This window comes from Equus caballus, chromosome 16, assembly GCF_041296265.1.
Source record: "Equus caballus isolate H_3958 breed thoroughbred chromosome 16, TB-T2T, whole genome shotgun sequence".
Taxonomy (NCBI): Eukaryota; Metazoa; Chordata; class Mammalia; order Perissodactyla; family Equidae; genus Equus; species Equus caballus.
Genome location: NC_091699.1, coordinates 76803883 through 76875516, shown reverse-complemented (window position 1 = coordinate 76875516; position 71634 = coordinate 76803883). Strand labels below are relative to the sequence as shown.

The window sequence follows — 71634 nt, the reverse complement described above, 5'->3', positions numbered from 1 at the left end:
ACTTCTTGGAATTCTTGTACTAATCATAATATTCAAACTAATTACTGTTTTCTTTACTCAGTGTTGTAAGACTGGCATGCAAGCTAGAGCAATGGTTGCTCAGCGACTTGAGATGGTCAATTGATCTTACAACCCTGAACAAATTTCCTTTTCTAATGAGAGCTATGCCTAAGAACTCATTTTAAACTAATGTTTTCAAAGATGAATTATTATCATTGTTACTGTGCTTGTTCTGTAATTGTGAACAATGTAAACATAAGGAGTCATAGAGAAGCACATGTTCAACAATCTAAAATTAGTTGAAAATTATATAACCTATGAAATACTTCCTCTGTTAATATATACCTCTATGCTTGTCTGACTATTTACTCCTATTGTGGATAACTGGGAAAATAAATGAGATAAAAGCCTATGACTGAGGGACATGATGGACCCAGGGCAGGCAGCAACCACCCTGGTGCCAAGGGACAATATTTTGATCATCAATGCTTTCTATCGAAAGATTATAGATCAAAAGGGGAAAAATGATAAATAAATGACAGGCAATAGGATATATTGGAGTGTATGAGGAAGCCATTTGGTGTAAAACTAATTCGGCCTAACCCTGTTTTTCCAAAAGGGCCTGACATGGCCATTGAGCATGCATTGTATATCCGCTTTAAGCATTTGCTATGTCTCAAAGACGAGAACAAATGTCCTTAAGATAAAGATGCAACTTCCCCCACATTGGCATTTCCTTAAGGACGAACATCTCTCCCTAGTTTGGGAATTGGTTGCTATGCTCACCTGTGACCACCCAGCTTAAGACAACAGATTTGTTACCTGCTGTGTGAATCGCTGTGCTGACTAGGCAATCTTGTGACTGTCGTGTGGTTTTTTTGTGTGTGTGTGAGGAAGAGTGGCCCTAAGCTAATGTCTGTTACCAGTCTTCCTCTTTTTATCTTCCTCTTGTTTGGCTTGAGGAAGATTGTTGCTGAGCTAACATCTGTGCCAGTCTTCCTCTATTCTGTATGTGGGATGTTGCCACAGCCTGGCTTGATGAGTGGTATGTAGGTCCATGCCTGGGATCCCAACCTGCAAATCCCAGATCACTGAAACAGAGCGTGTGAACTTAACCACTAGGCAACTGGGCTGGCCCCTCATGATTGTTGTAAAAGAGACATTCCCATCATATGTGATACATGCTCTTTGACCGTATATAACCTTGGGGAAGGAAGGGCCCTGGTTAGACCTTAGATCCGGCTCATAACAAACTCACCCAAATTCTGATTTACAGATTGGTTATGGATTATTTGCGTCAACACCCTTTCCACTCTGTGATCCTGCCTTCAGAAGAACTCAACTCAAGAGGGTGACAAACTCATCCCAGTTTATCTGGAACTTTCCCTGTTTTAGCAATGAAAGTCCTGTGACCTGGTTAGCCTGGGTTAACCAGGATGGCTGGTCACCCTACATAAACCAAAGTCACAGCAAATGTCACAGGGGGCCCTATTCTGAAAGGGCTCAACTCATTCCTGTGGGCAGGTGTCTTCCAAGACTAATTGGCTAGGTAACAACAATCTGACACAGCGGGTCAACTCCCTTACTATCTCCAGGTACATTTCTCCTCAGGGTTCACCAGGATCTTCCATCACTCGCAGTCAGATATAGCAAGGGCATCTTACTAACTAGGGCTGTGGCCAGTGATTGCTAACAGCTGCTTTTGGTTTTTCGACCTGAAACAGCCCCCTCGGTGCTCTGGTCCCCATCTTTGGCTCTACGTTAGAATTCTCTTGGGGGCTGAGCTTCAGTGTTGTTCAAACCTCCCAGGTCAATCTGGGATGCACAGCCAGGGTTAAGACCCACTGCACTAGGACCTAGAACACTGGGCATTGGATTGCCCCTTTGTCCAAAGCAGTTTTTTGAGGAAAATCTTGGCTCTGCCCAGGGTCTCCTTCAGTCCATCTCCCTGCAGGAATGGATGGGCCTCCACTCAGGCATAAAGCCTGGTTTAAGCAATTTTTTAACCCCAAAACAATATCCGCCCTATGTTACCTTTTCTTGATTGTCAAAGCATTTGGCACTGCCTTTACTGATCAACATAGACATTTTATCTCCAGATACTTGCCATTTAAATATTAAAACTCTGAATTCCAGGGTTCATGGACAATGACCAGGAGGATCTATGGGTTGTTCAGTTGGAATGTTCTTCTGTGGATCCTGTGAATCTGATGACTAATCATGTTCCCTTCTTTCCATTGGCTGCCAGAAGCTCAGAGTGGCTCATTTTTAGCAATTCATAGACTTGATGACATACGCTTCATCTGCTAACTTTACTTCTGGTTTCATCTTCCTCCCTAAACTTACTTTCCCTTTGACTCAGTGTCCTTAGCTATTTATTCTGTCCTATTTAATGGAATGTACACACAAACTGCCACAAATCCTTTCAGAAGGAAGGCTTAACATATAAACAGATAAAATGCAAATGATAATTGCTATTATTAGGAAGAGGCACAAACAATATTGGACAGACTCTGCAAAGCAGATCATGCTGATTCTCACGATGCAAGGCTTCCAATCTGTGATGCAAATCGACCTCTTCAAAATGCATGCTTTTCCCCCTGACTCGTGCAGGACAAGTACTAAAGCCCAAATACATACCCAACCGAGGGATGGCCCTTCAGCCTTCTCTCTGAGACTGTCTTCCGGCCTCTCCACACTATCCCAGCTGAGGAGCAGACAATTGCCTCCAAGAACACACTTATCCTCCCCAATCAAGAACGCAATTATCCTGATCGGTTTATAAGCTCAACTTGGCTCTATGAGTCATTTCACTGCGGGGTTGGAGTGCTACTACACTCAGTTCTAATTAACTTACTTGATTTATTTATAAAGTTGATGAGGGGGCCTTTTGAAATCAATATGCAAATATAATTTAAAACATAAATCAATATTTTGAGCTAAGAGCATGGGCATTTTTTTTTTTTTTTTTGAGGAAGATTAGCCCTGAGCTAACTACTGCCAGTCCTCCTCTTTTTGCTGAAGAAGCCTGGCCCTGAGCTAACATCCGTGCCCATCTTCCTCTACTTTATATGTGGGACACCTACCACAGCATGGTTTGCCAAGCGGTGCCATGTCCACATCCGGCACCCGAACCAGTGAAACCCAGGCTGCTGAGAAGCAGAGCGTGTGAACTTAACCACTGTGCCACCGGGCTAGCCCCAGAGCATGGGCATTTTTTTTCATTAAGGTTATGATAGTTAACAACCTTGTGAAATTACAGTTGTACATCATTATTAGTCATGTTGTAGGTACACTACTTCACCCCTAGTGCCCTCCCCCCACCCCCCTTTCCCCTGGTAACCACCGATCAGTTCTCTTTGTCCATATGTTGTCTACCACTTATGAGTGGAGTCATACAGAGTTCGTCTTTCTCTGTCTGGCTTATTTCACTCAACATAATACCCTCAAGGTCTACCCATGTTGTTGTGAATGGGACGACTTTGTCCTTTTTTATGGCTGAGTAGTATTCCATTGTATATATATACCATATCTTCTTTATCCAGTCATCAGTTGCTGGGCACTTAGGTTGGTTCCATGACTTGGCTATTGTGAATAATGCTGCAATGAACATAGGGGTACATGGGACTTCTGGAATTGCTGATTTCAGGTTCTTAGGATAGATACCCAGTAGTGGGATGGCTGGGTCATAAGGTATTTCTAGTCTTAACTTTTTGAGGAATCTCCATACTGTTTTCCATAGTGGCTGCACCAGTTTGCATTCCCACCAACAGTGTATGAGGATTCCTTTTTCTCCACAGCCTCTCCAACATTTGTCACTCTTGGTTTTGGATATTTTTGCCATTCTAACAGGTGAAAGGTAATATCTTAGTGTAGTTTTGATTTGCATTTCCCTGATGATTAGTGATGATGAGCATCTTTTCATGTGTCTATTGGCCATCCATATATCTTCTTTGGAGAAATGTCTGTTCATGTCCCCTGCCCATTTTGTAATTGGGTTGTTTGATTTTTTTATTGTTGAGTTGTGTGAGTTCTTTGTATATTATGGAGATTAACCCTTTGTCGGATAAATAACTTGTAAATATTTTTTTCCAATTAGTGGGAACTGTTTTTTTACTGTTTTTTTGTTTCAATCCTGTTTTCCCTCCAGAGCATGGGCATTTTTAAGGAGAATGCAGGGTAGTCTTAAACATCTGAAGTTACGGCTCTTTGTGGCCGATGACTTGGTTCTCCCTGGGGTTATATTTGCAGATGCCAGAAACTTGGTTATTCCAAGAACTCTCTTGTTCAGAAAGTAGGGAGGCTATGTAGGATGTTCAAGATTTCTTCACTTTCCTCCAGCTGCATGACTATTCAGAGGTTCTGTATAAATGGCTCAGGCAAAATCTGCATGTTATAATGCATGTCCAGCTTCCATCATAGAATCTTAGTGCCGAAAATCTCTGGGGAACACCTAATCTAGCCCTTTCCTTCTGCGAATAAATAGGAACTTGTCCAAGATTACACAGAGGATGAGTTGCAGAGTTTGGACTGGGATTCAATCTCCATAACACCTTTGACCATCCCAGAATCAGGTGCATAAACCTCAATTCCAACTTCCAAGGCTCTAAGACAACCTAACAAAGATTTCCTCCAAACTCTACCTCTGTCTTACTCAAGCCGTTCAAGGCGACTTCAGACGACTTCCTTCTCCCAAGCACTGCAAAATTGCCTGGGGGATCTATGTCTCCAACGGTCTGAATACACTCTGAACATGAGGTTCCTGTAGCAACAAGAGTTCTCTGTATGGGAATCCAGCCCTGCCTGCTTTCTAAAGTCAGGGAAGGCCTACATTTCTGCCTGCCTCACTCTTGCTTATTAGCAAACCACTTTTGTCAAGAGTCATCCCCAGCCTGTACGCTCTCCCTCAGGGATCATCTCATGTTTTCAAGGAGATTATACAAGGTTTTCAAAAGCCTCCTTTAGAGACCGTCCCACCCTTACAAAGTGAGGTGCAGCGCAAAGAACATCCAAAGAGTAAAGCCGGCTCCACCCTCCACCCCCCATCTTGAGGACTATCGAACCCAATGTCTTCCTACACCTGAATGTCCTACAGCACCACACCCCTCCCCTTCCAGGCACTGCACAGTGCTTAGGGAGAATTGGGTGCTGAACTGACAGCATCTGGGTCATATCAGATCTTTAAATGTCAGGCTAAATGTATTTTCTAGTCTTTCCCCGAGGGCTAAGATTGCAATGCTTATAAATTCATCTCCTCCCTTCCCACTTGGATTTTACACTGTAAACGTTCACAGACTAGCTGTTTCCAATGTCTTCCCATCTCAAAGGCATATAAAAGTTGAAGAGCTCGGGCTCAGCCAAGCTGCCAAGAAGTCACGAGCTGTAGGCATGTGACCCATTGTTTGGGTGTTCAAGATTATAGTAACACTGGCTGGAGTTTATTTCACACATCTACCCTGCTGTCTCCGGCTCTGATCCAGCCTACAGAGGGAGGCAGAAGCTTTTTAAAATAATGATAAACAATGAGGTCATAGCTGAGAACAGCCAAGCCTTCCTTGACCCAGCCAAGAAAAAACAGTCTTAGTGGCTACAGAAGCCCTGGGGGTCACTATGAGCATGGTTGGTAGGACCAACACAAATTGGGAGATCCACTTAAGGTAATGGACTAGAATTGAAGAATCTCAATAATAGTCCCAGATTGTCCTCTCTCCTAGGTTCTAATCTCTAGTACTTAATGCAGTGCCTGGCACATAGTAGATGGTCTGTAACCCCCAGACAACTTTCCCTATTAGCCTCTAAGTTCCAGTACCTAAAGCAGTGCCTAGCACATAGTGGTGGTCAATAACCCCAGCTACCTTTCCTACGGGTCTTTGATTCCAGAACGTAGCATGGCACCTAGCATATAATAGGTAGTTCAGTTAATGTTGGTTGAAGGACTGCGTTCATAAATGAGTAAGCAGATGGACAGGTGCATGGAAGGCAGGCAGGAAGCAAGGGAGGATGGGAGGAAGAGAGGGAGGATGGGAGGATAGATGGATGGATGTTATTAAATCTCACTTAAAACTAACAAGTCATAAAAAAAGAAGGCTCAAATAAATAAAATCAGAAACAAAAGAGGACACCTCAGAAATACAAAAGATAAGAGAATACTATGAAAAGCTATACGCCAACAAATTGGATAATCTAGAAGAAATGGATAAATTCTTAGAAACATACAACCTTCCAAAACTGGAGCAAGAAGAAGTAGAAAATTTGAATAGACCGATCACCAGTAAGGAGATCAAAACAGCAATCAAAAACCTCCCAAAAAATAAAGTCCAGGACCAGATGGCTTCCCTGGTGAAGTCTATCAAACGTTCAAAGAAGACTTAATACCTATCCTTCTCAAACTCTTCCGAAATATTGAAGAGGAGGGGAGGCTTCCTAACTCGTTCTACGAAGCCAACATTATCCTGATACCAAAACCAGACAAGGACAACACAAAAAAAGAAAATTACAGGCCAATATCACTGATGAATGTCAATGCAAAAATCCTCAACAAAATACTAGCAAATCGAATACAACAATACATTGAAAAGATCATACATCATGATCAAGTGGGCTTCATTGCAGGGATGGTTCAACATCTGCAAATCTATCAACGTGATACACCACATTAACAAAATGAAGAATAAAAATCACATGATCATCTCAGTAGATGCAGAGAAAGCATTTGACAAGAGTCAGCACCCATTTATGATAAAAACTCTAAATAAAATGGGTATAGAAGGAAAATACCTCAACATAATAAAGGCCATATATGACAAACCCACAGCAAATATCATTCTCAATGGAGAAAAACTGAAAGCTATCCCTCTAAGAACAGGAACCAGACAAGGATGCCCACTGTCACCACTCTTATTTAACATGGTATTGGAAATCCTAGCCAGAGCAATCAGGCAAGAAAAAGAAATAAAAGGGATCCACATTGGAAAAGAAGAAGTGAAACTTCACTCTTTACAGACGACATGACTTTATATATAGAAAACCCTAAAGAATCTGCTAAAAAACTTTTAGAAATAATAAATGAATACAGTCAAGTCACAGGATACTAAATCAACAATCAAAAATCAGTTGCATTTCTATACACTAACAACGAAGTAGCAGAAAGAGAAATTAAGAATACAATCCCATTTACAATTGCAACAAAAAGAATAAAATACCTAGGAATAAACTTAACTAAAGAGGTGAAAGACGTGTACACCGAAAACTATAAAACGTTGTTGACATAAATTGAAGAACACACAAAGAAATGGAAAGATATTCCGTGCTCTTGGATTGGAAGAATTAACATAGTTAAAATATCCATACTTCCTAAAGCAATCTATAGATTCAATGCCATCCCTATCAAAGTTCCAACAACATTTTTCACAGAAATAGAACAAAGAATCCTAAAATTTATATGGAACAACAAAAGACCCCAAATAGCCAAAAGAATCCTGAGGAGAAAGAACAAAGCTGGAGGTATGACACTCCCTGATTTCAAAATATACCACAAAGCCATAGCAACCAAAACAGTGTGGTACTGGCACAAAAACAGACACACAGATCAATAGAACAGAATCAAGAGCCCAGAAATAAACTCATACATTTATGGACAGCTAATATTCAACAAGGGAACCAAGAACATATAATAGAGAAAGGAGAGTCTCTTCAATACATGGTGTTGGGAAAACTGGACAGCCATGTGCAAAAGAATGAAAGTAGACGATTATCTTACACCATGCACAAAAATCAACTCAAAATGGATTACAGAGTTGAATGTAGACCTGAAACCATGAGACTTCTAGAAGAAAACACAGGCAGTACGCTCTATGACATTGGTCTGAGCAGCATATTTTCAAGTCCCATGTCTGACCGGGCAAAGGAAACAAAAGAAAAAATGAACAAACAGGACTACATCAAACTAAAAGCTTTTGCATAGCAAAGGAAACCATCAACAAAACGAAAAGACAACCTACCAATTGGGAGAAGGTATTTGCAAACCATAGATCAGATAAGGGGTTAATATCCAAAATATATAAAGAACTCATACATCTCAACAAGAAAAAAAACCCAACAACCCAATTAAAAAATGGGCAAAAGATCTGAACAAATTCTCCAAAGATTCTCCAAAGAGATTCTCCAAAGAAGACATAGGATGGCCAACAGGCATATGAAAAGATGTTCAACATCATTAGCTATCAGGGAAATGCAAATCAAAACTACAATGGGATATCACCTCACACCTGTAAGAATGGCTATAATTAACAAGACAGGAAATAACAAGTGTTGGAGAGGATGTGGAGAGAAGGGAACACTTGTACACTGCTGGTGGCAGTGCAAACTGGTGCAGCCACTACGGAAAGCAGTATGGAGTATCCTCAGAAAATTAGGACTAGATCTATCATATGCTCCAGCTATCCCACTGCTGGGTATTTATCCAAAGAACTTGAAAACACAAAGATATAAAGATACATGCACCCTAATGTTCGTTGCAGCATTATTCACAATAGCCAAGACTTGCAAGCAACCTAAGTGCTCATCAAGGGACAAATGGATAAAGAAGATGTGGTATATATACATAATGGAATATTACTCAGCCATAAGAAATGATGAAATCCGGCCATTTGTGACAACGTGGATGGACCTTGAGGGTATTATGCTAAGTGAAATAAGTCAGAGGGAAAAATCATATGATCTCACTCATAAGGAGAAGATAAAAACAATGACAAACACATAGTAACAGAGATTGGATTGGTGGTTACAATAGGGGGATGGGGGGAGGGCAAAAGGGGGGATTAGGCACACGGGTGGTGATGGACTATAATTAGTTTTTGGGTGGTGAACATGATGTAATCTACACAGAATTTGAAATATATTACAATGTACATCTGAAAGCTATATAGTGTTATAATCCAATGTTACTGCAATTAAAAAAATGTTTTAAAAACCAAAAAAATTAAATAAATAAATTGTGCAATAAAAAAAAACACTAAGAAGTCAAAACACTCGGCTCCGTTCCTCACCAGGCAATCCCTAAAGCTGTCTAATCCTTACTCTAATTGTCACAAAGTTCTCCTACTGATTCGGCCCAAAACTGCCATGCTGTAACTTGCCCATGGCAGTTCTAATTTTCTCCTCTATGTCTTCCTGCTCTTGCTAGAGGATCTTTTCCAAAAGGAATCAGACCTTCCTGTCTGTATTCTCTCTCTTCGTTAGCGTTGGAAACTAGCAAGAAACACCATGGGTTTTTAGATGCAGAATCACAAGAAGGGGGAAGGTTTTAAGAAATCAACAAGACTTTATTTCCTCTAAGAATCCGTCACCTCTGGTTTTCCCAGGCATCCGTGGAACAATTTCTTTGAACAGACCTAGGTCTGGGATCTTTGATCCCTTCACTAAGAGCAGGCCTCTTTATACCCAGATGGCAGCCACAGACCGCTGAGGTCCGTGGACACTTTGTTGACCTCATAATGTGTCAGTTAGCTAGCCTGACCTACGTTTCCCAGAATTCTCTTTCTTATATGTTTTCAGTTAGGGTGATTATATTGTTTTTCCAAGTTTAGATATTTGAAAGGATTCCCCAGTCTCCACAGCGTATTCTCACATGAGACTTGTATTTAAGGCACAGAATACAGTGCAGGGAGAGAAAGAGAATGCAGGGAGGCAGTGTAGGTCCCAGAGACATTCTGCAGCACCAGGTCTGTGCACAAGGGCCCACTCTTTGTCCACATAGACCACACCGAATCTCTAAATTGAATGGCCAAGATCTGTGCTAGGAAACTTAGCTTCAGGAGAATTCCCTGAAAAGAGCTAGGTGGCTCTTTAAGTAGTCAAGCCAGGCTTATCCACCTGGCGAGGCCAGCTGCAAACCACCAGTAAAGATGATAATTCTGGGGCTTGCCGGGAGAGTTTCAGTCCTTAAACAGCATATCATATGTCCCACTGCCCTTATCTTAGTTATAAGTCACAAATCAGACATTCAGGCATCCCCAGAGGTAAAGATGGAGCTGCCAGTATCTCCACAGTGGGACATAAGAGAGATCCTTGGGAGATCTGGAAGGCAGAAGGGAAGCAACAGATACTATGGAGCTCACACACGTTGTGGCCGATTTGCTAACTCACCACATTGGCATGAAGTGGCTGCTGGACCTGTGACTGCTGTACCTTGCCCTGGCTCCTCTTGCACCTTGTCCGCTCCTATTTCTGGGCCAGGTGTCTGTGTTTAGCTCCATGCCAAGGGGTCCCAGCTTCTGCAGGATACCATACCACCACACCACCTACCTCAGAGGCAACCAGAGTTGATACGGGTTTAAACCATCCTTACGGGGTTCCAGTATTTATGGGTTCCAGCTTGTTCTTGATCTCCTCTATTTCGTATCTTTCTTTCCTTTCTAACTGCCTGTCCTGTGGACTTCAATTTCCGGCATCATATGTGAAGACAACAGCTTTACAGGGACTGCTTAACCAGCTCCAGTGATTATGTAAGGTCATATCTCTGCAACAAATCCCCTAAATGTAAATCCTTATCTTTCTATGTACCTATCTACCTGACATCTATCTATCTATCTATCTATCTATCTATCTATCCACCTATCTAATCTCCTAGTGGTTCTGTATCTTGTGTTGGCTCCAGACCCCTGACTGATTAGGTACTCTGCCATTCCCCAGGAGCACAGCCATTGGCTTCTCCCTCTCTCTGTGTTGCAGAAAATGCCAGATGGTGGCCAATTCCCTAGGCTCTGCTTCCACACACACTGCCACTTGACTCGCGAGTTCCTTCTGACAATCTCTATTCTATGTGCTGGTGGAAGGCTGGGCAGCCAGCGCTGCTCTCAGCTATGGAGTGGGCTGATGGGCTGTGCAGACTAGCAGATGCCAGACGAACAGCCAAGTAGGCTCGGCTAATTTCTCACGAGAGGGAAAATGCCAAAACAGTGACAAGAAATTACTGGAAAATTCCACTAGCCGTGACAAATGGAGGTCCTTGGACATCTAATAAACCTCGACGCAGGAGAATGAGGCGAGCTTGCTTGACAGAAACAGAGGTGCCTCGCCACGCGGACGTCAGGGCAGACTTCTAGGCATCTCTTGACATTCCCAGAATGCCTTAGAGTGCACACGAGATAAAGATATGTTTTCTCCGGGCTCATACTCAACAGGTGGGTTTTGCACATCTTCTAACAGAGAAGTTGCAAATTGGCAGTCCGTGGGCTGACATTGGCCTGCTAACATGTTTTGTTTGGCCTTAACAGTGTATATTACAATTTTTGAATTTATTGCCAACTTTTACTAATTGGGGATTTCACATTTTAAAAAATCTAGATTTCCCACTTTTCTTGAAAAAAATCAGAGGATTTTGCAAGTATAGGCCTATCTTCCCACATGGTAAAAATTGGCCGGAGCTGAGTAACAGCCATTCTTGTCAGACAGGGATAGGAACTCTCAGCTCACACAGTACCACCCAGCCTACTGTTCTTGCTTATGTTACCTGCTTGGCTTCTGGAAGCATCTAAGTTTACAAGCCCTGGTCGTCCCATCTGTATAAGATGCTCGTATCCTCTCCCACTATAGTAGAAACCCAGGCTGGACTTCAATTGCCAGCGTCTATTCCTCGTTGCCTGAGGACTTGCTTTGGCAGTCAGACCCTCTGTCTGCTCCCCAACAGGCCATGAGTGCCCCTTCCCAGGGTTCCTCAACTGATGGGAGTTCGGATCACTCTAATGCACATGCTGTGCCCTGGCTCCCAGAGGTCCCCAACGATGTGGAGCTCTAGGTACCCACAGTGGTAGCTGCCTTAATGACACGCCCTTTAAAGTTTCCTCATCCTCCCTATCTCCCTTCTCCTCTTCCCGACCAGTGGCAATTTTTTTTTTTTGCCATCTGAATAAACTTCTTGTACAGTTTATAGTACAATAACAAGAATTTGTAGTAGTTACGTTCTGTAAAGTTGCCATGAATGCTGACTTTGCAGATACTGAGCTGTTGCTCCCAGGGGAAACAAAGAGTTAGGTTCCTGTGAGCCTCTGCTCACAAAGTTTTGGTCAACCAATCAGTGCAGAACCTTGTTCTATGTGTTCATGTTCAAGGACTCCTTATTTAATGTGTGCTGTCAATTCGTTGACATTGAACCCACAGCCAAGAGCACTACGACTTGTGCCTGAGCAAAGCTCATCTAAGACACGTATTTTCTCCGTCAGCCACATCGCAGCCTTCTTGCATCTAGGGACACTAGATAGCACTTCAATACCAGGTTTGGGGGCTGTTTTAAACAGCAGAATCGCCAACACAAAGCACAAAAACGTGAAAAACCTGGCAGTAAATAGACCGTGAAAAGGACACTTGCTTACAATATAAGAGTTGAAACAAGAAGGCAGAGCGTTGCCTTATTTGACCTCAGCTTGGAACGTGCACATCATGTAACTCAAATTTTTTGTCACTCTGCACATGTCCACAAATGACTGTGAAAGGGCCATGAATGTTGACTTTGAGATTACAAAGAAATTGTAGCAAGTAGGCAATTCACAAATACAGAATTTGTCAATAATGAGAATCAGCTGTCTGTTTAGAGGCAGAGTCTGCTTCTAAAGGGACCCCAAGTGAAGACAACATCACAGAAGTGCTTTCCTCCTCAAGTAATTCAGGGGCGACTAAGAAATGGGAAGAAATATAAAACAACCGTTTTCAGGAATTGGCCATCAGGTAGCACAGGATAGTGATCCCTGAGAGAGGGGAAACAAATGAGGTGAGCCATATGCTTTCCCCAGAGTATTGCCTAGAGACTGTTTCCAGGCTGTGGTGCAGGAAGGAGGAACCCACTTGGAGCCTGGAGGTGGCCCTGAGTTAAGGAGACAGAGCTGGGAGACTGCGGAGGCCAAGGCAAAACACTAGAGAGCTGAGAGCTGTGCACAGAGAGAGCTCCAGAGATCGGCAGATCTCCCTGAGTCTTCATAGGAGCTCTGATCAGAACACGCATGTGAGCAAATGACCCAAGGCCAGGGAAAAAACTACCTGGAAAGAGCAGAAGGAAAAATCCTCGGAGTTCGCACAGTGCTCCCACCAGCCTGAGTGGAATACCTCATAAATCATGGAGCATTAACAGAGCGCTCATAAGAGTCTTGCCTCAGCAGTGGGGAAAAAATTGGCCCTCAACTAAAGACTGCTCAGAAGATCAAGTCGTTTCCAACCAAGTGAACTAACTTCCAGAATAAAGCTCAACAGTATTTACAGAAATACAAAATATCCAGCATCAAACAAGATAAAATTCACAACATCTGGATTAAACTGAAAATTACCAGGCATGCAAAAAAGCAGTAAAATATGACCCATAATGAGGAGAATTAATAGAAACAGATCAAGAAATGACACAGATGACAGTGTTAGTAGACAAGGACATTGAAGCCATTAATATAACTATCTCCCATATGTTCAATAAAGTAGAGAAAATATTGTTGAGACATAAAAGATATTAAAGAGGTCCAAATAGAACTTCTAGAGATAAAATTAGAATGTCTGGGATGAAAAAGGAAAAATACACTGAATGTGATTATTAGGAGATTAGATACCGTGGAGGAAAAAATGACTTAACTTGAAGACATAGCAATAGAAATTGGAAACAGAAAATGAAATTTAGAGAGAAAAAAGTGAAGGATAAGTTGGAGGCTTTATTAGAGTGTGGCTTCTAATTGCAGGTCATTCAAGTCTGTCCCTGCGACCTGACTGGGAGGACACAAGACCGGGAAGCTGGACCAGTGGCACATGTCCTAGATACACTGTTGGTAGAAAGGGCGCCACTCCTGTCACCGCTCTGACTCAACATGGCTTCCAGCACGCCCCAGCTTTCTTCTTTCAGGCCTGAGAGACTCATTGGGTAGCTGCTTCTGTCTACTCTACTCTTAAGGTATTTTCTTCCCAGGAAATGGGAAGAAATGACTATGAAGTTTCCTATCTCTCCAGGTCTTTCCTTCATTTTTGCCCTCCAATAAACACAGGCACTTTTTAGGACTTGCTACTCATTAATGATAAATGGACAGGAGACAAGAATAACAAAATGAAAACAAAATAAATGTCCTAAATACCGCACTAAGTATAGATCTTCTTTCTACCAGATGGTAAAATATAAAAATGGGGGTGGGTTTCTCTTTCTCAACAGACATCTCTGAGCCCCTTCTCAGATGATACTAAATATACTCTGAATAAAGACTGGGACCCTGCAGAAATGGATATTAAAACCTCAATAAGATACCGTTAATTTTTTTATTATTAAATATCTCAAACATACTGAAAATAATACAATAGGCACCCACATATTTACATTCCAAGTTTTTAAAAAGATATGTTGTCATAGTGGCATCAGAGCTCTTGTTTCAATTAATGTTTCAAGTTACAGATATAGCTAATACCTCCTTTCCCCACTCTGTTCCCTTCTTTCTCCCCATTCTCAGCACTATTCATCTCTTGAAGGGGTTGTTCTTTTTAATAATTTTTGTTTTACCACATATGCATAGTATGTGGTACCATTTTGACTATTTTAAAAAATCACATAGATATCATACTATGATTTTACAACTTACTTTTTCACTCAATATTATATTTTAGAGATTTACTTGTGCAGATTCATGTAGATTTTGTTCATTCATTCTAACTGCTTGTATAGGACTTCCTCATGTGACATTATATGGACATTGGGGTTATTTTCTATTTTTTGCTATAACATGCTTCAGTGAATAACCTTGTACATGTTTTTTTGTGAACATATATAAAAGCTTCTCCCAGAAGTGGAAATACTGGGTTGGAGAGTATGTGCACTCTCACCATTACTGGATATTGCCAGAATCCTCATCAAAGGTACCAGTTTAGACTCCCACAAGTAGCATCTGAGCAGTGCCTTCCTCCCACATCTTTGACTGAATTGGTAGTATCAAACTTTAAAATTTTTTATCTATCTGTATCTAGACTTTCTATTCTGTTCCACTGATCTGTTCCTCATTCATATACCAGTACTACACTATTTAATGATTATATCTGCAAATCTAGCTATCTCATGAGAGGGATTTCCTTCTTTGTTCTTCATAATTATCTTATCTATTCTTGGTTCTTTATCCTTCTGTACTAATTGTAGGATAGCTTGTGAAGATATATGGATTTTGAATGTAAAGACAGTGAATTTACAAATGAATCTGAGGAGGATTGACATCTTTATGATATTGAGTCTTTTCACCCAGGATTATGCTATATCTCTCCAGGTTTACTTTTATTCTTTCAACAAAGTTTATAGTTTCCCCCATATATTTTGTGAGATTTATTACTAGGTATCTGAGAGTTTTTGTTGCTGAGATACCATTTTTCGCTTGTCAGGTAGGTAAAGACAAAAACGGTTAACAACACTCTATACTGGTAAAATTATGGAGAAATAGGCATTCTGATATTTTATTAGTGCAAGTGTAAATTAATACAACCTCATTGAAGTACAATTTGCAATAGCTCTAAATTTTTTGATGCATGTTCTATGTGACCCAGAAATTCCATTTCCAGGAATTTGCAAATATATGCACATATATACATGAGATTTTGTGTGTATAGGGATATTTAAGGCAGCATTATCATAAGAGCAAAAAGTTAGTAACAACCTTTATGTGTATTGGTAAAGACTGGTTAAATCAATCATTAAATAGTTTATTCATTCAGTCAAATACTATGTAGCCGGAGGCAGCTTTATCAATACTTATGTGGGAAAATGTCCAACATTTTAATTTTTTTTCTTCTTCCTGCTTTCTTTATGTTTAGTTTGCCCTTCTTTTTCCAGTTTCTTAAGGTGGTAGATTAGGTTATTGATTTGAAATTTTTCTTCTTTTTTAATATAGGTATTTATAGCTATAAATTTCCCTCTAATACCGCTTTATCTCCCTCCCATAAGTTTTGGTATATATCTTTACTTTCATTTATTTCAAAATATTTTCTAACTTCTTGTGTGATTTCTTCTTTGATTCATTGGTTCTTAAGGAGTGTGTTGTTTAATTTGAATATATATGTGAATTTCTCCATTTTTTTTTTGTGTCATTGATTTCTGTTTTCATTCCATTTTGGTTGGAGAACATATTTTGTATGATTTCAATTATTTTAAATCCGTTGAGGCTTGTTTTATGGTTTAGCTTATGGTCTATCCTGGAGAACGCTCCACATGCACTTGAGAAGAATGTGTATTTTGCTATTGACGGGAGAAGGACAGTGATGCCTCTTAAATTCCTGTCTTCTCTTATCCTACTCTCTCTTCCCTACAGTTATTTCAGAGCATCTCACCCTCAAACTTGAAATCTCTCACTTTTGTGCCTAGTCCACAGGGATTTCTTAGTTTTTTCGTGTTTTTCCTTTTCTCTCCTCTTTCTTGCTCTTTAGTTTATAGACCAACTTAGCCTCTCTCGTGGTGGCTCTACCTTCTCCTCCTCCTCTTTATTCCCCACTTTTTCTATCATTCAGATTCTCCCAGGACAAAATAGAACGGAGAACTGACCCAAACATAAGAATCCATTCCTTTTCTATGTGGCTCTTTAGTTTAGTCTCTCTCTATCCATTTCCCTGAATCTACATTACAAAAAGTCCAGGAACCAAGTTGACAGGGAGAGAATTCCACATATGATCAGATCTCTCCATATGGTTAAAACGAGCTGGTGAAGACAAAAATTTTCCTTCTATAACCACCTTTCACGGATCACAGACCCAGTGGGAGATCCCTGTAAACAAGTCTTAATCAACTTGGTACGATTATCCTTCTTCCTCGAAGTCACCTGCTGGAAATTCCTCTTAGCTCCGTCTAGGTCTAACAGAACCAAGTGCAAGGCTTTGACAGTGGCCGTCTCAAAATTGGAATCAATTTGATTTTAATTCATTATTAACACACCACTCCTGGTCCTTTGAAATCATAGCACCAGCAGGTGCCAAGAACACAAGATCTCTCACAGCTTTCTAAGACCTTTCAGCCTGTGAAGGGGTGGAAAGGTAATTGCACTTTTGCCGTTTATCTCCAGACTCAGAGAAATGTCACACCTTTACATTTTATTTTGCTTTCTTCATATTTACCCAAATATTAGTTTGTACACATCTCTATAATTACTCCTAGAACAGTATATGGTTGAAATTATTTGCAAAACTGTCTTCCTGGCCATACCTTGCTTATCTTTTTATCTTCTGTGCCAAGCACCTTGCCTGGGACATAGTTGGTGTTTAGTAATGTTTGCAGAACAAATGGAGACAATACAATAACAAATACACCCAGTAGGGCTTCACAATGCTTTTCCAAAGGAATAATTATAGGTATCACAAACTTAACATACCGGTAACATAACTCATCGTCTATCTTCAAAATCTGTTCCAAGCCCTGTGTAATTATTCTTCCAAGTACTGTCTCAAAAGTTTGGCAGCCTCTTTAATCCGTTCAACCCCACTTCCGGTCAGTGCAACTACCTGCAAGACTTGTTTCAAGTGTACACTACAAATGCTCATGTATGCACGCACGCACGCACATGGCTACACGTTTCTAATTTGACTACAGAGGATGGTGCATTCACCCTGCTTTCTACACCAGGACAGGAAGTGGACCTTTATTCTCAGAATTAGAGGAACAATGAAGGGCAGAGATGCGCTGCCCTCTTAGATCACTCAGATCTTCAAGACACCTGGAACTCAAATGGCAGGATAAGGTTTTGGAGGTACTAACTGATGTGTTTTGCTCTCAAAATGTTGATTTGTGTCATGGCCAGCGCCCAGGTCTAGGCCCCCCAGAGAGGCAGCATCAGGGGTGCCCTTGCCTCCCCATCACCCTGTCTGGCTGGATCCACATGGGATAAGCTTAGTGTCCAGGACCTCCCTCCCAGTTTGACCTCACCTGGTATTACTGAGCGGTCTCCTGGGCAAAAGGGGTAAGTTTCTGAAAACATGTTTTTTCAGAATAAAAGATGTTACCTTTTAAAATACATATAATTCATGACTTGAAAGCAAAATAACAGGATTTTTTCCCCCACATTTTGTTAGAAACTGTTTTTTTAGTGAAATTGGGTGATTAGACTCAATTCCAGAATACTGTCAGTGTCACTGGGATTAACTGGGTTTTTAAGACAGGGTGTCTTTACAATGTCAGACATGGCCTTTGCCCTTCAACAGATTATTCTAGGCGTAATATAGAATATACTGAAGACTGTTTCACTTAGGGTCTAAGAGAGTACCGATTACGTAGTTATACGCTTTATTGCAGAGAATACAGATCAGGAAACTTGTCATAGTCAGACTTAAATAAAAAGAACAGAAATAATCTTGCTGAATACTACAGTAAGTTATTTTTCTCAGCAATTACTTTACGCCACAGCAGAAATCCAAGAAAGAGATAAAGTGTTCACGCTGTTTGGCATCTCCGTCTGAGTTTGGATTCCCCTGAAAGCAAACCCTGAGATAAGGACTTGGACGTACGTAGTCTATTTGGGAAGAGAACTCAAGAAGCACAAGTGAGGGGGCGGGGAGAGAAAGATGAAGAAGGGAGAAAATGAATAAACGCTGTGCTGACGAGCAGGTTGCCGCTGCGGACAACTGGGACCTCAGTCCTGCTAGGAACTCTTTCAAGAGTTATGCAGACCATATCTCAGAATAGTCTCATGGAGCCGGTTCAGTATTATCTGCTGAGGTATTTATCCACCAATTTCCTTTCCCTTATGATGGAAGTTGCTTAATGATTGAAGTTAAATCCCCAGCACTTCTGGCCTGCTGGGCATGAAAGGTGTGCAAGCTCCATGATGCTGGAGAAACCCTCAGGCAGGCAGGAGATGCAGGCACTTGAGGGGGAAGCTATCTACATGTCCACCTGCAGCCGCCCATGAACTCAGAGCTGGGATGAGGGCGTCTAGAGCAGTGAATCAACCAGGGCTGCTACAATCTCCTTGGGAATTAAAAAAATGTTGAATATATTTTTTAAATCTCCTAGGCTGGGAGAGGAATGGTTGAAGGGAAAGCAAAGAGATCTTCGATCCCCATGGGTCCCTGAAACGTGTCCTAAGCCCCTCCCCTAAGCCAAGTCTCAGGGCAGGAAGTATATATGATGGTAAATGACAGAAACCCCAGAAAGAGAGGACCAAAGTCCCCATCTTCAGGTACAACCCAGGGCAATGGCAAAACCCCAGTGTCCTCTTCAACCAGCATGGGGTGGGAGTAGAAGAAAAGTCTCATGTGGATTTAGGCAGGTGGGTGTGAGACAGTCTCGCAGAGTTCCCCATGCCCCCAACAAGAGTAGCATGGAGTTGTCACAGGAAGCCTGTGACCCAAGAGGCCTTGTGTTTAGAGAGCAGGTGGATGCAGCAGAACCTCTGCAGGAAGTGTCTCAGGGCCAGATGGGAACAGGGCCCTTTCAGAAGACTCTGGCATAGATAGAGGACAAGGATGAGGACAGGTGTGCTCCACCCCAATGCCCGAGCCCTGTGTAGCACCCACAACTTAGACTCTGCCCCAGGAGAGTGAGGCGATGGAGAAACCTTGAACTTCCTGAGACTGGCTCCACCACTGATGAGAATGTGGGTTCCTAAGTTCTGTTTTGGCAAAAATAAAAACCGCCTTCTGGCCTTGCACATCTGAGTCTGGGCTCTGCAGTTTAAACACACAAAACTGAGTTGCCTTGCTTCCCCCTTATGCTGAAGAAGAACTTATCTTGGACCAGAGAGAAGCAGCTTGAGCTTGCATCTCCTCCTCATTTTCTTCAAGGAGATGGATTCTTTCTGAGAGTGCTCTTGAACCTTAGCAGACACTTGAAGCATCTGGAAGGCTTGTTAAAACACAGATGCCTGGGCCCACCCCATAAACTCTGGCTCAGTGAGTCTGAGAATGGCCTAGGAAGGACCTAGATTCTTGGCCATCTTTGCATTTGAAGATGGACCTGCCAGTGATGGTTGGGCACAGAAAGGGTGCCTACCTACAAGCATCATGGATGCCAGTCCTCCCCAAGTTAGCCGTGTGTAAAGACTGCTCCGTGTCAGGGCTGGCCATGTGGTAATTAGACACTTTGGTGCCCCAGTCAGCAGCACTGTTCTTCCCCATACAATCCATGCCCAGAGGGAGCACAAGGAAAGCAAAGCCGTCTGGGTTGTATCAAAGCACCAGGAAGTGGGGTGGGCCACCTCAGGCACGGTCTTTCAGGTGGCCTGAGGGAAAGGAGGAGGTGGAGTTGGCTGTTTGATATGTGGTGGCATGTCCCCCCATTTCCTTTCTCCCCTTTCTAAGGCCAAACACAGATACTGATCCCAGGTGTTATCTTATTGTCAACAATTTACTCAGTGCGTATGTATAGTGTACACCAGATCTCATCTCTGAGAGCCATTTATTTGACATGTGTTGCTGAGCCAGGTGCTGTGCTAGGCGTGGGAGAGACAAAGACAGAACCACTGTTCATAAGGAAGACCAAAAAGCAAATAGCCATCGCCGCGTGTTATAACAAAGTCAAACAGAAGACACGCCTGGTAAGTGCCTTGGGGAATTGCCTCCCCGCCCTCCCTGCTTCTTGCTCTTGTTTTCACCTGAGCTTAGGATGGGAACCAGACTGGTGACCAGGCTTACAGCTGTCAATGACATCTTCTTGAATTGCCTGGGCCAGGTCTCCTATTGCATGGCAGTGTTTACTTACCAGCTTGCGTCCCCTGTTCCCTCAGTGAAACCTCTTGGTCTCTGATTTGTTCAGGCACTTTAACCTGCTACCCAAATGAACTGAAAACTTCCAACTTTTTTCTAGGCAAATAGCAGAGTTTTACACACCAAAGGTGCTGTGGCCTGTGAGAAAACAGGCAAGTGAAAAGCTAAAGCAAGCAACATGCAGAAACCCCAGTGGCTCTCTGACTGGGGTGCTCACTGTCTCAGCTCTCTGAGCTCTGAGCCTCGATGGATGATGCTCCAAGCCTCACGAGGGACCAGAGGTCCGCGTCTGGGTCTCCACCAGCTCTAGCGTATCTTAAGCTGGGACCGAGAACCCCAGGCCAGAGCCAAGCCAGATCTAGTCCTGAGAGGAGCCTTTCTTCAGGGTTGTCTCTGTCATGGGAAGACCAGGCCCAAGACCCTGGACTGAGGAGGTAGTATGACACAGGGAAAGAGATGGAATGAGAGAGAGAATGGAAGGACAGAGGGAGAGGGAGAGTGGAGGGAAAGGAGGGAGGGAGGTGGTCAGGTGAAAGGAACTGTACTAGTTTTCTGAGCTGCTGTGATGAAGTGCCACAGCCTGGGTGGCTTAAACAACAGAAATTTATTTCCTCACAGTTCTGGAAGCTAGAAATCTAAAGTCAAGGTGTCAGCAGGGTTGGTTCCTTCTGAGGGCTGTGAGGAGAATCTGTTCCATGCTCTCCCCTGGTGTCTGGTGGTTTGCTGGTGATCTTTGCTGCTTCCTGGCTCATGGATGCATCACCCCCATCTCTGACTTCTTCTTCACATGGCATTCTCCCTGTGTGCATGTCTCTGTGCCCAAATTCCTCCTTCATATAAGGATATCAGTAACATTGGATTAGGGGCCACCCTATAACCTCATCTTAACTTGATCATCTGCAAAGACCTTATTTCCACATAAGGCCACATTCACATGTACTGGGGGGAGGACTTCAACATCTTTTAGGGGGACACAATTCAACCTATGATGGGAACACAGGTGAGAAAGAGAGGAGGAGGGACCCTGATGATGGGGCAGGTACCACAGTACTGTGTGTAGGCCCTTCTCCCCCAAAGAACCCTGGACAGGGGCAGCGTAGCTCCCGTGTAGCTTTGGGCAATGAGTAACAGACGGGATGTCCCTCAAGGAAGTCTCGTTTCTGAGGCTGAGAAGAATAAGGTAGAGGTGGAAAAGACTTTTGTGTTGTGTTTGGGGATCCATGACTTGCTTGGTTTGTTTCTGAGCAGAAGACATAGAGAAGAAAATTCCAGCTACATGAGGACAGAACTAGGAGACAGGGTTGTAGACCGAAGATGCGTTGCTGACATCTGGGTGATAAAGGGAGGATCAGGCTATGAGATGGTATATGAGCAGCAAAGTAACACTCCTGCAAGCCAGGAGCTGAGAGGGGGCAGAACAGCATGCAGGTGGGACGTGGCCCTGGTGGCCTGGGGTCAGGAAAGCCTGCTGCTCCCCCCAGACCTGGTGACTTTCAAAAGCCGGGGGATTTGTGGGGAAGTCTGAGTCCTGTGCTGTGTGGAGATGTAACACTTATTACGTTGCCCAGGAGAGGGGCCCCTTCCTTTAACTGTGTAATGGACACTTTGGTGGGGGGGCCATCAGGGGTCCATTAGAGTGAGTTTCCCCAGGACCCTGGTGGGAGTCAGAGCCAAGGGCAGCACGGCCAAGCCCCTCCGTGGTAGTCATGCCAAGATGGTCCATTCTGACCCTTAACCATCCCAGCAGGTGTGGACCAGTTCAAGGGTTTTTGAGGGGCCTCTGTCCATTTGAAGAGCACCTGGAATTTTGCGTCCTTTAGGGCAGCCTTAAAGTATCAACCTGGGATTATGGGCTGTATAGAGTCCTTTTAGGGCTGATCCAAATCTCAGAGTCTCAGGGGACACACAGACCTTGTTGACTTGAATCAGAATAGCCATCTAGTTGTCTCTATATTCATTTGACAAACATTTTTTGAATGCCTAGTTTGTGCCAGACACAGGGCCAGTCTCTGGGGAAACAGCAGTGAACAGAACCTTTCTGGCGAGTCGAGCAGGTGGCTCCGGCATGCTCGGCAGGTGCTTCCGGCGTCTCCGGCACTTGGTTCCCTCCCCATGTAGGGTTACCTTTTGGGGTGAGGTGGGGGCATAGACAGTAAAGGCCTGAGTATCTTACTTGTTGACTGTTGAGAAGAGCCACAGAGATTCTCAAAGAGAGCAGGGGAAGAGGATGGAGAATGCCACACGTAGATGGAGGGGCTTCTGATGCCAAAAGGTGGGCCAGGAGAGGCCCCACTGAATAAAAGACAATCAAGTAAACACGAAAGTGAAGAAATAAGCCACGTGGCTGGATTTCCGGGGCAAGAGCGATCAAGTGGAGGGTCGTACAGATAAAGGCCCTGGAGTGGGATGTGCCTGGAACCTTCGAGGCCAGTGTTGCTGGAGAGGGTGGGGGAGGGTGCTCTGCCACAAGGGTGGAGACTGTGCACACTCAGTTCTCTGAAAGCCTCCTGGAATTGAAGCTTTCTATCTCATTATCCTCACGAAACTGAAAATGTCCCAGAAATTCTGAACTTCATCTTCCAGGGTGCCTGCCTCTTGAACCTGAAAGTCGCACAACTCCCACCCCCAATACACCCTGATGTGGGATTTGGAAAATGCAGTCTAATCTAGAAGTTTGCAAGTGGCATCGGGGCACTGTGCTGGGCTCTCAGCAGAGCAAACTCATGTAACCCACCATGTCACCTCTGACTCTACAGATGGCTTCGAGGACCACACACACACACACACACACACACAGGAAGAAGCAAGTGAGTCAAAAGGAAAAACATTTTTTTCCATAAGATGTTTAGGCTCACATTCTAAGATCAAAATCAAAACGGAAACAATTAGCAATTTGCTTCAGGAACCCCCAATGTCAGTTGTCCCCACTCCACTCCTGGTTACAGGACAGCCTTGCCGCTTTACAGCTGTCAGGAGAAACCCACCTCACAGTGATGGGTAGGTACCCAGAGTCAACCTGTTCCAGCCAGAAGCCAGGAGCCCGAGCGCTCTGAGCATGCTCGATTCCCTTCTCTCTCCTGTCCACATCGCTGCCCCCGGATCTTGGGTCTCACGGCCTCAAACGTCTTCTGTGTGCCACTGGTGTCCAACTTCACATCTGAGGCCAGACCTCTCCCCTGACCTCCAGCTATCATACATCCAGCTGCCTCCCCTTCAGCTGCCCTTGGCTGTCTAAGACATCTCCAACATCGCATGTCCCAAGCCGAGCCACTGCTCTTCACCTCCTTTTCTCTGCTCCTGGCTTTCCCCATCTCAGTTGATGGTAACTCTACTCTTCCAACTGCTCAGGCAGTTGGAAACTTGAAATCATCCTTGACTCTTGTCTTTCTCTCATACAAGACATCAATTCATTAGCAAATCCTACAGGTTCTTCCTTAAAGTATGTCCAGAAGGTGACCTCCTCTCACCACCTCCACTGGTACCAGGTTGGTCCACGTCCTCACCTGTTCCCACTGAAGTGAGACTTTCATGGGCCTCCCTGATGCTGCCCTTTGCTCTCCCACTGTCTACTCTCAGCACAGCAGCCAGAGCGAGCCAGTTAGAATCCAAGTCGATCATGTCTCTCCTCTGCTCACCACCCTCCAAGGGCTCTCATCTCACTGAGAAGAAAAGCCAAAATCCCCAGCATGCCCTGCAAGGTCCTACCCGATCTCCCCTGCCCTCTTTCCCCTCTTACCCTCTCATTCCATTTCCCATCACACTCCACTTGCCCACTCTGTTCCAGCCACCTGGTGCTCTGCTGTTCCTGAAACAGGCCAGGCACTCCCTCACCTCAGGCCCTTCCCATTCTTTATCCTCTTTGCCCAAAATGCTCATCCCTGGACAGCTGCCTCGCCCTCCTCCTTCCCCAGGTGCTAACTCTCCTGTGAAATCTCCCCTCTCCACTCAGCGTCAGTTGTCAACTGCCCGCCCTCGCTCACAGCCCCCTTTCCTGCTCTGTTTTTCTCCTTGGTTCTTATCACCATCTCACCCGCTGTATGTTTTAATTGATTATCTATCTGTCTGTCTCTCCCACTTGAATGTAAGCTCCAAGAGGCACAAATTTTGGTCTGTTTCATTCATTGCTGTCCTCCCAGTCCCGAGAATCGGTTCCGCATAGTAGCTGCTCATTAATATTTGTTGGTTGAATGAGGAAGTTTTCTGTCTGAAGGAACATGCCACGCCTCTTCTGACGTCCCTCCATCACTGGCCAGTGCATCATAGGCATTCAGATGCTCCTGTGGGCAAAAAGGGCTTAAAAGAGCCTCTCCCATAGCTTCCCTCATTTTCAGAAAGACCAGGACAGTGGCCCTCAGGAAGGGAGGGAGAGTCCTGTCCAGCTTCATGGATCACCTGTGGGAGGCTGAGGATGCAAACAGCCAGCCAGCTCCCCGCATTTACGTCACACGTACAGCCTTTCTGAAGTCGGGAGGGAATACTCTGTCCTGCCCCTTTGGGTGGGGAAAGAAGTCATCCTATGAAGGAAATTCAAATCCGACCTCCTGGAATGTTCCTGTTTGGGTTTGGTGCCAGCAGTGATGGCTTTTATCCCCCCTACCCCACCCCCACCCCGCCCCGGAGTTGTGTTCCGTGTGGTTGTGCAGAGCCTGGGAACAGTGAGGGCATTAGGACCAGGGGCGAGGCGCACGCCTGGCTCCCGCGGTGTCTGGCAGAGGCTCTCTGGCTGAGCGCAGAGCTATGTGTGAAAGGAAACCAGGCACCGCCTGCCGGCTTCACATCTGTTGATCTGACCTGACTTGCAGCATCCAAAGGAGCACGGCTGTCACCTCTGCTGGACTGAGGACCCACCAGCTCCCCCCAGACATCGCATAGCAACCTGACCATTCGTGCAAGGGGGGAAACGAAATACACGGGACTAAACCCCTGAGCAGAATGGAATAATGATTTTTTTCCCAAGGAGAAAAAGGGGGGCAAACAATTCCATTTGAAGTCCCTGTGAGTGGGCTTTCAGAAGGCAATTAAAGAAATCCACTCAGAGAGGACTGGGTGGGGCTTGGGTCCTGTGACTTTCTGACTATAAGCGAAGCCAGTCTTACACCCGCTGTTGGCAAAGGTCAGATGGGAAAAAAAGGAGCAGGTTAAGTGACGATCAAAGAACTTCCAGGTGGAACCAGGAACCCAGGTTCTGCTGCCAGCTTGAAGGAACCTGCAGCAGGAAGAGAAAGTGAACTTGAACATGACCTGTTGCATTTGGCAAGTTCCAGCAACATGCTCCTAAGGAAGCGATGCAGGCATGGACCATGCAGACTGCAGTTCCTGCTGCTCCTCCTGATGCTGGGGTGCGTGCTGCTGCTGGTGGCCATGCTGCATCCTCCCCCGCATGCCCTGCACCAGGCTGTCACAGCCCAGGTCGCCGAGCACAGCCCTGAAGCTGGGTACCGCCTGAACTTTGGGGAATCCCAGGAATGGGTGCTGGAGGCCGAGGATGACGGCCAAGAGTATGACTCCCTGGAGGGCCTGTTGCCCTTTATCTCGCTGCAGGAGGATCAGCTCCTGGTGGCCGTGGCCTCACCCAGGGTCAGGAGGAACCAGAGCCAGGACAGGAGAGGTGGCAGCTACCGGCTCATCAAGCAGCCAAGCAGGAGGCAGGACAAAGAGGCCCCAGAGAGGGACTGGGGGGCCGAGGAGGAGGACCAGGAGGTATCTGAAGATGAGCTGACGCCTCTCAGCCTGGAGGAGGCGCTCAGCGCCCGCATCCCCCTGCAGAGGGCGCTGCCGGAGGTACGGCATCCGCTGTAAGTAAGGCCCTTGCTTCCCTTCCCTGGTACTGGAGTGCAATCAGCAAACGCCAGGATGCGAACTTTCTGCACTCTGCCTCCTCTGTCCTCAGGGCAGCACTTCTCAAGGTGCGGTCCAGGGACCAGCAGTGGCAGCAGCATCACCTGGGGACTTGTTAGAAAAGCATAGTCTCAGATCCCATCCCAGACCCACGGAGTCGGAAGCCCTGGGGGGGTCCAGTGGTCTGTATTGAACTAGCCCTCCAGATGAGGACCACTGTCCTAGAAACAGAAAAGGAGGAACTTGTACTTGTTCCTTCTCTTCCCCGTCCCGGGTTCTTGGCCTCCTGTCTCTGGATTATGGGGTCAAACAGCTTCATCTATATAATGCAGAGTGGGCTTGGAGCAGACACTCTCCAAGGCACTTCTGACTCCAGTGCCTTTCAAGACTATGGTTGTTGTTAGTGTTTGCTTTTATTTTGGATCAAAATAACGATTGCAACTAACATTTTTGTGGCTCTTGCCATGTGCCTGGCGTTCCTTGAAAAGCTTCTCATGTATTAACTCATGAAGTCCTTACAACTCTGTAGGATGGGTGCCAGTATTACCGTCATGCCTATTTTATAGGTATGAAAATAAGGAACAGAGAGGTCAAGTGACTTGCCCACAGTCAACCAGCTAGTAGGTGCCAATGCAGGGATTTGAATCCAGGCAGAAGCTCCAGTCTACCTGAACCACCACTCTATGCCACTAGACTAAGGGGACAGTTCCAGTGCCCAGGAGCTAGAATACTGCGCTGATGCAGCCTAACCTGGCTGGGTGGTCCCACTCCTAGGAGGCAAGCTGGGAGTGTGATGACATGCAGGCTGTGCCCAGGGGAATGGCCGGCTCATCTGGTACACCCCCTGCCGTCCCACACCATCACCATGGCTGGCCACAGAGGAGGGAACCTGGTTACCAGCATCCAGGGGCAATGCAGCTGGGTGGTTTGGTGATATAGGTCCCTTCCCTATAAGCCACCGCTCTTCACAGAGTCTAGAGAGTTCCCGGGTGAGGATCTGTGTGGAGCAGCAGTGGGAGCAGGACCACTTGCTCCTTGGATCCCTGGGGGAGTTCCTCTCAGCCTGGCTGCCTGGCTCCTTGGCCACTCACTGTCTGGGTCATGCGAAGGCTGGAGAGCGGAGCCTCCTGAGCTGGTGTCCCCAGTGCCCCACACACCTCTCCCTGGTCCCAACCCTGCTGCTCTGACTCCAGTTCTTGGCCTAAGGAGCTCTTTCCAGGAAACTCGTAGACCCAGCCAGGCCTAGCCCGTTGCAGTTTTGTGGTCTCTGGAGTTTTAATTCATAACATGCATTCCAACCGGAGATGAATGGTCATTGATGCCATGTGGGGAACCCCCAGGTCCAGGCACACAGTAGAGAAATGACTGCTGAATTGAAGGAGTACATAGTTTTCAAATTCTTGGATACATCTTTTCATTGGCCTAGAGCAAGGATGAGTATCGTCATCTGCCAATCAGAAACATTGCCTCAAGCAAGAGGGTCTCTGGCTACCAAAGGTGCTGGTGTGTATGTGACCATGTGTGTCTGCATTGTGCATGTGTGTTGTGCATGTGCATATATGTGGGTGCATTGTGTTGTGTGTGTTAAACAGATGCTGTGCATATGTGTTGTATGTAATGCATCATGTGGTGCCTGAGTGTCTGGTGCCTGTGTATGTTGTGGTGTGATATGCACAGGTACAAGCTGTGCATTGTGTTGTTACATGTGCATGTGTGTTGTGGATGTGTTAATATTTATGTATGTATGTCTATATGCATTATGTGTGGTACATGTATGCATTGTGTATGTTGTGCATGTGGTATGACACACATTGTGCATGTGTGTTGCAATGTGGTACTTGTTTTACTTAGGTTTTTGTGGCACATGTGTGCATGTATATTGTGTTGTGACTGTGTTGCATGTGTATGATGTGCTTGTGTATGTACTATGTGAGTGTACTGCATGTGTTATAAACATATATACATTTATAATGCACTCATGCACATCACATATGTTGTACATGTGGTCTGATGTGCACATGTACTGTGTTTGTCTGTACATGTGCATTGAGATGCACTGCTTGCTTTGCACGTTTATGTGGTACATGTGTGCACATGTATTTGTGTGTTGCACATGTGTATTGAGTGTTGCATGCGTGTTACAAATGTGTTGTGCAAGTGGTACACATGTACATGGGCAACTGTGTTGTGTGTGTTATGCTTGTGGTGTGAAGTACATGGGTGTGCATTGTGCACATGTGTGGATGCATGGTGCGACTGTGGGTACCTTTTGTGTCCTGTGTGTGAGGTGCACATATGTGTGTGTATGCCACTTCTGTGGCGGCCTCTTCCAGTCAGGGTAACAAACTCATCTCTGTTTGCCTGAGTCTTTCCTGTCACAGAAACCCCTCAGTCCCAGGCAAACTGAACACTTGGTCCCCCCACTCCCAGCCTGCCTGGTCCTCACAGCTCACCTCAGCCTCAGCTCTGTCCCGAGGTGTGTGGCGCCCTCTGCTGGCCTCAGGCTGGCTCTGCAGCCTGTGAGCCCAGGCCTAGGCTCCCAGACGCCGGTCTCCCATCCGCGCTTCAGGCCCTGGCTCCCCCCACTTCCTGGCACCTCTCCAGGATATACGTGGGATTGTCTGCAAACTGAGGCAACAACCCTCACCTTCCCTCCGGGGTGGCAGGACTCTCCTCCTCCCACTGCTTTAAAACTGGGCCAAAATACAATTCATAACACAACAGCCAGGTCTTAAAGCACCTGCTCTGGCGAGTTCTACACGGCTGCTTTCCCGCAAGGGCCGGGAACACGCCAACATCCACTGGCTGCCTCCCTCGTAGCACCAGTGCCATCAGCGGCCCCAGAGCTTCTTGCAAGCCCACCCTTGACTCCTTCCCAGACTAGCCCCCCGGCCCGGTTCCTGCACTAAACCCCCAAACCGGCCTCAGGCCTTCTCTGAGTGCCTTTAGGGTCATTGCTGGAGGTCGGTTTGAAAAGGGGATATGCGAGGATAGTTACTAATAATGCAAGACCAAAACAGAAAACAAAAATCAGTGTGAAAGAGGTCAAAAGGCAGTTTCTGGAAAGAGAGGTAAAATTACAGTGAACTCAGAGCACTTACTACATGCTAGGGACGCTGCTAAGTGGTTGTCATTCCTTTAATCTTCATAATAAACAGATAAGGTGGGTAATATTATCATCTCCATTTTATGGATGAGAAAACCAAGGCCCAGAAAGGTGAGGGGACGGGGGCCAGGTCACCCGACCGAGTGTGTCTGACACCAGAGTCATGCTCTTAACCACTGTGTTGTACTTCCCGGGCAAGTCACGTGGTTTGGAAGCATTTCAAGCTTTTCCATCTATAAAATGGGAGAACTCACACTGGTCCACAGGGAGACGCAGAGGACGATGTTTATCACAGCGCCCTTGGTGGCACTGAGGAGTTGGAAGCCACCTGGGCATCTCGTCACATGGCGCTGGGGGAGCTAGACGCAGCCCAGAGATACTCGGGGGGCAGGGGGGAAGCAGCGAGAGACTCAGTGAATGCTACCGATGGAGGGGGTCCTTCCAGGGACCACGCTGAGCGATAAAGATGCAGAAAGAGGTCTGTAGCACATCGTGAGGGAAACGTGTGAACTCTATGCGCACAGACAGCCCATGCTTTACAAGAACAAATGAAAATCAATGGGATGGCTGTGCTGTGGGGAGGGGAGGTCCTGGGGGCAGGGGCAGGGACAAAAGTGAATGATACCTAGATGATACACGATGGAGCCACAGGCTGAGCAATAGGATTGACTCAGCCCTTCAAAGCTGCTGTCAAGAGGTGGGGGCAGGGAGAAACAGCCTTGCCCGTTCAGCCTTGGGTGACATCAGCAGCTTCCACAGCCCTCCCAGGCGCAGCTCTCTTTTGATCATCCTGGCTTCCAGCGCAGGGCAACTGATGCCCAGGATCAAAGAGGCTCCCGACTGGGAAAGAGCTTTGTAATCTCTGTGTCCAGGCAGGCAGTGGCTCTCAGACTTGAGTATGCGTCAGAACACCTAGAGCGCTTGTTAAAATACAGATTCCTGGCCTCCACCCCTGCAGTTTCCGACTCAGTAGGTCCAGGGTGGGGCCCAAGAATTTGATTTCTACAAGTTCCTGGGTGACGCTGATACTGCTGATCTGAGGACACTTTTTACGCCTAACAGGTTGGACAGAACGAGCTTCTCAAACTTTAACACGCAGGCAAATTGCCTGGGCATCTCATTAAAATGCAGAGTCTGACTTAGCAGGCCAGGGGTGCACTCCAAGATGCCACATTTCTATCATGCTCCCAGTTGGAACCAGCCCTGCTGGTCCACAGACCACACTTTTGAGCAGCTACATCGCTGGTTCCTAAAACTATGTGCATATGAGATGCCCCCATATTGCTTGTTAAAAACGGAGATTTTCACACCCCATTGCTAGAGCTCTCCATAGTGCTGAGTTGAAGCCCTGTGATCTGGATTTTTAAAAGCTGATGCTAGACAGTTTGGGGACTCAATGGTATAGACAGTAACTGGAGAGATAGTAGAGTTCTGGAAGGTTCCATGGAGAAGGTAGTACTGGAATTGGAAAATAGAGAACAGAGGCAGAGAGGAACACAGTTCCCTTCATGATCTGGAGTTTCGTACAAACATAAACGTCAGCTCAGCTATACCTGGCTTTGTGCTACCTGCTTGTATCAACTTATAAATTGCATTTATGGTTTGACCCATGTTTCTCCGGTTTATATACCCACGACTGTGACTAAATCATACAGCCATAGAACAGTGGACCCAGGGTTGAATTCTGGCCCACCTCTTACTGTGTGACCTTGTGCAATCACTCAATCTCTCTGAGCCTGTTTCCTCAACTGTACAATAGAGATGATAATAACACCCTCGCATAAGGTTGTAGATCAAATGAGACAAAATGTGTGATGATTTTCCTCCCAGTGTTCAAGTCCAAACCAAAGATGCCTTTGTCATATTCTGGAATATAGGGTCTAGAAGTGAGTTGGAAAGATGGAGGAAAGCTGGAGCAGGCAGCTGTGGACATCGCATTATTGTCTTTTCTCTGATCGAAGAATTACTTTCTGCTCCTGTGGGCTGCTAAATCATCACACACTTGGCAGCACTGTGGAATTATCTGGAAAGTCTTAGAAACTACTCATACCCAGGTCCCACTTCCAGGAATTCTGATTTCCTTGCTCTAGGGTGAGGCCTGGGCATCCCCAGGTGGTTTTGCTGTGCAGCCACAGCTGAGAGGATCTGGCTGGGCGGTGGCATTTCACAGCCAGTGGGGAGAGAAAGGAAGCACTGTCTTCTTCTTTGTTCCCTCCCTCCTGCCCCGAGGCCACTTTGCTGGCAACTTTGTTGTCCTGGAGAAGGTGGTGTTGCAATCCACAGGTCAGGTCGGTTCCGCCAGGCACTGAGCCACCCCAGAATGACTCCCTGCCCGCTCTGTTGGCTGGGATAGCCTGGGCTGCAAGAGAGAGGAGACAGCTGCGGGGGCATCAATAAACCTGAGCGGGTGGGCACACCCCTGAGCGGGGGTTGAGGGTGAGCGGGAACAGGGACAGGCTGGGGCAGAGGTAGTGCAGGAGCTCAGCTCATCCCCTCCCCAAGAAGGAGGGAAAACCAGCCAACGTGGTCAGTAGGAGTGCTGGTCCAGGGGGACCTGGCCGGCCATGTCACAAAGGGAACCCACAAGCACTAAGCTTTCAGCCCTCGAGTCCAGTGTAGCCATGGCCGTGGGCAGAGCCTCCTAGGATCTCCACTCTGGATCCGTCCGCCTCAGTGGGGTTGTGGTATAGACAGGGCCGAGAGCAAATATGCCCATGGCAGCCAGTGCAGTAGGGTTTTGCTTTGTGCTTCGCTCTAGCCCTGGGGATTAGATTAGAGGTGGTCAACCTATGTCTTATCTTTTTTAATTACTAGGGAAAACAGGTATTATTTACCCCAGTACCACTCAAAGTATGGTCCTCAGATCTGCAGCATCAGAAATGCAGAATGTCAGGCCCCACTCACACCTACTGGATGAAAATCTCTGTTTTTTAGCAAGCCCCCTTGATGATTTATATTCATGTTAAAGTTTAAGAAACACTGATGAGGCCATTGGTTCACAGCCCTGCCTACACGTTGGGATCAGCTGGAGAGTTCTGCAAATCATGGCGCCCGGCCTCCACCCCAGACCAACCAATGACATAGAATTCACAGGCTCACTCTCTAAGTGATTCTAATGTGCAGGCAGGCTGAGTACTACTGATCAGGCCCTTTCAAGTGAAAAGGAACAGAGACGCTCATGTTACGGCAGGTGGCGGGGTTACTGTGAGTCTGCACAGGAAGTAAGAACAGGAACCATCCAGGGAAGATGCAGGAGGTGCAGGAGGTGCAGGAGGTGCAGGAGGAGGACAGGAAGGAGGCCCACAAGCCACAGTACTCCAGCAGCTGGTCTCCCCAGCACCTGCTCACGTCGCCCTCATAGCAACTGACCTGTTAATGTCTTGCCACTAACAACCACTGTCCTCCTCTCAAGCTGTGGTCAGGGACCACCAGCATCAGCATCGCCTGGGAGCTTGCTCACTAGAGATGCAGAATCTTAGGCCCCACCCCAGACATCCTGGTTCTGAACCTGCATTCATGGAGATGCTGGGTTATGTGGGTGCACATTCACGTCTGAGAAGCGCTGGCCTACCTCTTGGCTTCTACTGCCTCATCTTCAGCTTACTGCCCACTCTATAACCTGCTACTAACACTGACCCTCTTTGCATGTCTGAATATCAAACTCCGAGGATCTGGAAGGTTCACCTGGCCACTATCTGGAAGACGTTATCCCTGTTAGGGGGATCTATTACACCCAGATGCTTCATAGGCTCTGGTCAGTGTCGAGACCAGTGACTTCCAGTTGGTGCCCATCTTTAGTCCAGAGCAAGGGAGTCAGGATCACAGCAAAGCCCAGGATGCCCGGAGCTCCTCAGAGAGAGTCTATGAGACTTAGAGGACCTGCACAAAGAGAAGGGGACTGTGTGCACCTCGTGTGACTTGTCCCCACTGTGGGGAATGACAGGCTGGCAGCATGAGCCTCAACTGCAGGCTCCAGCCCTTCCCACGCCTCTCTCCCCTCCGTAAGCTTCATTGTCCATCCCTCTAAGGGATCATCCCCAGGCTGTGTCCCAGCCCTTCCACCCTGAGGCCTGGCCTGGAAATTCATCTTCCCAAGATGAACCCCACCAGTTAGAGACCAGATGGGCTGAACATTGGGATTTTCACAGGATGTAAGAAATTGCCTCTACGGTATTACTCTCCTGTTTATTTAGAGAACCAGCCTATACACTTCTTGAGAGCAAGAACAGTGTCTGCTTTCATTCATTGAACAAATATTTATTTAGCAACTATTAAAGGTGAGAAGGTGAGCAAGACCCAGCCCCAACTGCAAGGAGCTTTGGGTGCACTGAGAGACGCAGACAGGCCACCAGGCTGGTACATGGGTGGGCTCAGGGCTGACATTTGGAAGCTCACCTGAGTGAGGGGACTCTGCTGATTTGGTAGGAGTTGGGGGTCAGCAACCCCAAAACAGCTTTAGAAAAACCGGCAGAAACTCTTCTCCTCTGGCCTGGCGAGAGGAGGGTGGGAGCGTGTTTGCGCCACAGCCAGGCCATCTGGCGCAGTGCTGTGACTCATTCTCCTCAGAATCGTCATCCAAATGCAAGTTCCGAGTTCACAGGGGATCCTGGAGCTGCAGGAAGAGGGCGAGCATGTGCACGTAAACGCACCTGGGCTTTCTGATCTTGGAGCGGGAACAGACAAAGCCAACATCTACTGAGCAGCTCTCTTGGGCCAGGATGGTCCCCCTTTAACCCAGACAGCACGCCTGCACCAAGTCATCAGCACCCGGTGTTGGCTGATTAGGGGATGTAAATAGCAGAGCCAGGATTCAAAGCCAAGTTGATTCGGTTCCAAAGCCCTTGGTCTTTCCTTCCCCTCCTGCAGCTCAGAAGACAGACAAACGAGGTCTGGGTCTCTGGACACTTGTGTGATGTATGTGAACAGAGATGGTACAATACTCACCCTATAGGGCTGAAGGACAAAGAAAGTAACCCCATTTTTTCATAAGAAAACCAACATTTCTTCATGGATCCTTTTCCCGAGAACCTGGCCACATCGGGGCTCTGCTTTACAAGGTCCAGAAGCCATTTCTGTGTCCCGCCTCGTCGATCCCTCAGCACAGACAGGGCAGGAGGAACGCGCGTCTCCACGACAGACAGACTCTGAGGGCACAGAGGCTGAGGGACAGCCTAGGGCCCCGGCATGGCGTGCTGACCTTTTCCACGTTTGTTTGTTTACCTGCCCGACTCCCTCGAAGGATCTGAAGATACATCGTCAAACAGAGTGTTGCTAGCGCTATAATATTCAGTCAAGGTAAAGGGAGATAGACTTTGGAATACCTTTCCTGCAGTTCCTGGTACTCGTCAAGCCCCTTCCCACCGCCGGGCCTGATCGGAGGCTGTGCCATCTGCGAGGAGCACCGTTCCCCGCCCATGCTCCTCCTCTCCTCTGCGCGCTACCCACCCTTCAGGTCTCGGCTTTCGTCTCACGGCCCTCACTGTCTCCTTGGAGCGCTTGCTACAGCTGTCGAATAATTATTTAGTTATCTGTTTAATAGGATATAAGCTCTATGACGCCAGAGACTAGCTTGGTTTGGGTTCCCCCACAGCCGACCTGAGATGAGGACTGGTTTCGCAGGTGGGGCCCCGGAGCGCTGATGGGGCCTGGGATCAACAGAAGGCAGCCTCCGGAAGGTGTGTTTTCCTGGCGGTTACCACTGTGCGCAGCTAGAGCTCAGCCCTGCGGGGGATCCGGGAGACGGTGGGGGACATGCACCTCAGCGTACCCCCCCTCCTTCGGGTGGAGGTTGCTGGATATCAACCCGCCAACTGTTTTGAGTCACCGGCTGAGGGCAGTGCACAGGAGTGGGTGGGGGGTTAATTCTCCAGCTCTTCAGGTCAGCGATGCTCAGGGAGAGCATGTCCCACAGTCAGAGCAAGCCCTCCAACAACTGGAAGTCAGGCTGTCCTGTATTATAATGACGTGACCCAAGGGGCTACCGGCAGAGGCACCGCAGATTCTGCTTCAAGGATCTTGTCTATTTAATTCATTTTCAATCCTCACACATAGTAGATTTTCAGTAAATATCTGTTAAATGACTGGATGGAAAGATGGAAGGTCAAGATCAAAGAGAAAATTGGAATGAAGATGGACAATCCACAGAACCCTCTCAATGACTAAATATCCTATTTCTTTACTCTGAGCTTCTGGGCAGCCAAATTGAATAAAGAAACACAATAGATATCATGATTCTTATTGCTCACAAGGAGGAAACACGCCAGGTTCTCGGAGGAGGAAAAGTTTTTCCTGGCACTTGTATCTGACAGGAATTTCCCTCCCAAGCTGCTTAATGGGGATGTAAGTGACAGAGTGGACAACATCCTCAACAGGTTCCCTGTGTAATAGAAGCAGGTTCACAAAACTGATTCTTGTACTATTCTCTGATGAAAGCTGAGAGCATGGTGCCCAGCATGACTCCACATAAGTGAATTTCCAAGGTGCCCAAGACAGTGGGATCTAAGTACGGTGCTGTCTGAGGACCTTAATGAATCAGTGTGGATGGTCCAAAACATGTGACAGAACCGATCTGATGGATTGCACATTCTTCAAATAATCCTCCATCATTGTCACTTTGATCTAGACACTTGAACCCAAGCCTTATGACTCTGAATCCAGAACATTGTGTTAGCACTTAGTCCAAGATGGCAATATATATATTTGTTAAGAGCAATATGTTTAAAGTCAGACCGACCATCAGCTATTTGCTGTGTAACTTTAAGCAAGTCACTTAAGCTCTCTGGGCTGTAATTTCCTCATCTTTAAAGTGGGAATGTGTATCCATTATCTAGTGCTGCATACACACCACCTCAAAATTTAGTGGCTTAAAAAAAGAGATAAATTGGGGGCTGGCCCCATGGCCAAGTGGTTAAGTTCGTGCGCTCTGCTGCAGGCAGCCCAGTGTTTCGCTGGTTCATATCCTAGGCGCGGACATGACACTGCTCATCAAGCCATGCTGAGGGAGCGCCCCACATGCCACAACTAGAAGGACCCACAACGAAGAATATACAACTATGTACCGGGGGCTTTGGGGAGAAAAAGAAAAAAAAAAGAGAGATAAATTGGACTTCATGAAAATGGAAAAGTTTTGTGCTTCAAGAAAATGAAAAGATAACCAGAAGTGGGAGAAAATATTTGCAAATCATATATCTGATAAGGGATTTGTACCAGAATACATAAGGAACCCCTGCAACCCAACAATAAAAAGACATCCAATTTTTAAAAAATTGGCAAAGGATTTTAATAGACATTTCTCCAAAGAATACATTAAAAATGGCCAAAAAGCACATGAAAAGATGCTCAAGTCAGTAGGGAAATGCAAAGCAAAACCACAATGAGACAGCATTTCACCTCCACTAGAATGGCTAAAATAAAAGACAGACAACAACAAGTGCTGACAAGGATGTGAAGAAGTTAGAACCCTCACACATTGCTAGCAGGATTGTAAAATGGTGCAGCTGCTTTGGAAAACAGTTTGGCAGCTTCTCAAATGTTAAACATAGAGTTACCATAAGACTCAGCAATGCCAGTCCTAGGTATATACTCAAGAGAATTGAAAACATGTTCACACAAAAACTTATGCATGAATGTTCATAGCAGCATTACTCATAGTAGCCAAAATGGAAACACTCAAACTGATGGATGGATAAATAACATGTGGTATATTCAAACAACGGAATATTATTTGGCAGTAAAAAGGAGTGAAGTACTGACACATGCTACAACATGATGAACCTTGAAAACACTAGGCTAAGTGAAAGAAGCCATTCACAAAAGGCCACATATTGTATGATTCCATTTATACAAAGTGTCTAGAGTAGGCAGATCTATAGAGACAGGAAGTAGGTTAGTGTTTGCCAGGTGCTGGGGTGGTTGCCTGGGGAATGGGGAGTAAGTGCTAATGGGTAGTGGGTTTCTTTAGAGGGTGATGAAAATGTTCTGAAATTAGATAGTGGTGATGGATGCACAACCTTGTGAATATAGTAGAAACCACTGAATTGTACACATTTATATAAGGGCCGATTTCGTGATATATAAAATATATCTCTATAATCTTTAGCTAGTCCTCTAAAGTAACTCTACTTGTTATCCTCATTTTACAGATGAAGAAATCGAGGACTAGAGAGGTATCCAGGCACATGGTGGCTTGCAAGAAATAATAATAATTAACATTTATTGAACTCTTACTACAAACAAGGCACTGGGCTAAGTACTTTATATGTATTAACTCATTTGATCCTCCAACTACATCATTTTACAGATGAGAAACCGAGGTTAAGTAAATAGCATACTCAAAAAGGGCTTATTGGAATCAAAAAGATAGCAAAAATAAGAATCAGTTACTCTAGGGGCTGGCCCCACAGCCAAGTGGTTAAGTTCACGCGCTCCGTTTCGGCAGCCCAGGGTTTGGCTTGTTCGGATCCTGGGCACAGACGTGGCACCGCTCATCAGGCTACTTTGAGGCGGTGTTCCACGTGCCACAACTAGAAGGACCCACAACTAAAATATACAACCATGTACTGGGGGGATTTGGGGAGAAAAAGCAGGAAAAAAAAGAAGAAGATTGGCAACAATTGTTAGCTCAGGTGCCCATCTTAAAAAAAAAAAAAGGAATCAACTACTCTAGATGTAATGGGTCTGTGGATCTGGAAATTGCTGAAAAGAAGGATGATTATCAGAGAGCTTATGTCACTTGGCCAGGTCAGATGAGGGCAGATCCAGAATTTGAACTCAATGCCAAGGCTTGATCTCTTTCCACTTGACATACAGGCTCTTCCTAAGATGCCCTAAACTGACACAGTTTTTGAGCAAGGTGGATGGAGTTGCATTTTGGCTGCTCTTGGGGCATCGCACGTCACACCCTCCTTCTCCACTCCACGCTATGACCTGGGCCACGGGTGTAGAGAGGGCTCCGTTTGCCCATCCTCATAAGGCTCGGTGCTGCCCACAGGCTGTCAAAGCCCATCCTGGGCTGACCCCCATGGACTCCTGTAAGTCCATGTATATGTTTGGTACACCTGCTTTCCACTGGTGTCTGGAGGCTCACAGTCTGCACCATCCACAGGCCCCTCCTCCTGGTCATTCTACCCACCAGAAACAATTAATCCCTGGCTCCTCTGAAAAACCTCTAACAGGCCTGAGACACAGGCCTTGCCAAACTTCTGTTTATAATATTTAGGGCTGCACTCCAGAGCCATGTCAAATGTATTGGGCCTTCTCATAACCCACAGGATTCACTCAGAGCCCACAATTGTGGCCTTGGAACACTGGATTATTTCCGTGGTTAGTTTCAGTTCTTGTCTCCCATCAGTTTTGCAGTTGCCTGAAGAGATGCCCCAAAGCTGTCTGTTTATGTCTTGAAGGCTGTGTGAGCTTCTTCCCGTGGAGTGGGCGAAGGGTCCTTTCTGAGCTGAGGCCGGCACATCCACCTCCACAGCTCGGGAAGGCATCTCGCTCAGCCTTGTAGCAGCTTTCAAAAACCCACTTAGCCTTTCAAAAGCCCCGGCAACCTATTGGGTTTATCCAGGCACACTCCTTGCCCATTCTTCGGTTTGCCACCCTCTCTCTGTGAAGAGAGAGCACGGTTCTCTCTCCACAAAGCCTGGAAAATCCTGGAGCAAGACAGCCGGACAGAGAGGAGGGGAGTCTTGTGAAATTCTCTTTGAAACCCTTTCTTCTCTGGATTTTCCTCTTCCCTTCCCCTTCTCCTACCTGAAGAGGGCCCCAAAGAGTTCAGAACACAGAATTTCAAGGCTGGAGGAACCTTAGAGATCCATCTTGTAGTAATGGTACATCTTCTAATAATGGCAGCAAACGCATGTATGGTGCTTGCTCCATGCTGGCCACCATCCTGTCGATGCACGTAATCCATAACCAATCTATAAATCGGAATTGGGGTGAGTTTATTCTGAGCTAAAATGTGAGGACCATATAGCCTGGGAGAGTCCTTCCACAAAGAAACAGAGCATTCCAAAGAAGTGAGGGTGTACGGGGTGGTTATATACCCTCAAAGAGGATATTTCACGTATGATTGAAATATCCCTTTTACAGTAGTCACAAGATTGCCCTGTCAGCACAGCGATTGAGGGACACAGCAGGTAGTAGGTCTGCTGTCTTGGTGGGTGCAGCAGGAAGCAAGTCTGTTGTCTTGAGCTGGGTGGTCACAGGTGAGCACAGTAATAAATTCCTACTCTAGGGAAAGATGCTTATCCTTAAGGAAATGTCAATGTGGGGAGAAACTTGCACCTTTATCTTAAGGGTCTTTGTTTTTGCCATAGGAAATGTTTAAAGCAGATATATAATGCATGCTCAATGGCCATGTCAGGCCCTTTTGGAAAAACAAAGTCAGGCTGAATTAGGTTTACACCAAGTGGCTTCCTCGTATACTCCAACATATCCTATTGCTTGCCATTTCTATTCGTCAATCCTTAGTGCTGTAAGAAGTGCGTCATCTTCACAGCAGCCCTACAAAGTACTACACTCTGAGGAGACCAAGCCTCCAAGAAGCTAAGCGCCTTGCCCAGGGTCATTTACACAGCTAGGAAGTAGGGGGCTCCAGTGCCCACAGCCTGAATCATCAGGCTAGACCACTGCTCTGCAGAGAATGTTCCACAAGGCCAAAGAGAGGAAGTCGGTTGCCCTGGGTCACCAGCTATTAGGCAGAACAGGAAGCTCTCCTATCTCCTGCCTTTGAGCAATGTGCAAAGAGTGTGGGCTTAAAGAGCTAGAGTTTCAATAAGAATCTCTTTCATTACGGATCCCTACTATGGTCCAGGGACTGTGCTAAGTGCTGGTCCCTTACGAAAGCTTTGAAGTGGGTGCTGTTGGCGTTCCCAGTATGCAGATAAGGAAAACCGAACTTCCGAAAGTGGTTCAGGAGGCGTCTTATGCTGTACTGTAGGGTGGTTGTTTAAAGATAGCTATATTTTACAAAGATGATACACAGGCTCATTACATCTTATCTTTTTCCAAGATAGCTATAAAATAGCCACTGTCCATTGAGTGCCTATAATTATTCTCAGATTCTCCCAACAGGCCCAAAAGGTGAATATTGTTATCTTTATTTTCCAGGTGAGGAAACTGAGGCTTTTAAATATTGAGTATAGTACCCTAGGAGACTTGGGAAGTGGCAGGGTGAAGAGTTAAGTCTGAATATGTCCAATTCCAAAGTCTAAGCTCTTTTGGCCATCTACTACAAGGACAGACACGCACACATGCGCATGCACATGCACGCCCCCCACACTGTGTTGTTTATGGTCCTTATATTCTAAGAATTGGGGTAGAGAAAGGGGCCAGACCTTCGGGAAGGCATGGCGCTCTTCTGCCTTGAGGGGACAGATTTTGGTCCCTATAGAAGTGTACCCATGGGAGTTCCATATGCACCCCTCTCTGTCCCCAAATTCCTCTCCTATCCGAGAGAACAGTCAGCCCCCCAGCAGTTGCCCAAGTAATATTTTAGGGTTTTTTTGTACACACTGAATTCACTGAGGCAAGATTTCTTTTCATAACTGTCTGAGGCCCCAGTCCCAGGATCTCTGAATTTGCCTACACCCACAACCGCAAAGGAAATGGAGAGAACTCAAGAAAATTTTGAATCTGTTTGTGAGCCGGTCTAGAGCAATTCTGAGGGCAGAGTGGAAATTCTCAAAGTCTGGTGGGTGAATTGTTGGAGGAAAGGTCCACCAGGGCATGGGGAGAGAGGAGGGGGAGCGAAGCGAGGGGGAGGATGGAGGAGTTAAAGAACTCAGCAAAGGCTGCGGCATGCACTGGGGCACTCAGTTATCTTCCTAAAACCTTATGGGGAACTGGTTCCACTTTAGACATGTTATTTGAACAGCCCTGAAATCAGACTTAAGGATGCTTCTAAGGATACTGTCATCCATTTAGAGACTTCTGTCTGAAGTCCATAGGAATTTCCTTTAAGAATTAGTGCTAGATGTAAAAACTGGTGAAATCCAAATAAAGTCTGTATTTGAATTGATCGTATTGAACTATGTCAAATTCCTGGTTTTTATCACTGTGCATGGTTATGTAAGATATTTTCACTGGGGGAAGCTGGGCGAAGATAACACAGGAACTCTCTGTACTATTTTTGCAACTTCTTGTGAGTCTTAAACTATTTCAAAAAAAGAAATAAATCATTTTTTAAAAAGTACTAGAAAGAGCATCGCTTTCCCTAAAAAATCTGGTATGCAACGTCTCTGATGGTGACAGTTCTGCTGCAGAATAAATCTCCCGTTTTACTTTGGCTACCAGAAAGCTCAGAGTCAAATTTAAAATTTATTCTAGAAATACCAAGGCCCTTATGGCCTATGTGTTTATGGTCTTTTTTCAAAGGTTGACTTTCTACACTTACTTAGATTTCCCTTCTCCTGACTTTTCATCCTTATTTTTCTTTCACCATGATTTTATTGTACACATTTCTTGTGAGTGACTTCAAATCCTTTATGGGAAGAAATAATGTATAAATACATAGACTAGTAAAAATAATTGGCACAGCTAGTTTATGGGATGGTCAACTTTTTTAAAAAAATTATCTAGGAATTCTGTTTTACTGTTATCTTAAAGCACTTACCTAGTATCAGCTCCCCCTCCCCCATAGGATTTTGCACTGAGAGTCTTGTGCAGGTTTCCGAAGCATTGAGAGTTTCAGCCTTGGTTAGGACTCTGTCAGGCAGAGGGACACTCCGCTAATGAGCAGCACAGGCTGATGCCATGTCAGATGGCCTTTCCGTTGTCACCCTGCCTGCAGTTCCACCATCACAGATGTGGATGTGTTGGAAGTCTGGGATCCTCCAGACAACCCCTATTCAGATGCAAATACTCCTCTGAGGATGGACACAGTTTTGACAGCTACAACCTAGAAAGAAGTGCTTTGGAAACGCATTTTAGGAAAGTGACTTTGTGGACAATTATGAGCCACATGCTGCTCGATGTATTGGGCTGTTGTTATAATTCCTTCCACTGTGGGTTTAACTCTCAACAGACCCAATGCAAAGCAAACACAAAGCATCCTCTGCACCTTGAGAGGAGGAGGGAGCCAGACAGCCTCCCAGTGGAGGTAACGCCACACACTCTGTCCGTCCATCCAGGAGCCAGCAGAGTGGAAAAGGTGTGATAGCTCTGAAGGTGTGATACCCAGCTCTGCCACTTACTGGTAACGTGGCCTTGGATGTGCCTTGCTTCCTTTCTGAGGCTGAGTTTCCTCACCTGTAAAATGAGGGTAAGATGGCCCACCCACAGAGTTTTATGGGGTGAACACGCAGTAATGTATGCAAAGGGCCTAGCATGGCGTCTGGCAGGTTCTTGGCATTCCCAAGTGTTCAATCCTTGCCCCTTATTCAATAATAATAATATAATAATAATAATAATAAACATTTATTAGGTGCCACATGCTGTGCTAAGTTGTAGGAATACGAAAAATAAAGAAAATAGCATGCCTGCCCTTAAGCAGGTGATAATTAGTGTTCACAGGACTCTTACCAGCCTATGTAAGGCTCACACAGCCCTGTGAGATGGGTAGTATTGCCATTCATCCCCATTTTACAGATTAGGACAGTCACCTGCTCAGAATGGGGGTGACACCTCTCAACTGCTACGAGAGGTGTGGATGAAACACTGTCAAGAGCTCTTAGGCTCTGAGGACTGGGAGGTAGCAGACAGCACTCCTGTTGGGTGTCCTGGGCTTTCTGTCTGGAAATTGTCAGAAAACACAGTGAGAGCTGTTGAGTTGGGAGGAGCAGCCGCAGCCCAGGTCTGGGGAGTGAGTGAGAGAGGGCGGGATGCTTCCTGCGGCCTTCTCTTCCTCAGGGCTCCCTGGTTCTCTTCCCTGCAGGTGTCTGCAGCAGCATCCTGGGGACAGCCTGCCCACAGCCAGCGTCATCCTCTGCTTCCATGATGAGGCCTGGTCCACGCTCCTGAGAACCGTGCACAGCATTCTCGACACAGCCCCCAGGGCCTTCCTGAAGGAGGTCATCCTGGTGGACGACTTCAGCCAGCAAGGTGGCTGTGGGCTTCTTCCAGCCTCCCTTGGGTGGGCCTGGGCCCTGTGGGGGGTCCCAGGCAAACACTGGGGTTTGGAACCTGTTTAGACAAGGTTCCCAGAAGCAGACCTCCGATGGGAATTCAGGTGCAGGTAACTTATTGGTGAAGAGCCCCCGGGGGCAACCAGTGAGGAAGTGGGGGCAGAGGACAGAGAAGGCAGAGCAGCTGGCACAGCGAAAGTCCCGGCCGGACCCCATGGGGTTTCCCCCAGGCCCCAACCTCCACAGTCCGATAAGCTTCTCCCCAAGATGCTCAAGACAAGGGGGTGGCCATTCTGAGTGCTTCCTGCCTCCTAGACACTGGGTGGAGCACATGTCACATATTAGTCATTAAATCATTTGAATGTGCATCAGACTCACCTGGCAGGCTTGTGAAAACGCTGACTGCTGGGCCCACCCCCAGAGTTTCGGGATCTGGGAGTGGGCCCAGGAATCTGCATTTATAACAAGCTCCCAGGTGATGCTGATGCTCCTGGTCTGTGGACCACACTTTGAGAGCCACTGCTCTAGTCTTTGGCTGGGGCCAGGGGTCTGTGTTTCTGGCTCAACTAAATGGCCTGCAGAGGCCCCCCCTGGCCTTGTGGGAAGATCAGACCGCACAGAGGGGAGCTGAGTGTTCACTCAGGTCTGCAAAACCCCTTTCTAAGGCGAATGAGAGAGGATGGGATAGAGGCCAGGTGCCTCTGTCAGTTCTTCCTGAGGGCCTCATGTCAGGAATTTGCCCCACCTGGCCCTGGCACTGAGTCAGACTAGCAGGAGGCCCCAGGGGTGTGTGGGGTTACTGAGACCCGTCTGGCTGCATATTAGGCAGGATGAATAAGCAGGTCCTGGGCTGGGCTGGGTTGGCCAGAGACTCCCCAAGCCCTCGGCTGGGGCAGAGTCCTCCCAAGAGCACACTTATGGCCCCTCCCCCATCAGCTGATGGACTGTGCTGTCAGTGTCCCTCAGGAGACTTCCCTTCTCCTTGTGTGTGTAGAAGCAGAGGAGCTGGGTGCCAGGGATGTGGGCTGCCTCCCATGTCCTCAGCTCTTTCTGCGTTCCCTTTAGCCATACTTGGAGGGTGGCTTTTGGCCTCATAATCACAATGAGGCTGCTCTACCTCTGGACATCACATCCACATTCCAGGAAGGAAAAGGATGGAAAGCAGATAGGCAGAGGCTAGCCAAGTGTGTCTTTTTAGAAAAAATCAGTGAAACAGTAGTTTTTCCAGAATCTTCTCATCCATTATATTTCTACCAGAATTGGATCAAAAGCCTACCATTAGCAGCAAGGGAGTCTTGGCAGGTGAGTGCTTTTAGCTGCCTGAACAAAATCAAGTGTCTGCTAGTAAGGTGGAAGGGGAGAATCAATGTTGGGGAAAATGACTAGCAATGCTCCACGTGGTGGCATCACTGATGGGCTGGTTCTCAGACATTCAAGTTCAGAAATTTGAACAGCTTCACTAACAGAGGCCCTTCTCTAGAGAATGGACTTGGAGCTCCAAGCTTATCAGAAAAATAATTCCAAAGTAATAGACCAGTACAACATTTTACCACTGAGAAATGCAACAACCCAGCGATTGGGAATCCTTATATCCACCGCTCAGGACAGTTTCCCCTGAAGAGGAATCTCCCTGGGGAGCCACATGCCACTAAGAGGGCAGCTTCCCAGGGAGTCTGTGGGCCTTTGGGTGAGGCTGCCAGAGCCTTCCCTGCCTTTCTGGAGACCCAGCTACCACTGCAGCCAGGCTAGGTGTAGCCCAGCCAAGACCGCCTCCAGGCTGGAGAATGGGGGTATCTCGCTCTCTGGCTCAGTTCTCTTCAACACACATGTATCGAGTGCCTACTGTGGGCCAGCCCTGTGCTTGGGGTTGGAACAGCAGAAATGTACGAGGGAAGTTCCCTGCCCTTGAATCTTACTCCAGTGGCTGGGGCCTCCCCATTTCCAAGACTTCACGAGGACACTGCTTCTCTGTCAACACATTATTCCTTCCATCTCCACTGGCTTGTTCTTGCAGGTGTGTGTGCTTATGCGCACACCTGTGCACACACACACACACACACACACACACACACACAGTTACCTTAAACACAAAACTTGAGAAGCTTCTCTTGTTCTTTACTGCCTTCTCCTTAAGGCTCTTTCTCTCCCTTGCCCTATAGAACCACTGTTCCTCAAAGAGTGTCTAGATGCCTGGTCTCAGTTTTCCCCTTGCAGTTTCTCTCTAATCCACTGCATTGCCCACTCAGCCCCCGCCACTGCCATGAGACATCTTTGGCCGGCACCACTGATCTACCAGTTGCTGAATTTGACGAGCCCTTCTGTCTTTGACTCCCTTGACCACAGTCTCAGGTTGAGTTCCCTAGAGTTGGAGCCTGAGATGGGGATTCACGTGCATGTGATTTTGGGGGGCTGTACTCTCAGGGGAACCCTGTAGAGGAGTGGGTGAAGCAGGAGAGGCAGAGGAGGAGGTTGAGCCTCGATGCGGTTTCAGATGAAGTCCAGCCACGGCCTGATCTCGTTGGGAGCTCTGCACGTTGTAAACTGCCCCTCAGGGTGTGTCCTGCCCTGAGGCAAGGGGGCTGGCTTTTGTACCCCTGCAGGTGGGTCATGGACTCTGGGCACGTGGGGCCAGGGATGGCGTCCTGCACGACTCCCTGGTACTTTCAAGAGAGGCAGTTCCAGTACCAAGGGCACATCTCCAGGGAAGGATGTAACGAGTCAGCAGCTAACCCACAGCAGCCGGGGCGAGCCAAACCAAACCGAAGCAGTAAAGGGACCCAGGGCACCTGTGTAGGGCGCCAACAGAGCCTCGTGGCTGCATTTAGGAAAGGTCAGCACATCTTCTCCTGTCCTGGTTTTATGACACCATCCCTCCTGGTTTTTGATAGAGAGAACCCTGACCCAAATTAATGAAGCAACTTCCATCTTAGCAACAAAGACACTGTAACAATGTATGTGATTCTCCGGACCCTTGTGCTCACACAGCTCCCAAGAGAGAATTGCCGACAATGATCCTAGAGATGGCCTTCACAGTCTCACTGACTGTGGCATCTGTGACCCCACTGACCACAACCCTGTTGATTCCAGGACAACTCAAGTCCGCTCTCAGCGAATACGTGGCCAGGCTGGAGGGGGTGAAGCTGCTGAGGAGCAAGAAGAGGCTGGGCGCCATCAGGGCCCGGATGCTGGGAGCCACCAGGGCCACCGGGGACGTGCTGGTCTTCATGGATTCCCACTGCGAGTGCCACCCGGGCTGGCTGGAGCCCCTCCTCAGCAGAATAGCTGGTGACAGGTAACTCAGCCCCGGGGTCTGCAGAGCAAGAGGTGGGAGTGGCAGAAATAGTCTACTCCCTCAGCCACTCATGGAACATCTGCCCACCATCGCAAGAGTGCCTGAGTCTCCATCATTAGAGAGTGATCTCTTCCTTTTGGCTTTTCAGATGTATGAGTCTTTTAAGAAGTATAGAGAGGTAGGGTCTTCCAGCCCATCTACCTTGTTTCACAGATACAGGAACTGAGGCCTGGAGAACAGCTTCTATTAAGTTGCAAATACCCCTGGGAAGGGCAACACCTTATCATGGTTGTCACTACCTTTGATGAAAAATCAGCAATTTTAATCAAGATTGTAGCATAACCTGGGGAAAATCTCTAAACTTTGTTAGGCCATAGGTTACTCCCCCGTATAAAGAAAGTCTCAGCCTCTGATTGCTAAAGTTCCTTCGAGAGCTAGCATTCTTTGGTTTTCCGGTTTATACGAGGGGTCTCTAACTTTCTAACCAAGCCAGCCCTCGGGAATGTGAAGCTGGAGAGGGTTGCATTGCACACCCCACAGTCAAGCATTTAAAATCTTTCTTTGACCAGTTCTCCGTTCTCCCTTTCCTGTCTTGCTGTCACTCTGTCCCCTACTTCCTTGATCCACTCAAACAGTTCCTAGCATGTCTTGTCAACCGTTTCCTTCAATCTGACTATCCCACTCAGGAAAACCAAAGCCTGATGGCCAGCCCGCCTTGGACCCCCTCAGGCATTCCCCTGGGGCTCGTGGAGGCCTGTCCCACAGTGGGAGCTCAATAAATGATGGTTTTGATGATGTCCAGCCAGATAGGGCTGGTGCTGGAACCAAGCCTATGACTTCTGTTCTTGCGCTCCTTCCTGTGGTAGATGTTGACTGTCTCGTCTGAAGTTGTGGATGACCACCTATAAGAAAAACATTTTGAGGGGCTGACTCCGTGGTGTAGTGTTTGGGTCTGCCACGCTCCCCACTTTGGCAGCCAGGGTTGATGTGTTCAGATCTGGGGCGTGGACCTACACCACTTGTCAAGCCGTGCTTTGGAGGGGACCCACATACAAAATAGAGGAAGATTGGCGACAGATGTTAGCTCAGAGCCAATCTTCCTCACTAAAAAAAAAGAAAGAAAGAAAAGATTTCTGGACCAGGGAGTAGAGGAGTTAGCATTCCACCAGATGGTGGAGATTTCAAGCAACACAAGGTAAATCATTACTAGTCCTGTGATTCCTTTTTAGTAAAGAAGAATGATCAGAGCTCAAGTGAAATCAAGAAGGATTAATTTTGCCCAATTCCAAGACACAGATTACAGCCCTCTCATGGTTCACATCTCATGAGAAAAGGAGACGTGTGTGAATTCAGCACCAGAAGTAGGACAAGAAAATGCACAAACCCTACAAGGCTGCCATCTTGGATTCTGTTCTCAAAATCACAATGACTGTGTATCACCAGAGCAGGACCTAAAATTGGTCCTGCCCGTTCCCTGTCCAATTCCCATCCTGTGTATCACGGATGGATGGCTCTCAGAGAGACCTTTAGGATCATCTAGTCCTATCTCATGACTTCACTGTTGAAAAAACCTGAGTTCCAGGAAGGGCAAGGAGACCCCCCCAGGGTCACACAGCCACTTCACAGCTGGGCTCTTCTCTATGCTTCTTTTATGCAGACATTTAGGAATTCAGTAATTAACAATATTAGGCCTTAAGTACGTGTGACCCTAGCAGACTTTTTTCATACAGTGTCTTCAATGACCCCCCTGTGAGATACCGCAGGCAGATTTTTGCTTCCCTTTCACAGAAGAGAGGATTGGGACTCAGAGAAGTAAAATGGTGTGCAAGAGCACGCAGAGATTTTGTAGCTGAGTCGGGTGTTCTGACGCCGGGTCCACTGCTCTTTTTATTGTATACGAATTTTTTATGAATTGGAGAAGCTGAGCAGGGAGAGACATTTAGTCATCCCCACCCCCACCCTGGTTGTGACATGTGTTAAAACCTTGATTAGATCGAGTCCCTCGTGTCTGCTTCTCACATTGGCGCCACCTTCACAGATCTGGAGATTTCTCACTGTAGGCTGAGAAGGACTTGGCAATGCCTCAGTGTCCTCAGCTAGGAATAAAATGGGGCTCCTGAGAAGCCTTCTGTGGTTAAGAGGGATGAGTCTGTGAAATTCTAATTTCCTGGGTTCTTCCCCTCCCCTCTTTAGTAAGCTTTCTCCCCACACCCTCTCTCCCTCTCATTCTCTCTGTCTCTCACACACACGCGCGCGCACACACACACACACACACGACCTCTGGTCCTAGACCCATGCTGGCTTGGCTTCCTCTTCGTGTCCCCCTCTTCTGTGATCTGACCACCTTTTTGTCATCCCACACCTCACTCACGGCTTCCTGTGCCCCTGGCGCTCTCTGGGCCCCGGTTCAGCTTGCAGTCCTTCAAGAGTGAGGCTCTGAAAGAAGAGCTCCCTCTCCCGGGTCTGAGCTCTCCTCTGTTCCACGGCGAGGCCATGTGAGCTGTGCTGGGAGAGTGGCCCCTTCCGAGGGGTTTTACTCCCCAGTGACTGCTCAGGTCCCTCCTCTCGGCTGCCCCGGCAGCTCCCCTGTGTCAGGCAAAGCTGTAGAAGCCGCTGGGCTGGGCTCCTAACAGCTGCTGCTCTTTGAGAGAGGAAAGGGGCCCCAGCTGCTTCTGAGGCTTGTGGCAAGAGACACTGTGTCACCAGGAGAGGACCCATTGCCCCCAAAGCAGAGAAAGGTCTTTAAGAGCTTTCATTAAAAAGGTGCCGTGGGACGGTGAGTAAACAGTGTAAAAGACATGTCAACTATTCAGAGAGTTATAATTTTCTCAACACCCTGGTCAGAGCACTCAGGGCCTGATTACTAGCCCTGGTTCCCTGCCCCTGCCCACAGAAAGGGTCTGCTGAGAGCCACATGGCAACTTGGTATGAATCAATAAAAGGAGTCCCTTCCTCGTGACCCTTTACTCCCATTCCTCAGACAATTTGTCATAATACACTCATTTTGTTAGAGCAAGACACTTTAATGCTAACTGCCAGAGGATTTAGAAATAAATATGCAGATTTACGGTGTCTGTGATATTTGAGGCATTCTTTAGGATTGGGCAGTGCACAATCCACATAACTGTACATAGCAGCCCCAGACAGAGTGTCTGTAAGAGCAATTGTTTTTAGGGCAGTCCTAGGAGGTAGTGATTGGTGGCTGGCTTCTACATAAAATAACAAAGATGAAAATCAAGAGTAGCTGTCATTCCAGCTGCCAACTGCCTTGTGCTGATTTCCAGCTCTAGTCCCCAAGCCAAGGAATGAGAGTCATGGCTCGAGAAGAATGAAGATTTCCAAGGGAAAGTCGGCAGCCCTTAGTGAAGCGCTGAGACGCAGCGCCGTCTTAGGGGGGATCCTGGCTCAAGAGGCCGCCCACACTGTTTCCCACTTGAAGATTGGTCTGGACCCCCATCTTAGAGACGCGTAGTTCCTAATGTCACCTAGAGCTCAGCCAGGGCTGAGCCTGCTCAATGGGGAGAAGCAAGGCGGGGCGAGGAAGAGACCACCTCCCACCTCTCTGCCCTTCAAGAGGTCAAATGATTGAAGCTGAGTTAGCTTTTGAATATCTGGACGGCAGTTTATTAGTTGACCTCACATATTTCAGTTAACCCGTCTTTGCTGACAGCTCGACTGCCTCTGTTTGTCTTTTGAAACCCAAACGCTTTGACCTCCTGGAGATAGAAAGACTTGTGAAAGGGTCAACCCTGTGTCTGCCTGAGAGGTAAAACCTAGTTCACGAACAAGAGAATGATGGAGTAAGCAGACACTTGTAGCTCCTTTCAAGCCAAACAGGGCAGCTTGGCTATGTTGCTTTAAGTGATTTCCAAGAACACCAGACACATGTGTAGGTATGAAACCCAAAGCTAAATATAAGAGTGTTTGGGTTTTTTTGATCACTCTTTTTGAGTCACTAGACTGCAGTTACTCCCCAGTTCAGCCCTGGTTAAGCAGCCGCTATGGTCCATGGGAATAAAAACCAAGACAGAAAACCTCTTTCACTTCATTCATTGAGATTTTATTCTTCATCTCTATCCGAAATGTACTCAAAGAGGTTCATGATTAATCACTTATGTGTCTGGTTAAAATAGAAGGAAAAAGAGATTTCAGAAAGGAAAAGATGGTATTGGGAATCAGAGGTAATACAGTTATCACAAGTGAGCTTTATATACGACTCTGAGCTTCCCACAAGACAGAGCAAAAAGTGAAAGTTGATGAATTTTAGAGTTCTCCTCAAGAAGGACACGGCTCGGAGGTCTAGGACAAATTGATTGTGTGGATGCTTGAATGCAATTTCCTTTCTCGTCCCGTTATGATTATTAAGAAGGCACGAATTTGACAAGATTCTTCAGAATTCAGCCACACGGCTTCCCTGGCTCTTAATTCTGAAATTCCACAAAATGCTTTGCCAATAGCCAAACCCATTCCATCTGCTCAGTTCATTGCACAGTAAGTGGAGACTTGGGAGGGGGCTGGTGTCCTCCTTTCTTCCTTGATCTTGCTTCTCAGTTTTCCTAGGTCAATGCAAGGTGTCCAAAAATAGTGGAGACCCAGACAGATTAAGTTTCCCTTCCCTTCCAGAGGGAACAACGTGAAAAGGGAAGGAAAAGCCCATCAAGATCCTTGCTCTAAATATAAACCCCATGACTCCTCATGCCAACATCAGTCACTTAAGGCCACAGATTAAAGCAGATAATTGAATCCCAGGACCACCCTGGCCCTCTCTGTATGGCCTGGGCTTATGCCAGCCCTGGCTGACTCTGAGATGAAAGAAACAGAGATGGAAATCCATAGGAGTGTAAACACAGCCTGGCCGGCATCTCTCCTTCCAGGAACCACGCTTGTCTTAGAGTGATACCTTCCAGCCACCCCCGAGTTGAGGCCTGATCCATTCCATTGCACAGATTTTAGAAGTAACAGTCTTGAGAGGCCAGAAAAGATGGGATTGAGATATTGGCTAGGTGGAGAGCAGCTCCTGGAACACCTGAGCGGTTACCTGCTTAGTTCAAAGGTGAAGTTTCTGACCTGTGCCAATTTCCCACATGACCTTCTCTGAGGTCGTTTCCCAGGCCGTGAAGAAAAAGGGGGATAAAATACAATCCCAACAGCATCAGTAAGTGAGCAAATACACATAGACTCAGGACTTGGGTTTGCTTGTAGACACCATGTGCTAATATTAATTTTAATAATGCATTTTAGTAAGCCCAATATATCCAAAATATTACCATTGTAACATGTAATCAATATAAAAATTACTGAGGTTCTTACATCTTTTTTCATACTAAGTCTTCTGCATCCAGTATGTATTTCACCCTTATGTCACATCTCAAGTTGGACAGACCACATTTTAGGTGCCCGATCGCTACACGTGGCTGCTGACTGCCATATTGGGCAGCACGTGTGTAGAGTGTGTTTCTGTCCCCTAGCAAGCGAATGGTTTGTATTCCCTAGCTGATTCCACCATTCTTTCCAGGAGCCGGGTGGTGTCTCCGGTCATAGACGTGATTGACTGGAAGACTTTCCAGTATTACCCCTCCAAGGACCTGCAGCGCGGGGTGTTGGACTGGAAGCTGGATTTCCGCTGGGAGCCTTTGCCGGAGCGTGAAAGGAAGGCCCTCCAGTCCCCCGTCAGCCCCATCAGGTGAGGCCCCGTCGCACAGCCGGCTTTCCCTTGGCTTCCTCAGGGTGGACTGGGCGGCCAGCCTGCTTGGGATCTAATCCTGCCTCCCTTAGTTTCCTAGCAAGTTCATTAATCTGTGCCTCAGTCTCCTCATCAGTAAATTGGGGATGACAACAGGACTTGCCTTAGAAGGTTGTTGTGGAGATTGAATGAGTTAATGGATGAGAAGCATTTAGAGAGTGCCAGGCGCTCAGCTTCAGGTGTTATTATTGTCGTGTTGTTACATTAATGGACTCCAGCACAGCTCTTCCAGGTGGCCGCCATGGACGCCCTGTGGGACAGGGACAGAACCTGAGCTGGGATCTTGATCCAGCTCTGTCTAGCCAGGCAACATGGGAATTTCCCTCGCCTCAGGTACTTCCTCAGTAAAAAGGAAGAATTCGGCCAGGTGAATGCTAAGCCACCATAACTCTCCAAATATTTCCAATTTGGGGGGTTCTTTGGTTTGATTTTTGGACATGTTTGATTTTTGGACAATTATTCTATTTAAGTAGATGTTCTAGATATCTTCTGTTGCACAACAAACCGTCCAGACTTAGTAGTGTGAAACTACAATAGTTTGTTAAGCTCACGGACTCTGTGCGTCACGAACTAGGAAGGGAGCACGGGGGGTTGGTCGTCTCTGCTCCCTGGTGTCTGGGGCCGCAGTAGGGCTGTTCTTTACTAGACGGGAATGGCAGGAAATGGCTCAAGAGCTGGGGGCTGGAATACCCTAGAGATCTGTTCACATGTCTGAAGGTTGATACTGGCTGTCAGTAGGGACATCAGCTGGAACGGTGCTGATCTCTCCATGAGGTCACGGCACGTGGCTAGTTGGGGCTCCCTGCACCGTGGCGCTGGGTTCTGAGAGTAAGTATCCCAAGACAGCCAGGTGAAGCAAGCTGTGTCCCCCTCCCTCTTTAAAAAAATAATTTATTGGGGTGAATTTCACATAACATTAAAATTAACCGTTTAAAAATGAACGAGTCCGTAGCATTCAGTTCATTCACAATGTTGTGCAACCTCTGCCTGTATCTGGTTCCAAAACGCTTCCATTACTCCAAAGTAAAATTCCTTCCCGTAAAGCACTGTCTCCCACTCTCCCCTCCCCCAGCCCCGGCAACCCCCAATCTACTGTATGTCTCTATGCATCGATCCGTTTCAGACATTTCATATAAATGGAATCATCCAATATGTGATCATGTGTGTCTGGCTTCTGTCACTTACATAGTGTTCTGGAGGTGTGTTTCCCCTTCTACTGCCAAGCCTCAGAGTCACCTAGGGTCACCTCCACCATAGTCACAGGCCCACCCAGGCTCCTGCGAAGGAGACGTAGACCCCACCTCTCAGTGGGAGCGGTGTCAATGTCACCCTGTAAGAAGAGCCTGTGGGACAAGGGATCTGGTCGTGTCTGCCTTTGGACAGCGACCTTCATCTGCCACAGTCAGTCTCCATCATATACTGCCCACCACCAACCAATTATCCAAGTCGTTTCTGACAGCCTGGTACAGGGACACGGAATGAGGCATTGGGCACAAACAGGCCTTCCGAGGGTCTGCCCAAGGGAGTGTAACTCTGGCAGCAGATGTGTGATAAGCCACAATCTTAGATATGCAAAAAATAATTCTCTTTACTTTGTAATAAGGACTTCGATAATTTCTTTCTTGACCCCTCTTTCTACCTAGTGGCAGAAAACTTCCGGGCAAACTAGTCAGATTCAGTGATTGCTTAGTCATCTCATATTTATCTTTTGAAAAATGTTTATGCTTTTTTTTTTTTTTTGCTGTGGAAGATTGGCCTTGAGCTAACATCTGTTGCCAATCTTCCTCTTTCACCCTCCCCACAAAGCCCCAGTCATAGTTGTGTCTCCTAGTTATAGATCATTTTAGTTCTTCTATGTGGGATGCTACCACAGCATGGCCTGGTGAGTGGTGTGTAGGTTTGCGCCCAGAATCCAAACCAGCGAACCCCAGGCTGCTGAAGCAGAGCACGCGAACTTAACCGCTTAGCCACGGGACCAGCCCCTGTCATCTCATATTTAAATCTATCATCCAGGTATGTCCCCCTTTCTGGTCTCCCTGAAGTTGATTTTGAGCCCCAGGCTCCTGTGGGGACAGCGTGTGTGAGAGGGAGTGTCCCGCCCTGGGCTCAGGGTGTCCTGCATCGGTGTGCACCACAATGTCCCTTCACTGGCTGTGGCATCTGGCCAGGGGTTGGCAGCCCTGCCCCCACGAGAATACACCCTCCATGTGGTAACTGCCAAAGTCCCACATCGGGATGCAGGAAGAAAGAGGAGGACAGAGCCTGACCGTTTCCCTTTGTTCAGGCCTGGTGCTGCCTGCCTTAGGATATCTTGTTTTAACCAAGGCCTCTTCCCAAAGGTCTTTCTACAGGGACTCAAGCCAGAGGGTAGGGAACTCTCGGGACCGGCCCCGTGGCCCTCCCTATAGGAGCAGGACCTGAGGAGGGGGTATAAAGGGCCCAGGCAGTGACAGTCTCTTTTGATAAAATACTGGGGTTTTTGACCTGGTTGCTTGGCTCCAGTCCTGCAGTTAAAAGCATCAAATCCACTCTCTCGGCCACTGGAGCTCCCACCTGGTGAGCCTCTCTGATGTGCTCCAGTTCTGACTGGTCTGTTCCGTCTTCTTTCTGCCCAGGAGCCCTGTGCTGCCTGGCGGGGTTGTTGCCATGGACAGACATTACTTCCAAAACACTGGAGCGTATGACCCTCTCATGTCACTGCGGGGTGGTGAAAACCTCGAACTGTCTCTCAAGGTATGTCCTGGACCAAGGGAGGACCCAGGGGGGCTCTCTGGAGTGGTGCGTATGGTCACAGCTCGGAGGCAGCATTAGAAATGCCGCCGATCAGGGATAAGGCTGTGGGCAAATTATAAAGTCACTAAATGTGGAGTGTCAAATCTCCTGTTTCTTCCCCTTTCCCATCTCTCTTGTACCCTACCTTGATTTTACCCTCAGCTTCCCTCGTGAACTCAGTTATCAAAGCTGCCCCTAGGAAAAGACACAGTATCAGTCATCTACACCTTAGCGCAGAGGTGCCGGTGACTTCTCCGTCACCCATAGGCCAAAAGAGATACCAAGCAATTCTGTGTAATGACCAGTCTGGTCCAAACAACTTCATAAGTATTTGTGCTAACAACTTAGCCCCTGTTAGGCACTGCACAAGTTTTCAAATCTTGGTATCAGATTGGACACCACCACCCTTGTTTCCTGTTTTCATTTTCATCTTTATCCCCAAGTGTGGACTGCAAGGCTTCCTGTCAAATGCCTTCCAGGCATCTGGGAGCAGGCGGGAGGGGTGGCGGAGAGCAGGGAATGCTCCTGAAGGAGGAGAGACTCTGCTGAAGGAGAGCTTGGTTTCATCTCCACACACATGGCTCTGGTGCCTTCACAGCAGAAAATTGCACGAGCTTTTAGAAGTTCCCTGACCACCAGGGACACCCTTCTCCCCGAGGAAGCCGCTTTGGGGAATGGGGGTGCTCATCCGCGTGGCCGCATCTCTACAAGTGCTAAGTCTGAGCCTGTGTTTCAAGGCGGGGGGCACGTTCAGGAAGTTGCATGGGGTGGACCACTTACCTAGCCAATTCGGTCCCAGGACAACAGTCCCTCTTCTTGCCACCTCGCCACTCCCCTGCCCAGAACTCCCAGATCTGGAAACTTGCTGCCCCCCCAGGACTGGAATTATCTTTACCATTTGTGCTCATGATTTCCTGAGGGGTCCCTCACTTCCCACGTTCTGGGAGTGGAGCGCACAGGTGTTTGCTTTCTCTTTTGTGGCAGGCTTGGCTCTGCGGTGGCTCCGTTGAAATCCTCCCCTGCTCTCGGGTGGGGCACATCTACCGAAATCAGGATGCCTATGCCCCCCTTGACCTGGAGGCGACCCTGCGGAACAAGGTTCGCATTGCTGAGACCTGGCTAGGTTCATTCAAAGAAACCTTCTACAGGCACAGCCCAGAGGCCTTCTCCTTGAGCAAGGTAGGCAGAGAGCCCAGCAGGGGCTTCTGGACCCACCACAGGGCCACCAGCTGGAGGCTGGGCCTGGGAGTGTCTCTCGCTCCAGCCTGGAGGAGAAAATAGAAGCTTCTGGCTTACCCTTCCCTTGAGTTGCCCCTCTCAAGAGGCTCCCCTACCTGGTGGGGCTGTCCTCGGTCTCTCCAAGCATCTCCAGGGGACGTCACAGCTGGTCTCGGCCTGGAACCCCCTGATGTCTGTGGGTTGACATCCATGGGATGCGATCCTTCATCATGGGGCCAGAGGAGAGATTGGGTGGGGGTTGTGATGAAACAGGTCTCAGAGGGCCCTTTCTTCATGGGCAAAGTGCTCAAGACTGTGAAATTACCTAAGACATGAAACAAATATAAGTATAGAAATAAACATAAAGGATCCAAGACAAGCCAGAGAAAAATAAAAATTTTAAACATTTAATTAAATGGCCACAAAAAGTGCATTTTTGCCTGGTCAGCTTCCACTCAGCTCAGTTCTTACGGAGGGGCACAAACATGCCATTTGACGTGCGACGGGAGTTCGCATCAATGTTTGCTGCCCTGGGACTGGGAGCTCCAAGGTAAGATTTCCAGGACCCACAAAGGTCCTGGGACAGCTTCTACAAGCCCTCACCAGCCACACTGCTGGCTATGGCACCTTCTCTGATCCACAAATGTCCCTCTCTGCTCCTTTGATGACTTTCACAAGGAGAATGGCACCTCCTACTGGTAAATGAGAAGATCTTTTTTTTCTTTTGACCGTTCTCGTTAATTCTTGTTTTGGAAGTGTCCTATTGCTTACTTCGATGTCAGGATTTAATAGCTTCACTGCCTCCCCGGAGGTATTTGAAAGCAGGCATTTACTTTCAATTTAAATAGCTAAAGGTTAATTTTATTCTAACAATTTCTATCCTTCCATCCCCTTTCCCGTCCACCCCTAAAACCCTCAGGTGGATTTTGAGATACAGAAATGCTGGGCACACAAAGGACAAGGCCGGTGTTTCACTGCTGGAGGAGCTGGCATTCTCTTGTTTTCTCCTCTCAGGCGTGGTTGTACAGAAGGGGAAGTTCATTGTCATTTGAGGTCGAACAGGGGCCGGGTAGATTTGCCAGTTTGTCTCATCACCACAAAAGGTGAAGGTGCTGGAACGTGCATGAAGGAATGTTTCTGCTTTGGTAGCAAAGTTCAGACTTGGAGAATGGCTGGGGAGGTCCCAAGTGAACACTAAGAGTGCCAAGAAGTTATCCAAAAGACTTACACGAATTTTATTAGGGGAAAGAGTAAGAGATCTCTCTGGTTTAATGGTGGGTAACTATGCTGAATGGACAAGAAATTCCTGCCTTAGAGAAGCTGTTCTCAAACTTTCTGTGGATAAGACTCACTGGGAGAAATGGTTAAAATGCAGATTCCAGGGTCTCCACCCCAACCTATTGAGTCCTAGTCTCTGGGGTAGGGCCCAGGGATCTGCATTTTAATAAGTTCCTTGGGCATTTCTGAGCCAGGTCCTCAGGGAATCATACTTTGAAGCATGTAGAGAGCATTTCAGTATGACAGACTCAGACTTACTTTTCCTGATATTTCCATCTGAGGATGAACAGAGGGAAAAAGCAGAATGAAACCAAACTCACTTCACTCAGCCTGTTGGGCCAGTATCTAATTGCCAGACTAGAGGCCACCCCATTGGAACTCTGATGTGGACTTCCTGTTCCAGCTCCCTCTCTTTTCCTCCTCCCATCATCCCAGGAAATAATTATCTCTCTCTCTTTTTTTGTTTTTGGTCCTTCCAATCCCTTCTTAGCATCTCTTTCTTCCCTAAAAATATCCAGGATTTACTACTAAACTTGTGGGTAGGGTTCTTTGTATCTTATTAATACAGCTAAATACATAAATTTATACTAAGGTGTTAAGGACCTACCTTGATATCCATTCTATATATTGTATTATAAAGGAGGATCGCAAGGAAAGGGGACAGTGTAGCCCAAAGAAATGATTCATTAATAGAGGATATTGGGCACCTAGAGGGGAAGAAATGTAAGCTTGCCTTGTCCCCACCCTGCACCCCACAATTTACCAGCTTACTTCATCTCAGTTGCCCTCGGGTCAGTTCCTGCCTCCATATGGCCCATCATGGTGGTGCACCACACAGACCTAGGTGCAAAGCCCCACCATTTTGCTGGCTTCCACAGAAAAGTCATCAATGCACAGACATCATGGTCTTTGTAGAGCGAAGATGTAAGGGGTTGTGGGAAGGGAGTGGCATCACCCAGCATGTTACTGGTCCCACAACTCTCTCTAAGGAAGACCCATCCTGTTCTGTCCCTTCCAAACCCTCTTCTCTCAACGTGTGGCCTTCCCTCCCTTCTGTAGCCCTAGGGAACTGTGGTCTTGGCTCCTCCTTCTGTCCCAGTCCTTCCGCTTCTCCCCAACCACCTCTGTCTCCCCCACCAGCACCACGTGAACTCTGGTATTAAGCAGGCTGGCTCCATCTTGCTGCCCGTGCCTTTCTCCTCCCCCAGGCTGAGAGGCCCGACTGCACAGAACGCTTGCAGCTGCAAAGGAGTCTGGGTTGTCGCATGTTCCACTGGTTTCTGGCCAACATCTATCCCGAGCTGTACCCATCTGAATGCAGGCCCAGGTTCTCTGGAAAGGCAAGGCATGCCCCACGGAAGTGGAGGAGGAAGGGGAGGGGGGCAGCTTCCCAAGACAGAAATTGGATGTTCAGATGCTCTTCCATGACCCTGGCCAACCTGTCCTGAGCTCAGTGGGGCTCGAGGCTTCCATGCCCACCCTGAGGGAGGTGACTGGGTTGCCCCATAGCCCATCCTAGGGCACTTCATCACGACAGGTGCAGCCTGCCTCCTTCAGGAGGCCTGTCCCTTAGGATAAGCGGCTTCAGCTTGACCTCACTCATTTTTGTGGCCTGAGCCTGGCACCTTGAGCTACGCTCCTGAGAGGGAAGGAGAGCAAGGGCGCCTGATAGAGGGTGTCTTTACGAGGAGGACGGGATTCACTTCTGTGTGGATGTCCACTTTCAGCTCCACAACACTGGACTGGGCTTCTGTGCAGACTGCCAAGCAGAAGGGGACATCCTGGGCTGTGCCATGATGCTGGCTCCTTGCAGTGACAGCCGGCAGCAACAGGTAGGTGGTCAGAGTTCTCCGGGTAACAGCCCGGGACCTGAGAGAGGTCTTTCCTGGGATGCTCCTTACTTCCCTTTGGGGCATCTCCTTTCAGTGGTCCTATGTCCCTTGACTGCCCATGGTCCCCCTTGCTGACGACCCATCCTAGCTCTGCCTGCCCTGCCCCCGGCTGCAAGCACAGACATGGACCGTCATCAGAGCATATGAGTGTCTGAGCCTGAGGGAAATGGAGAGGCTGTTTAGCCAATGCTTTCATCTGACAGATGAGGAAACTGAGGCTCAGAGAGTAGCTAGCCCAGGAGTTGCAACACAGATGTCTCCAGGGTCCAGGCAGGTAAAGGGAATGAGCACAGTGAGCTGGGTGGAGGCCGTTGTGACTGAGGAGCTCATGCCCCATCTGAAAGGACAGCTGCACCTGCCCAGCCCCAACAAATGGTTTTTGTTTGTATGAGAGTAAATCCAATGTTATAAGATCACCCAAAATTTTAAAAAACACTGGAAATCCAGAGTTTATGGAAAGCTCCCTATTTAAACTAAAAAAACTATAATCAGAAGTCAAAGAAAACCTGTGTGCAGGTAAATTTCCACCATCTGGACCAGCCAGAGATCATCAGCCAACTAGAACCAGAGATGGGAAGTGGGTCCCCTGAGCGGGCACTGTCAATGCAGAAGCACTGAGGGAGCGAGTGGAACGGGAACTGCTCCCCGTGCAGCGGTGCCTCCGACCACCTGATGGGACTCTACTGTCAAGTCTCACGACCTCTGGTGCTGAGTCCTGGCCCAGTAGATGTGTTGCGACTTTCAGGCATTTAAAGGCGATCTATGGGAGCCGAAGTTCCCAGAGGGGGAACTTTAGCGCACCACAGGAGCCTGGGGTGTGTGTGTATGTTTGTGTGTGTGTGTGTGTGTGTGTGTGTGTGTGTGTGAAGTGGAGAGGGAGGGCTGAATTTGGAGCAGACAGGCCTCCTGGCTTCAGGGCACCATCTGCTCCTCTTGCCAGAGGAGCTTTATGCACAGAGGGAGTCACTGGCTCCAGGTTTCAGAGCAGTGGCCTCGTTCAGAACATTTCCCATGCACAGAGCAATTTGGTCTGTGAAATTCCTTCCACCGCAAGGAAGGCTTTCATTCCACGGTCAGAAGGAAGGCAGAGGGTACAAATGCCCCTGGAGAGAGGAGGGAATGGCACATAAGCTCTACTGGGATGCCAGGGCTGGCAGGAGCCTCTCCCCAGAGTGGAGGGCTCTGACTTGCTTGGGACCACGAGACAGCACTGAAGACCAAGTCTGTGGATTTCCCTGAGGCCCCACTCTGCAGCATGGCTGGACCCCTCAGTACACAACAGGAATGAGGCTGCCCTGGTGACAACAGAAGCTTATGGCCCAAAGGGCAGCCAAAGAGAGATGTTGAACATGACTTGCAGGCACTCTGCCCACAGGGAGAGGCCCCTCCTTGAGCCAGAGTTCCTGTTCACAGTGTATATGGCCCAACACAGTACAGACTATTCGAAATCAATGCTACGCCTACTAGGGATGGGTCAGTCTAGTGGCTTGTCCATTCCCTGGCCGTAGTTTTTAACCCTTTTAGGTTATATCTTGAGGTTGCTATATGGGGGCAGGATCAGCTCCTGAACCAAAATTTGGTTCCGCTATTGAGATTGATGACCCCACACATGCAACAAGAGAGACTGAAAAGCACTACTGTCCACTTAGTGAGACTTTCTTGGGAAGAGCATGGCATGCTCACAAGCAGGCCTGAACCGGCCCAAGGGAGCAGGAAGGGGCGGTGGCTTTGGTTCCCGTGTGGGTTGGGCTGGGCCGGGTGCTGGCTTCCAAGCTCAGGCTGGGCTTCTCTGGTTTGAACTTCCCACCAACAGTAGAGAAGGGAGTTCCAGGGCTTTCTTATGAGCTCGCCCAGAAGTGGGGCAAGAGGAGGAGGAGAAGCAGTGGGGCTTGAAGCTCAGAGGTCACACATCAGCCACGGACTCAGACTCTTATCACAGCTTACTTGCTTCCTTTAAGAAGTTGATGAACTCTCAGGACCTTTCCCCAAGAAAAACATATCTAAACACCACACACCACACAAAATTTTAACAATTTCCAGGGGTTCATGGATGCCTTGAGGCCCCACGGGGGTCTAAAATTCCTGGTTCATAACCCCCAGAAGCTGAAGGAAAGAGGCAAAGGGTGGAATCCTGCCTCTTCCTGTAGCCTCCAGACTGGTAGACTTAACCCCTTCGAGTGTCCTAGGAGAGAAGTAGAAGGTAGAAGTCAGCAGAACGCTCTAGATGCAGCAGGGACATCCCAGCATCCATGTAGGCCCCTTGGTCATCAGAAAGGTCTCTTTATATCTTAGGGTATATCTTCTCTTCAAAATTTCCATCACGGAATAACTTCCCAAGGTGGTGGGAAGCCTCAGTGATGCTGGCTGAGGGTTGGTGGATCCACTTCTTGTCGCAGCTTGGATGCTGACCTAGAAAGTCTAGCCTGCCCCCGATCTCTCTCCTTTCAGTATGTGACTGGGGCCTTTGCGTTAGGCTGTCATATCCCAAGGGCCTCTGTTAAACATAAACAACAAACTATCAGTTCCTGGAGATGTTGATCAACTGAGTCAGGTGAGGCCCCAAGAACCTGAGGCAAAACCCAGAACATCTCCTGGAAGGTCTTAAGTCCAGCCCTGAGGAGGACCACCGGGGGCTGCACTTGGCCGTGCAAGCCCTGGGATCATGGGGGAAGGCCCCGGGCCTGCAGGACACGTGGGGAAGCAAATGCTCAGGATCCACTTGGCCTCTTTCAGCTTTGCCCTTTACTAGTCTTCCAGAACACACTGACAGGAATTCACATCTGACACAGGGGAGGAGGACATAGATATAAAATGCCAAGTGAGGAAGCTGTGTAATGCGGTGGGAACAACTCCCCACTTTCTAGCCGTGTGATATCAGGCAGGCGTCTGAACCTCTCCGAGTCTTGGTTTCCTCACCCGCAACTGTGGATAATGAATCCCCCTCATGCAAACAGACTGTTAGCTTTTTGGGGTTTTGATTCTTGTTGGGGAGGAGGAATTAGCAAGGACTTCTGTACTCAGCAAAACTGTGAACTAGATAAGCTGAAAGCACCTAGATATGCCATATAAAAAAATAAGAAGAAACACCCTCTTTTGTGCATAAGTAACTGAGTTTAGGGCAAAGAGAATCTCCAGGGGCAAAAAAATCAAGAGGCAACTGAAAATAGAGCCACAGGGCATGGGCCAAGTGACCCACCTGGGGTGAGGGGACAGTTACTGTCAACCTCAGGAATCCAGAGGCATTGGTTTCATGCAGGGTGAGCGATGAGGTCCCACCTTCAGGCCGTGAGAGAGGAGAACTGGGAATGAGGCTCCCGTAAAAAGCTAGCTTTGAGTGTCAAAGAGTAACCTACTTATGAAAAGTTTGACTAGAAAAACCCACCCACCGACACAGGAAGATGACAAGGAAGCTTGTCTGTCTCTACAGGGTCTTTGCGTAGGAGAGAATTACTCTCTCCTGAAAATTTTGAGGCATCTCATGTTGGTTTAGGGTTCAAATTTACATGAACTGTGTGGTCTGGGAGTCCTCAAGCAGGACTGGCTGCCTAATTTGTGGGGCTCAGCGCAAAAAGGAAAATGTGGGGCCTATACTTCGGCAAGTTTGAGAATTTCGAGACAGTAACAGCAGAGCATGAAACCAAATATATTAAAGCAAGAATATTAAGCCCTTCTAAGCAGGAGCCTCCATCCAACTGTACGGGTCACAACCCTGTGTCCCAGCCACAAAATTAACATAAAAATTAGTTCTGGCTCTGCTTGGCAGGAACAAATGGAAAGTGGGCTTCTTACAGTTGAAGGCCTGCAAATGTGTGCACAATCCAGTACCACAAAACACCAGAGGAAGTGACAACCACAAGCGAGAGTCAGTGGACCCAACAGACAGCAGGAAAATCAGTTACAGGGCCAAGAAGAGATCTTCTCCAGAAAGAGATCAACTTGGGCCCCAGAAGTATTCCTTATCTGTGCTTCCATCAGTACACTCACAAAACACACAGCATTCTGCATGGCCTCGCCTATGGGGCAGTAAATAGAGTAATGGAGGAACATGCCAGAATGCATAAATATGAATGCAAAAGCAGATGGAATGTTCAGATGCCAGGGCTAGTCTAGTGTCATATTTGCGGACCTGACTATGAGATACGGTCTTGCTGACCCCATAGAATCTGAAGATTGCCCCTAGACCTCAGCCCTATGGTGAGCTCTCCTTCCCTCATCTCTAGGTTGGGGAGCATCTTCTAGCTATGCTAATAACCCCTGCCTCTGTCCCAGGACCTGAAGCACACTGGCAGGAAGGAGATACGCTTCGGCAGCCCACGGTACCTGTGCTTCGATGTCAGGAGAGAGCAGGTGATTCTTCAGAACTGCACGGAGGAAAGCCCTGCCATCCATCAGCAGCACTGGGACTTCCAGGAGGTGAGTAATCCATTCACAAAGGGCTCGGCAGTGTCACTGGCTGGCACTGTGTCCCAGGCTCTTTCAAGGGGTCGAGTATTACTTTACAGGCCTGTGCCTCTGTGTTGAGCTTAGTGGCATGGCACTAAGGCCTCAGGGGGAGGTAAAGCCAACCTTGCAGCAAAGTTGGGCCGCCAGCATCTTGAAATGTACCAATTTGCCATGTTTCTGTTTTGCTCTGACCTTGATCGTGGCAGAGAGAGGAGGCAGCCTCTTTTTAAAGTTTATTAGCTCAGATCACAAGTAGGACCATGGAGCATGTTACAGAAGCAGTCAACCACCTCGGTGGTGTGGTTTTAGGAGCAATGGAAAAGCCCTTCCCTACTCTATCACCAAAATAGTTGTGGCTATAGATATCATCCTCTTCCTTTGCAAGTTCCTGTGAGCATTTCATCGTTTTAGGAAGACTTTGATTCGTATGACCCCAGAGAGAAGCTCTGGATCTTTTCCAGAGGTTATGTATCAATAAAGAGGAAAAAGGAGGAATGCAGGTGTTTAGGGAGAGTGAGTGGATCCCCCATACAGCATTGGGATAGGAAGGTGACAGTATCAACAGTAAGTGTCCATACATAGCTTTGCACCTCAAATCCTTCCTGAAATGAGTTAGGGTATAAATACGCAAGCAAATAAGTACACACATTTTTAATTTATTTTGCGTGTGTGTGTGTGTTTGTTTTGTTTTGTTTTTGAGGAAGATTAGCCCTGAGCTAACATCTGCCGCCAATCCTCCTCTTTTTGCTGAGGAAGACTGGCCCTGAGCTAACATCCATGCCCATCTTCCTCTGCTTTATATGTGGGACGCCTACCACAGCATGGCTTGCCAAGCGGTGCCATGTCTGCACCCGGGATCTGAACTGGTGAACCCTGGGCTGCCGAAGCAGTACGTGCGAACTTAACCGCTGCACCACTGGGCTGGCCCCCTACACACATTTTTAAAAAATTTCTTTTCTTCAATTTTTGCTTGGGAATAAAGAGGGTAAAATAACTAAGCAGAACTCTGTGCATTAGTACTCTTAAAGCAGGCTGTGAAAGAAGAACATCATATGATGGAAACTTAAGCTGAACTCACAATAAGCAGTTGAGAACAAAGCTCTTGGAGCTTTGATACCAAGTGAACCCAAGACTCAGGGGCCCAAATGCTCAAAGAAGTCTTAGACGTCAAGTTAAGGTCCTTTATGAATGATCATAAAGGATCATTCTAAGCAAGTCCTCTGGATAAGATATGTTTTAGAAACAGCATTGAAAAATAATACGTAAAACGTTAGTGACTAAAATGTACCTGGCATCTTTTAGGCATTAAAAAAATAAAACTTCAAAAAAGTATTATCATTTGGCCATAAAAAGGAATGAGGTACTGTTCATAGCAGCTCTATTCACAACAGCCAAGAGGTGGAAGCAACCCAGGTGTCCAATGATAGATATGAATGAATAAACAAAACGTGGCGTAAACATACAGTGTATTGTGATTCAGCCTTTAAGGAAGGAAATCCTATTTGCTACAACATGAATGAACTTTGAGGACATTACGCAAAGTGAATTAAGCCAGTGACAAAAAGACAAATCCTGTATGATTACACGTAAATGAAGTATCTAATGTAGTCAAATTCATACAAACGGAACGTAGATTGGTGGTTACCATGGGCTGAAGAGAAGAGAGAAAGGGAAATTGTTGTTTAATGGGTACAGAGTTTCAGTTTTGAAAGATGAAAAAGTTCTGGAGATCTGTTTCACAATGTGAATATACTTAACACTACCAACCTTTACACTTAAAAATGGTTAAGATGGTAAGTTTTATGTTTTGTATTTTTACCCTATAAAAACAAGAAAGGAAAAAAAGAAACTAGGTACTATTTTATGCAACAGCATGGATGAACATTGAAAATATTATGCGAAGTGAAAGAAGCCAGTCACAAAAGGCTATATGTTGTCTGATTCCATTTAGATGAAATGCCAAGAATAGACAAATCCATCAAGACAGAAAGGAGGTTGGTGATTCCAAGGGCTGAAAGGAGGGAGGAATGGGCAGTGCCTGCTGGTGGATAGTGGGTTTCTTCTTACCGGGATGAAAATGTCTGGTATTCGACAGTGGTGATGGTTGTGTATACTTTGCGTACATACAAAAAAACCACTGAATCGTATAGTTTAAAAGTGTGAATATTATGGCGTGGGAAATATAAATCTAAACTAACAAATAAATGGACATTATCAGTATTGTTGATTACGGTTGTTTAATAATTGATTTCTTCTTGAAAAGGGGATGGCTACATTCAACATTAAATCTGGTAGATTTTGAACAGGAAGCAGCTGTAGTCTTCCAAACATGACTGACTGGCCTTTGGTGGGTCCTAGAGACTCTGCTCTCTACTACAACCTGGTGGCAATCGTACTAAATTGCTGGCTTAACACAGGGCAGAAGTTAAATTCAATCCTTTTAGAAGCAGAATTTCAGAGGTACAGCGATAACAGTGACAGTCACCAATACAGCATAAAGACTGAATGTGCTCTATGTACTGGCATCCTCCTTACCAGAGCTCTCTGAGAAATGGCACGATTACACACCACAATAAAGATAATTAATTAATGAACCCAGGGCTCTGAATGATGCCTAAATTTTAGGGCTACCTAAATTATATTTTATATTAACCAAAATACTAGAAAATGCTGCTTACCAGGCCGGTTCACATTACCTCTATTATTCGCTTAGTGATTAGCACAAATCTTAGAAATATCTTTCTTTGCTGAGTGATTGCTGGGGTCTGACTGGTTTTCTTTTTTTCCTTTTCCTCTCTCTTTTCAGAATGGAATGATTGTCCACATTCTTTCTGGGAAATGCATGGAAGCTGTGGTGCAGGGAAACAATAAAGATTTGTACTTGCGCCAGTGTGATGGAAAAGCTAGCCAGCTGTGGCAATTTGACAAAGTCAACACTGTGGACGAACGGTGAAGGACAGTGTCAGAAGGAAAAGAGAAGTTTGGCCATCAGAGTTCAACCCCAAGGGAACTAAAAGAACATGTGTATTTCGTGGAGCCGACCCTTTTGTGTTTGTGCTCCTGGTGATAGTAGAGAAGAAGGCTCCGTGGATGAATATAAAAATGTCTCTCCTTCTCACATCTTAATTCATTGGCTGCTGGCTGTTTTAGAAAAAGGAAAAAAAAAATGGGCTCATTGTCTCATTCTCTTCATCACTAGTAGATGATCATTACATAGCACAGAAGATTCTTCATTTCTTTCCGCTGAGCACTTAATAATTGCTTTTATCTCTGACTAAGGAAAGGGGCCTGGACATTCTCTGGCAGCACCTCCGGGATATGTAAATCCAGTCTACCGATTTATTTCCAATGACCTTACCTTGGATTGTCTGTGCAGCCAACCATGAAAATTAAAGTGCAAAGAGGATAAAAAGGCCTGACATCCCAAAAACTTTGGATTAAGCTTATTAGGAAAAATTTCACGTTCTTTGGTTGAGCCACAGCTCGGAAGAAGAAAGGGAAGCGTCTGAGAGAAGAGTAGGGTTGGAGGGAAGATGGAAGAGAGCATTAACCGAATTCTCCAGCTCTCTAGCGTCTGGAAAGAGGCAGCAGACCTGGCATAGGATGTTTTCATATTAATGAGAATTTCCTCAGAACTTTCTACCTCCATTCACTCTGCTCTAGCCCTTCTCTAGCGTGGTGAACCACAACCAGATTCTCATGCAATGTATTTCTCTTTAGTCATTGGTGTTGGAAGCATCACTCAGACTGAGCGTTCACACTAACAAAAATGTATACAGCTCAGAAACTCTCCTGATGCCCTCTTACAGGGTTTGCATCAACTGGATCAGAAATAGCAACCTTCACAAAGAGGCAAAACTCCCTGGAAGGGAAATGCTGGTGTCTGAGCCAAAATTCTTATGAGAAGAACCAGGGTTAGGTGTTAATGTCCATGAGGGTTCACAGGGCCATCTCTGAGCTTGCAGCCTGTCTGAGACACCCAAATGTGCCCACAGGTTGAGCGTTCACAACCATGGAAGAACACACCTCCACTAGAACAGAGCCAACACTAACAAGAGTGGAACGACTCTCCTTGCTGTGACCTGGCCTACCTGGTTCGACCATAAGAGTTGCTGAGTGGGGTTGGTTCTGCTATTAAGAAGACACCATTCATGCCCATTTCTCTTTCAAATAGAATTCATTCTCCACGTGGTCAACTTAGAAACCTCCTCTCAAAGATGCTGATCTCCTTTGGGCTATCTCAGAACACAGTGTGTTTCAAATGAGAAAAACTAAGTAGGAAGTGAGGGTTTCCAGACAATACCTATCATAATTACATATTCCTTCTCCACCTTTTCGTCAATGACCCACTGCATTTCTCCTTCCTCAGACTACCCTCTAGACCTGTGTTAGTAGCCACTAGCCACATATGGCTAAATGTAAATTCATTAAAATTAAAGAAAATTTAAAACTCAGTTCCTCAGTTGTACTGGTCACATTTCAAGCACTCAATAGCCACATGTGTCTAGTGGCTACTGTATTGGAGAGCACAGACATAGAACATTCCATCATTGCAAATGATTCTATTAGATAGTGCTGATCTAGATAGATTCATCATCCCATGGAGAGAAGAGATTTTAGCCACTGTCTTCTTCCATCAGACTTGTCTATATTTGAAACAAATTCCCCTAACATCCTGTGGCTGAGATGGAGCTAAAAATTCTCAGATGGAAACCTTGTAAAAGGCATTAATGGTTGAGAAGGGAAAATTAAACAAGACCTCTATTTTTTTTTAATGAACTTTATTATTGGTATTATGGGTGTTTAAAGTTGCTGCAATAAATTAATATAATTAAATAAAAGGCTGAATTCAATTGTATAAGTTGTGTTTGACAGTAATTAAGAAAAGGACCCAGATGGCTTATTGCTTAATTGGTTGAACAAAGCAAGAATGTAGTGTTTCTTGCTTCCTTAACCATCCCTGTGATTTATTACTTTATTACAGAAATGGCTGTCAACTCGGTCCCTGGCTGGTACTTACAGACCCTTAATTTAAAGAAAACAGATGCCTCTATTTGGTTCTAATTGATATTCAACCTTTTCCTCATAGTGGAACCGCGTTGTTCAAATTTCCTTCTCTATGAACTTCGCTTTGATATTATCCAAAACGACCAATGTAAAAGTAGAGAAACCTGGCAGTTGGAAGATTTGATTCCCAAAAGTTTGATCTTCACTTGTCCACTTGAATTTTATGATAGGAATTCATTGTTTGAGTTTCAAGATTAGGTTCCAGCATCACCCCCGCCAAGTTCACCATCACTATTAAGTATCCCCCTGGGGGGATAGAGAGTTTTCAGCCAGCAGTCTGGAGTCCAGCACTCTTATGCTATTTCACAACAGTAAGAGCAGATGTCATCCCTGGAGGGGCCCTGATCTATTTCCTCTTTGGTCTCAATGCCATAGATCCCACTGGCCAACTCAGAATTCCAACTCCCATAGACATCAAAAAGTCCCACAGGTCCACGATGACAGGGCTGTCACTGCACCCGAACTTGACATTATTAGAGGTCATGTTATTGTGCTCATCCTGAGAGGGTTCCATTTTCTACTAGAAAGGCCAGTTTCTACTGGAAAAGCCAGTTGGACACCAAGTGATCTGTGATCAGTCACCAGATCTGGACAATTCTATATATTATGTACACTATTTATGCTTGTTCTGTAAAACCTTTTTTAAAAATGCAACTTATTTGTGACTACTTTTGGCCAAAGCCCAAAGCACCTCCAAGTCCTGCCCTGATTGTTCAAACGCCTTGATTTAGGCATAATTCAAATGATTACATTAAGCACAATAGCCAAGGAAGTGATATTTCCAGGATTCTAGAACCATCTGCTATTTCTGTATTAATAACAGTCCCTCCAATCTCTAATCTCCTTGTAGTTTCAACCCCTTCTTGCACAAAATGTGCTCTTTGGATATGGAAGTGTGTCCTTAGCATTGTTTCAACATTGTGATGATTTTTACTGTGGGAGTTCTTTCCACAGGTCTGGGATGTTTATGTTCTCTCATCACCAAAGGCAATAATACCAATACATAATACCAATACATTAGGCTATCACAACATATAAGCAGCTTGCCTGAATTTATTTGGCTTAAAAGTAGAATCATCATGGGGCCCGCCTGGTGGCGTAGTGGTTAAGTTTGCACACTCTGCTTGGGCGGCCCAGGGTTTGCTGGTTTGGATCCCGGGCGTGGACCTACCATTGAATATCAAGCCATGCTGAGGCAGGTGTTCCACATACAAAATAGAGGAGGATGGGCACAGATATTAGCCCAGGGCCAGTCTTCCTCAGCAAAAAAGAAGAGGATAGGCAGTGGATGTTAGCTCAAGGCTAATCTTCCTCAAAAGAAAAGACAAAGGACTATCATGCTGACTTCACCCCTAGAGTGATAGTTTGCAGCTCAGCCCAAACATATCAGATCATGTTTGAATATTAAAGTTTCCCAACAACTCCCAAACTGTTCGGCAAACTCACAGTCCACTGACATTCCAGAACCCACGATAAATGCTAAAATGCTGCAGTTCTCTCTCTCGGGAAGAGGACAGGGTCAATTCTGCTGCAGCTTGGGCTTATGAAAGCCTTTTACCTTTTCAGTAAAGCACGACCAGAGGGTAGGGAACCCCTTACTGAGAGACCCTCAGGAAGGCACTGCTGATCATTCTCCTTTAGGAAAAGGCTAAGGGTGGCATTGCTTACTGTTTGGTTTAAATAAGATCCAAGAGAGCCTGAGTAGCTGTCTTTAAAGTCGTAACCTGCCCAGATGCACCAGTGCTGACCCTGTTCAGAGGGTGGAGAAGTATCTGTTGTGTGGGAGCTGGGCAGCTATTGGATTAGCTAGCCAGTGCAATTCTTCAGCTCCAGCCATACGACCACAGTGGGAGCTGTCTAGTTCCCACCACACGATTCCACCCCCTGCCTCCTGCTGATCGGCTCTAGGGAGGATGTCTGACCCAAGTTGAGTCAATCAGCACATTCCCCAGTAATTTCGTTACTGAGACTAAGAAAGCAGTCTTTCTACAAGAGACTTAAGAGATGATATGAAAATGTATGAGCTCTCAGCAGCCTTGGTTTCTGTATATGGCCCTATGAAGCAGATAAATCCAGTCTGGAGGGAGAGAATTAAAGAGTAGGGGAGGGACCGGGAGGCAAACATCCAAATAGGAGCAGAGGAAAGAGATGGAACATCTTGATAGTATTCAAGTTGCTGGTTCCAGTTTGTTCCTGAGGTCTTGCTGGATCTCCGTCCTCAGAGTCCATGAGACATCCCCTAA

At 46.8% G+C, this 71634-nt stretch overlaps 1 protein-coding gene across 4 annotated transcripts; it reads left to right on the top strand.

The window, feature by feature from the left end:
- The first annotated feature begins 25165 nt into the window (after positions 1 to 25165).
- GALNT15 (polypeptide N-acetylgalactosaminyltransferase 15) lies at positions 25166 to 69185 on the top strand. 4 transcript variants are annotated; one of them, XM_001496032.5, is made up of 10 exons: positions 25166 to 26474; positions 43497 to 43663; positions 46774 to 46978; positions 52494 to 52661; positions 55337 to 55454; positions 56478 to 56672; positions 59198 to 59329; positions 59717 to 59821; positions 64151 to 64294; positions 67131 to 69185. In XM_001496032.5, the coding sequence occupies exons 1-10, from the start codon at positions 25948 to 25950 to the stop codon at positions 67275 to 67277; spliced, it is 1908 nt and encodes a 635-aa protein (XP_001496082.2). In that variant the 5' UTR covers positions 25166 to 25947; the 3' UTR covers positions 67278 to 69185. The 4 variants fall into 4 exon arrangements, with proteins under 4 accessions (XP_001496082.2, XP_005600973.2, XP_070095167.1 ...); XM_005600916.4 differs by having other exon boundaries at positions 25302 to 26474; positions 56478 to 56591; XM_070239066.1 differs by lacking the exons at positions 25166 to 26474; positions 43497 to 43663; positions 46774 to 46978; positions 52494 to 52661 and adding an exon at positions 54553 to 54734.
- The last annotated feature ends 2449 nt before the right edge of the window (positions 69186 to 71634 follow it).

Coding starts and splice junctions, on each gene's coding strand:
- GALNT15 (XM_001496032.5), top strand. CDS start 25,948: ATGCTCCTAAGGAAGCGATGCAGGCATGGACCATGCAGACTGCAGTTC. Junction 26,475..43,496: donor CCGGAGGTACGGCATCCGCT/GTAAGTAAGGCC, acceptor TCTTCCCTGCAG/GTGTCTGCAGCAGCATCCTG. Junction 59,330..59,716: donor GGCCCAGGTTCTCTGGAAAG/GCAAGGCATGCC, acceptor GTCCACTTTCAG/CTCCACAACACTGGACTGGG.